We start from the raw sequence: 71,268 nt of genomic DNA on the forward strand, positions 1-71,268 counted from the left end.
GGAAATGTTCTTCTGTACCCCACCTTAATCCCTTCAGGAACATCAGTTCGCTTTCTCTTCGTGAAATGACTCAGGGATAGCCAGGGTATTTGTGACCTTTTTTATCTAAAAGCCAAACTTCCAAAAATAAAATCCTGTTTGTGACTCGGCCACAAGATAGCTGGCATTCCAACTCAGCACCTGCCTCCCAGCCCTTTAACCTTCCCCCTCTCTGGCCTGCCTCCAGATTCCCACTGTCTCTCGGGAGTCTGCAGGTGACCACAAGACCCTGTTTGGTATCTTTGGTACTCCACTCTCCCACTGCCTGAGTAATAGGTTTCTAGCCTTAGTGGGGTGTAGCGGCTCCAAAAGCTGGTAGGCAAATCCAATTTTTAAGCCTGCCCTTCACAAGCAAGAAGACTGCAAATTAGGGGGGTGTAAGCGCCCCCAGCAGCCCAGAGTTTGCAAAAGTCTCTTAAATTCCTTAAGGAAGGGGCTCTTACTCTACTTTCCTATCTGCACAGGGCCTCCAGACTAGCCTCCTCCTGCCTGAATCCTGTCCCCAGATCCTGTCTCCAAGTACCACAGTCAAGAAAACTGACTTCATCCCAAACTATCCTCTTTTAATCCCTACAGTACTGTATTCCACCATCAGCCTGGGATTAGATATCCCAACAGGTTCTGTATGATACCGTGGAGTTAGACTCTGAGAAGGGGGAGGGGCTGAGAGATCCCCACACTGAACTTGACCCCGGGGAGAGCGTCACCCCCCCCTGCGCACTGTCATATACCCCAGGCCCCTCTTACTTTCCAGTAGTTGATTCTCTTTCTCTCCTGTGCATGAACACCTGACCCAGTGACTAGATCAATGCAAACCTCTTGCATCTTCCTTCTAGAGGAACCATACATAGATGCTTTGCTCATTAAGCCTGACAAGCCCAAGAAAAACATAGGCTTAGGAGCCTGGTGTGCTCTTCTAACCACCTCCAGATGCCTCCCCTCATACCAGATCTCCCTTTGGGCTGCGATGTTGGAGACATCCAACAGTGCCTTCTCCAAAACTCGTCCTTCCTCACAAATGTCCCCTCATCCCAACTTCCTTGAATTCTTTCCCCTTCTCTTTCTTATCTGAGATACCTAGCTGACACCATTTCTGGGTATCTGAGAGATGGTTAGCTTTCCTTCACCCTGTCTTATTATTGTGGGCTATCCCAAAGCCCTTTTTCCTTTTTTGAGCATATGAATAGCAAAGATGATAGAGTCTGGGCCCCCAAATCTTCCTGGACCTACATCTGTCTTACTGTGGCTCGTCCTAGACACTGGGGAGCAATCTAAGGTCTCCCCACTCATAATCTATTGAGGTCGCAAGGTCAGGGAAATGAGCGGAGGGTGGCGGGCACCAGGGAGAAAAGAACTTACTGGACATGTGTGCTGAGATGGGCTAGGCAGGTGGCATTTACAGACTAACAAACACAGGAACAAAGTCCTGCTTCTTTTCCTAAAGGTCATAAGTCAGCTAAGTATAGACTCTGTCACCAAGTTGCTCCTATATATAACTGGTCTGGCCCCAGCCAGCTGTCAGCCCCTCTCAGAGTAAGCTGACTAATGCCCAGCCTCCTGGGGCCCAGAGCATGGTGCAGAGCCAGCTGGGAGCTAGTGCGGAGGGATGAGGCCTCTGGGTTCCATCAGCTTCGTACCTCTCCAGGGCCCACATCTCTGCCTCTTCTGTCTCAGCATAGTCTCCACCCTCTGCTGCTCCTGTCCCTAGATACCCGTGTCCAAACATCTCTCACCACTCAGCCCGGTTGTTGAGAAAGTACAAAGGCTTCCTAAGAGGGCACGCTTAGCTGTTCTTGTCCATGTCCGGACTGTGCCCGGTTTTCTTCCCTTGGCCCAGATCTCCGGGTCCTGACAGCTCAACCTCCGGTCTCCAGCCACTTCCTCGTCTCCTGGGCCGCGCCACTGGCCAGAAAACGTTTTCCATAACCTCCGCATGCTTTGGGCTTTGCCCTGTCTCCTTCCTTCTCTAGCCTGCCTCGGCTCGTGCACTGAGACTTGGTCAAGGATCCTCCGATGACGTCTCTCACCCTTTTCGCTTTCTTGGACCTCGCATCTCTCTGAGCCCCAGAGATTACTCTGATCCCAAACCTCCAAGTCCTGCTCTCTGGCCCCAGGAGCTGATTTTTTGACTCCATCTTCCTGCAGAGAGAGACTCTCGCGAGCATGAGGAACCTACCACATCCGAGATGGCTGAAGAGACCTACTCCCCCAAGGTCTTCCGGCCCAAGCACGCTCGCATTTCCGAGCTGAAGGCTGAGGCCGTGAAGAAAAACCAGAGGAAGAAGCTGACCCAGTCTAAGTTTGTGGGGGGCGCAGAGAACACTGCCCACCCCAGAGTCATCCCTGCGCCTGAGATGAGACACGAGTCTGAGCAAGTGAGTCTTAGGAATTCTCGCCTCCCTACCCCAGCCTTCGCCTCCTTACTTGAGAGCATCCATGTCCGTAGAGGATGCATAAGCTAGACTAATAAAAGGCTCCGATGTGGTCACAGTGGCTCAGCTGAGGATTTGGAAGGGTGATTTTGAGAATGTGAGTCTATTTATCTGGACTGAGGGCTGATCATAGTGAGTGGAAACAGAAATAGTTCTTCAAAGAAAGTGCCTGTATTAACAGTGAGCACATACGACCCCAAGAAGAGGTTGAACACTATCCCAGCACATCTGGAGAATGCAGCCTGTGTCTTCGTTACTTGGAAGGGTAGAAAAGTCGAGGGTGAGTGACCTGAAAGATTAACGGGACAGCAGGACTCAATGCCTGGCTACAAACAGGCTTACTGTGCAACCAAGGCACCAGACAGGTGAGGGAGAAGAACTTTAATAGCTTGTGACAGAGGTGACAGATTTTCTCCCAGAGTCCCTTTGGGTGCCACCCATGAACCAAAGTGGGGAGCGCATCTGAGTGGTGTCCACTTGGGTCACGAGAGTTTCTTGTCCCCCCCCCTTTCACAGGGCCCCTGCCGCAGACACATGGAAGCGTCTCTGCAGGAACTCAAAGCCAGCCCACGCATGGTGCCCCGCGCTGTGTACCTGCCCAATTGTGACCGCAAAGGATTCTACAAGAGAAAGCAGGTGCGTGCCCCTGGAGCCGGCTCACAGGCCCCATTGCTAGGGGTTCTGATTGGCAGGTCTGGAGTGGACTCAAGGACTTTACATTTCTAACAGCACCACCTTGACAGTACCTATAGGGGACTCCTAATCTAAACTACAAGCTAGATTCCTTTGAGGTACATCTTGACCCTGTCATTTCTAGCCTGTGACCCCAGTTATTTAAAGGCACTGGGCCTTTAGTTTCTCGTGCAAAATGGGAACTAGCAGTCCCCATTACCCCGATGGTGAGAACCCAAGGCACTGGGAACAACTCCTGCCATGTGCCATCTTAAGCTGTGTCTGGCTCACGATAGAGCCACAGAGCCATGTTTCCTGTTTTGATGGCTACAGTCCCCTCTTGATGCTCTCTGGGGAACGTGAGGTTGGGGGGGTCCCAAAGCGAGTGACAAAAAGGAGATTGCAGGACCTACTCCAGGGCGGATGCCTGAACTAACAATTTTCTCTGGGTTCTCCCGTGAGATGGAGATCCCCAAATCCCCAAGAGTTGGCTGAAGGTGTACCCCTTTCAGTTCTCAAGTTTAGGGGGAAAGTAAGACGAGAAGAAGGCCTCAGGGTACAGCTGTCTCATTGCTTGTTCCCTCCCCCGCCCAGTGCAAGCCTTCCCGTGGCCGCAAACGTGGCATCTGCTGGTGTGTGGACAAGTACGGGATGAAGCTGCCGGGCATGGAGTACGTCGATGGGGACTTTCAGTGCCACACCTTCGACAGCAGCAACGTTGAGTGATGCGTCCCCTCCCATCCTCCCCCTTTCCTACCCCCCCGGCCCCAACTCCAGCCAGCGCCTCCCTCCACCCTAGAACACCACTCATTTCATCTCATTTAGGGGAAATATATATACATATATATTTGAGGAAACGGAGGACCTCGGAATCTCTAGCAAGGGCTAAGGAGACACTCCCCACCCCAACCCCGAAAACGTATTTCTTTTTGATGCAAGTTGAATGGACAGAGAAGGGACGACGAGGAAGAGCAAGAGGGACCGAATCGAGAGATGGAGAGAAAGCATCGGTGTAGACACGGGGGGAGTGACAGATAGGGTTACAGAGAGACAGAGAGAAACAGCGAGACAGAAAGGACACCACAACCAGGGCTACATCTGTCCTTCACTTCCAGGCCTGGTCAGAGGTCGGAGAGGGGTTGGGGCACTCAGAAGTGTGGCATTCAGTGACACCCAGCTTAGACTGGTCAGGGGAAGGAAGGAAGCAACAGCATGTGTCGGTGCCTCTCTCAGGTCTGCCGATTCCTCCAGACCGCTGTGTGGATGGCAAGGCCCCTGTCCCCCGCCCTCCTCTAACCAGTGCAGGGTGGTCCCACCCCCAAATCTACAAACACTAAAAAGCATTCCATCCCTCTGAGGACAAAGGAAATTGAGTGATTGCCAATAGGCTTTTCCCCAAGTGGATGAGTGAACTCAACATCTGTACAGATTATACTCTTGATGGAGATTTTTTTTCTAGAAGTCAGTGCCTGCCCCAACACTGGAAAGACTTGACTTTCCAGGGTGACAGCAAGCTTGTGGCTTTAGCCCTTGATTTCACTAGACTCAAAGCTGGCCCAACAGCCTCTGTGGAGGAGGAGGACAGGCGGAGAGAGCAACGGGGTGTGTACTTATTACAAGGCTCCATGTAGACATATATAGGCGTATGAATCTATTTTCTTTATTTTCCCCCTCTTCTTTTCCTTCAAAGTGTTGCATTACCTCTTCAAAGTAGTTCCCTTTGGGCCCTGAAGAGCTTCCTCATTCTGGGAAAATTCGTATTCAACTAATACAACCCAGAACACTAAGTTTGCCTGCTTCTGGACAGCCTTCCCCATGAGCTACACATTTGGCTCTTTTGTAGGACACAGTGGCAGATCTTCTCATGATTCCCAACCTGTGTTTAAATGTGTCCACAAGTCAGGATGCAGCCATGTGTCACCTGTGCAGCGTGGGCCACCCCATGTCACCCTTCCAACCCTCAGGAAGTAACTGTCTTACACCATGATACGTAAGCCCACCAGGTGCATCTTTAACCCACTGGCCTGCCCAGGCCTTTCCTTATGTCTCTTCAGAATTGTATTTTGAAAGCATCCCACAGATGCCAGACTGACAGATCAGAGAGAAAGTGACATGAGAGATGGCAGAGGACGGGGTAGTGTGGCGGGGGGGGCGAGGCTTCCACGGAGAGAACTAGAAGATGGAGCAGGGACTAGGGGCTGGGGGCCAGGAGAGTGACAGAAAGATGGAAATACCAACAGAATTTCTCTTGGCTTCTCCCTTCTGGGATTTAAGAGGAGAGGGAAGGGGTGGTCTGGGTTAGAAACAAGCTCAGATCACAGAGCCCACAGGGTGGGGAGTTGAGGCAGGATCTAGACCTGAGAAGGGTGGCTGGAAACCAGGATCCATAGCCTGACTGAGTATGGAAGGGACAAGAAGATGCGCCTCAGACACCACAACTTCAGATCAACTTCAGCCCACAAGAAAGGACTGAGGCCAAAGAATATCCCAAGCGCACCATCCACTCTGCCCAGGCACGCATCCTCTCGGACGTGGAGGATGACATAAAGCCCACGACAACTCAAGCATAGGTCTTCACGGCTGTTGTCATTTGCCAGCCAGATTTCTATCCAAGAAAAAATGTTATTGTCCACTGACTTAGGACTGTCCTCGAAGACTGAAGACAGCCCAGGGAGGGCAACAAGGACGCTAGTACAGGAGGCCCCTTTTGTGCTGTGGGCACAGCTCTTTGCTCTTTCTTGATGGCATGGCACAGTAGAGGCCCCCTCCAATGCTGAACCTGGAACAACAAAAAGGGACAGCAAAGAAATAAACTTACGTCAACTCGTGGGAAATAGGTGGCTATGGAGCTTAGGGGATGTCTCCTATTGCCTGGACAAGACAGTTGGCTGGAAATGGAAGAGGTAGTTGGTCTTCACAAGACAAAGGGCCTGATGGGGATGGCAACTAAGGACTCGCCAGACCTGCGGGGTGAGTGCACCCATCTCCCTGCCAATGTCCCCAGCCCCCAACTCGTGCACTTCAGTAGGCCAGTATCCTAACCCTTCTCCATGGCGTTCTCCTTTCTGCCATTATTTCTCTGGATTTCGAGCAGTCATGTGACTGGGATTTGCCAAGTGGATACTGGGGTACCACTGCCCCTAAGAAAAGACTGAGCCAGGAACTGCCTACTCACTGACCCCTCCCAGGCCTGGACCTGACTCCTGGGGGGGGTGCTCTCTTCACCCCACTACTTGCTGGACCTTGAATGAGCCCCTGCCCCTCACCTGGGCCCTTTGTTGTGAGCCATGGATGGAGGACATTGTACAGACACTTTGGCCTTCCCCAGTTCAGCCTACACCCCCAAACTTGTGAGTCTCTCCAGTGCTTTTGGGGAGAGGCATGTCTAGGCAGCTACTCTCTCCCTAGAGGAAGCTTGCCTTTAACAGACAGATGGCACTAAACCTTCCGAATGGGAGGTCTGGCTGGACCCAAGATAGAGAGACCATGGAAATAGGGTCACTGAGAGATAGCTTCTCCATGTCACAGGGGTCCCACCATGCCCTGAGTAAGAGTCTCTTTGGCTCCGTTAGAGACCTCTACTTTGGGACTGTCCACAGCCATCGGCCTAAGTGTTGTGTGTCCCCATCAGCCCTCTTCCTTGGAAGGCTTCTTCCCGCCTCTTTGACAAATGCCTCACTCAAGCAGCAGAAAAAAATGAGCTCTCTTCCCCCACTACTGCCAGGTTAGCTGAAAGAGGCCTAGCCAGGACAATCTTGACCATTCAGAACAAAGCAGGGAACCTAGGGAAGAGAAGACTGTATGTTTCTCTGACGGCCAGGCCTAGACAGACAAGGCTTGGGAACATGCGCCCCACAGGAGGCTGAGAAGACCTTCTGTGGTCACTCCTCTTCCCCCTCCAAGACCCTCTTCCTACCACGATCTGTCTTCATAGTGACTTCCTCACTACCAACCTCCTTAGAAGAGCAGGTTGCCATGGCAACCTCCAAACCACCCCCCCCTCCGGCCCCTTCCAGGCAGTGCAGCAGTCCCTTAGCTCACTTAGGCTCCTGGAGGGCAACTTGAGAGGGCAGTGAGCCAAGGAGAGGAGATCCTCTAGCCTTCCGGCTTTCAAGAGAAAGGAGGCTACCATTTGAAAGATGGCAGGAAAAGGGAACTAGGTTTTCATCGACCAGGAGCCTGGGGGTTGGACTGTCTTTATTTTGAAACCACTAAAGAGCAAGGATTCTTGCCCCATTGTTACTCCACCTTCTTTTGGGTTCTTGCTTCTTCCTTTAAACATGTTTTCCTTGGTTTTCAAGTGGAGTATAGACTTTAGCCATTTCACAGACTCTGGCCTCCTCTGTTACATCTTTCTGAATGGGGAGAGAAAGGTGGAGGGTCAGAGGGGGAGGGGGTCCCTAGCCACCCTGCCTCCATTCACCCCAGTTCTCTGGTCCCTAGTCAACAGCCTCCTCCCCATCTCCAACACCATCACTGTCACACAGTAGCCTGTCACCGGATAGCACAGTTCAGACAAGACTCCTTCAGATTCCGAGACGTCTACCGGTTGTTTTTGGGTTTTTTGTTTTGTTTTGTTTTCAGTTGGTTTTTTTTTTTTTTACAGCAGCAATAACCACAGCACATATTACTGTAGGTCTTTGTAGCGTTCCATTCAGACACCATAGGTTGATTTCTCTTCTTCTTCTTCTTCTTTTTTTTTTTTTTTTGTTTTCAACTTTTAAAGAAAAATGCTTATACTTTGTACTGGTGAAATGGATGAAAAAATAAAAATAAAACAGCAAACCAGTTTGCAAAAAACAAAATGCGGGAAAAGAAGTCACCCCAGTGTGGGAGAGCTCGGCTCCTGTTTAGCATATTGTACTTAAGGAAATAAAAAGAAAGAAAAACCCAGAAGATCTCACATTTTATTGCAAAGTGAAGATTTCTGTATTCTATTTATTCAACCTATAATTTATGTTACTCCTTGATCTTTTCTCTTGTCGTGACAAAGCATTTATTTAATAAAGTTATGCGCTCAGTTAGTTTGCATTGCCTTCCTCCTGGGGCAGGGGGCTCTGTGAGCACCCAGGCTGCCAACAGGAGGGGAAGGAGGAAGGCTGGACCTGTGTGTCCTCCAGGAGGTCACTGAGTGGAGAAAGGACAGTCCTCGCAGACGGAGCCCATCTTAAGTTGCCATTTTCTTGAACTCTGTATCCGTACCCTAGGTTACCCTACAGAGCTGCTGAGAGTCTCCGGGAAGCCAAATTACATACATAGAGCACACAGAACGGTGAACACACATGTGTTCTGTGGTTACTGCTGTAATTTTATCTCCACCACTGTCAGCAAGTACAGTAGTCTAATCCACCCCTAGACAAGTCCCCAGATGCTAAGGAAGACATTCCAAGAATGTTCCTCAGTCACTTATTCCGGTCCTTTACAAGCTCTTAATGCATAGAAACCTCTGTCCCAGGGGGATCCCACTTTCAGCTCCTCCTGGGCACCCTACTTCTGTTTACCCCAGGGGAGAAGCAAAGCTGTGTTTAACCACGCCCTCTGCCTTCTGCTTAGGTGTTCCTGTGACTTTTCCTTTAGGGGATTTTCAGCCTATGTTCTCCATGGCCCACATTCATTCTCAAAGGTGTCAGGGCAGTACTCCACCCCTTAAGTGTGCTGTTGACCACATACTACAGGCCCCGCACAGCTGGGGACAGCTGAGGGCAGTGGTGAGCTGTCCCTTCTGTTCCAACTCAGGAGCGATGGCATTCACACACCCCACCCCCCAAGCTCCCCCCACCCCTGCAGTCACATGGTGAGACCTTGTTTCAAACTGTACACATAACCTTTGCAGGCCATCAGAAATCTCCCTGGGGCTTCTCGGCCCTCCATGTCACAGAGCCAGAGACGCAAACACTGTGTTTGAGGCAAAAATGAATTGCGAAGGTGCAGGCAGTGCTGCAGAGAGGGAAAGAGCCCATGAGGTGGTGTGAGCACAGGGCACTGCAGGTGACAGTGGGACAGGCTTCTCCATCAAAAACTACTCTCCCTACTGGTGCCTGTGCAGTGTCTGAAGGAGCCAGGATTTTCCACCCAGCTGTTCCTCCTTGAGGCTCGTCTCCCTGGGGCCTCATGACCCTAACCCACTCCACATTCCTCCTGTTCCCCAGGGCCTTGTCTGACCCTTATAACCCTCATCTCCTAACTCCCTGCTCACAGCCTGTAGCCATTCAACAATCTGCCTCTTGGCAATTCTGCACAATTCACCATCAGGAGGCATAATCCACATGGCCCATTTATGCACTTACAGTCTTGGCCAGAGCCTGGGATCCACTGTCTCCTATGCTCACCCACAGTGAACGGCAACAGGTCCAAGACCACATGGTCCTGCTACCCTGTTCATCTCCTTCTCCTGCCTTGATCCACTTAAGCCACACCCTGAGTCTTGGCACTTACTTGTCTCCCATGATGTTATCACATCCTCCCAGATATCCATGCCAGACCCCCAAGTATCAGTCCAAACTCCTCACTCAGCTCCCCATCCAAGGATCCCACCAATCAGCTGCTCCCTGCTGGACTCAGCCACCCTCACCATCTTCCCTAGTCCTACTCTGGGTCATGTTCAATTCTGCCTACCAGACCCAACTCCACCCACCCTCTTGGATGACCTTCTCAGCCACAGTTCACATTCTAAACACATATCAAATCTTGCCCATCCTTGGCCTTAATTATCTCCCAGCTTCCAGGCCAAAGTTCAAATCCCTCAGCAAGATACCCAAACCCTCCCGGTAGGTTCCCCCACAACCTCCTTCTGCAGCTGCCCCTCTGCCTGCATCCTGTGAATGCCACACAGCCATGTGCAGGCTTCCGCGTTAGAGTACAGCTTAGGGTTGAAGGCCTTTTATGTGTTGTTCCCTCTTTCTAAACCTCACCGCTTAGAAGACACACGCATGCACTTGCACACACACACACTGGAAAGCATGCACACACACATGCACACTCTCGAAAGCATGCACGCGCACACACACGCACGTACACACACATTGTTTTCTCTATACCCCTAACGCTCCAAGATGCCTCCCATGACAGCACAAATGACTGTTCCTCATTGCACCACACCAGCTTCTGGAGGGCACACCTCTGTCACATCGTGCCACGGGTGGTCAAGCCTTGCTCCTGGGCTGTTGCCAGCACTGGGGTGTAAACACTCCAGGGTAAAGGACACCGTCTCTTTCAGCCCCACCCAACGCTCGGGAGACAGCTACGTCTACATTTAACCAACACTTACTTTAAGACGGAAATGATTTTCTATTCTGCAAGCTGTTCTTTGAGACAGGCGTTATCCCAGGACTTAAAGATGAGGTTTTAAACGGTATATAGAAGTTATAAATATGCACAAAGTCACACAATTCATAATCAGAGCAAAACAAATTCTTCCCCATAGCAGTCTGTGTGCCTAACTAGCACACTGTAGGTAGTTACTACAGAATACACACTTAACAAGTGCAGAAGCTACACCAGGGTGTCTGCATGTCCAGAGGGTGTAGAGAAAGGCCAGCCTTGTGGATGTACACCTGTGACATCACCCAGAGCACCAAGCTTTGGAACTGCTTTCCTACGACTGTCTGAAAGTTTTAAGCAACGTTGGAACAAGGGGGCTCATGTAGTCATTTGTCCCAGGCCCTGCAATCTAAGTCATCAGTCTTCTAGTAGAAATCACACGCGAGGTATACATAAAGATTCTCAAGCCCTATCCACAGCTCCTAATTCAGGAAGTTTGTGGGAGGGCTCCAGAATCCATCAGATGAAGCCACTTCAGAACTCCTTTCAGAAAGTTTAAAGTCAAGTGAGCTTAGCTGCAGTTCCCTGTGATGCCACTTGGGGACAGTATTACCTCAGTGTTTACCAAGAGCCAGGCTTAAACTTCGAAGGGCCAGGCCTCTAGTGAGAGATCAGGGCACACGTTCAATAGCCACCCGAAGCCCCAGGGAGCTAGCAATGGGCAGAGCCGGTTGTGGCAGCATCAAGAGCCTTCCACAAAATGTTCTGGAAAGAACCTAAGCAAGGTGGCTTTCTGAGGACCTGTAAGCGAAGGGTGACCCTAGAAACATCCAGACACCCTCTCACCTGCTACAGTGCTTGACAGAAGTCTCACCAGGATATGGTCTTGTTCCTTGAAGTTTAGAGCCTCTTTGCTAGACCAAGGGTAAAAGCGTACTCGGAGAGCAGCAACCTTGATCCTAAGCAAAAGGTACCTCAGGAAAATGAAAACTAGTAACCATTCTTTTTATGCATGAACTCATGAGGATTGGCTTATTCCGGGGCAACAGGAAACCCTCTGTTCCACCCTAAAGTAGCATTCTCCTGGCAGGGGTGGGCTTTGGAATCTAGTTTCCTGGCACCTGTGGAAGGTCCCAGGAGTCCCTGATCTCCAGATGTGGCCATTAAGTCAGTTGGGAGGAAGACTAGGCAAAGCCGTTAGAGAGGCCCCTCCATGGCCAGAGGGGTCATTGCTGACTGGAGGTGGGACTCAGCCTTGCACTGGGGAGGAAGATGGCTTGCCTTCCCTATGACCCCACTGCCAAAGGGTTAAGGAGGGTCCCTGGACTTGACTGGAGTTTCAGGTGCAAACAGAACAAAGTGTGAGCACGTTGCTTAAAAAAATAGTTTCCCCCACCCTATACTCTGACTCAGTCTCCAGTCTCTCGGCCCAAGATTTCTTTGAGACAGGGTTTCTCTGTGTAACCCTGGGTGTCCTGGAACTCACTCTGTAGACTAGGCTGGCTTCGAACTCAAAGATCCGCCTAAGGCGAGTGCCATCCCCACCATCATCCCCACCACACCCAGCCTGGTTCCTGAGCCATGTGAATCTCTTTCTGCTTGACTTGCCGATCTGGACCCAGATTTTCAGGCCCCTCCAGGAGCAGCTTCTGAAAACTCAGGTGACCTTTCCGAACAAGCCCAGCAACAGCAGGGTCATCAGGGTTTCCTACCCCAGGGGCCCATGTGAAACACAGTCCTTGTCCTGAAGGGGTAAGACAATCCCAATCCCAGTGTTTCCCATGCCCCGTCTCCCATGGCAATGTCACCGGAATGATTTTCTTGGTTTGGTTTGTTTTGGGGGGGAGTGGATTGGTTTTGCTTTGTTTGGGTGTTTGTATGCTGTGTGCTCAGGCTAGGTCTGACTCTCAATCGTCCTGCCTAAGCCTCCCGAATGCTAGGTTTGCAGACCATGCGTCCAGTGTCCAGTGACTTCTGGGTGTTGAAAAGAGGAAGGCAGGCCTATGTTCTCCCTCACCACCCACCCTCCTCGAAAGATCAGCTAGAGAGGTCCAAGGGGTTGGAAACCTTCCCTGGTGGGAAACCGCACAATCCTGGGTCCCATCACAGATCTGGATCTGGGTACAAAAGCATTTTCCTGTCCCTGTGTATGGTGGGCAACAATGACTCCCCTGTGTTAGGGGCAAGTCGGACAGGAGGCTCAGTTGGCTTCCAGGCTCCTTCCCAGGATGCACCAAAGACACACGCAAGACACACACTATTTTTCCTTCCTTTAATCTTAAGTAAAAGAGACACAGGGGTTCAAAAATAAAAATTTCTTTCCCCATTCCCAAGCATATACCCGGCAACCCCAGCACCACCCTTCCCCTCCCTAATAGAAGTAGGAATGGAGATATGGGTTATCTGCGGCTGGGGAGGGGGTAGGGGCTTCTGAGCTCAGTGTCGGTCTCTTTCCAAATATAAATACATGTGTCAAAACCGGGAAATCCTCCACACCCATCACCCAAGCACGCTCCATGTCTGCTGGTGTTTGGGGCGGGGGGAGTCAGGCACAGACTGGCTGTACCTTACTGCACCCTCTGGGCATGAGCACCACCAGCCTCCTGCTGCTCATTGTAGAAGAGATGGCACTCCGGGTCTCCCCGAATGGTGGGGGCTCCCTGGATCAGCTTCCCGGTATTGGGGTTCACACACCAGCATTCCCCGCGTTGTCCATTCAGAGACATCTTGCACTGAGAGGTAAGAAGAGGAAAATATGAAGATTTCCCCCACAGCCACCCACCTTCCCTTCCCCCTCACTCAGTCCAGAGCTGCCCAGTTCCCAGGTGCACAGGGATCTTCCCAGGTGAGCACTGGGAAGCTTGTCAAAATGCAGACTCCTGTACAGGCGGCCCTACAATGCTTCATGGTCACTAGCTGAAAAAGGATGCTGATACTGTTCCATCACCGGGGTTGTTGGAGACACTAAGACCAAGGAATGACTCGGCCCCAGTGGGAGACCCAGAATAGAGTGTAGCCGTGGTGTAAGATGAAAACCCTCACATCACGATGGAGTGTGTGCCAGGCACTGTGTGAGCAAGATATGCCGCCCACTGACGCCTAGTCACATCTATAGTCTGGTGACATCCATAGTCATACATGCCTCGCCACCGCTTTGTGTATTAGGCACCATTAGGTCCCCACTTTGCAGCTGTGAAACTGATGCAGAGATTGGTTAAGTGAGCTGTCACGGCTCCTAGGGAGAGAGCTGAGATCTGAACCTGGGGTGTTCACATCCAGGGTCCCTGATCCTGTCACACAAGCTCAGTAACCACTGTCCTAAATGGGTTTAGTGGCTCAGCGGGCACAGCAGAACATGTGTTGCTCATTAGAAGTGTTCGTTATTTCTTCCAAGTTCCAGATGAAGCAATTAGCTTACACTTGGAGGGAAAGGCATACAAACAGCTGACATCATATCGGAGCGGCTAGACGCCTTGGTGACAAAGGCGCTGAGGAAGCAAGCCCCAAAAGAATAGCAGAGTCTTGTAGCCCAGCCCCTGGTCCACACATCCACTGCTTAAGAGAAGCCGTTAGGACGGCCACAAGAGTTCTGTAAAGTACCCCACACCCCAAAAACTCAACTCAACTCTCACATTAAACCCTGGCATCTAAATTGTTTGAAGCTATGCAGACAATCCTGTGGGGATCACAGACCCTGGCCGGAAACCCACCCCTCCATCAGCCTGGGAGCAGGCAGCTGCCTAGACAATGTTTACTGAAAACAATTCAGTGCCATAAATTCCTGATAAGGGCTTGATAACTGAAACACCCTGACTTTGATCTTCCCGATGGCTAGCTACTCCCTGATGTTCCCCATTCTGGTGCCAGAGATTTAACCACCAGCCAGGAGGGAGGAGAGGTCGGTGAGAGGTGTGTGAGAGGTCTGTTGGAGATTTGTGCGTGTATGGATGGCAGAAGTTTTTCTTGGGGGGTTCTCCTAAGCCGATTTGGGGAGCATAAAGTTTTCTTAACGCAACCGACCGGTCTCTGTGTCATCAATCCTCGCCACATTCTCAGATACAGGCTGCGCAGGAGACGCGGCACAATCCCACATGCACTCAGGTCTAAGGAGGTCTGCTTTTGAACGGGATGACGGTTCCCACTCCCCCACCACCCCCCAAGACTGTCAGCCACATCCCCTGCTCTCTCTCTCCTCTCTTACATGAGTTCTTCTCCCCTTTAAGAGGTTGTGAGGTGGAGGAGGTGAGGGGTGGGCCACCTAAAAGGACTTGTACATACGGAGAAGCAAGACGGCAAAGGCTCCTGGGAGTTTACTTAAGCATCCTCAACTCCGTTAGAACTAGAGTTTTCAGTCCTTACTCCCCAATTTTTCATCTCTGGAGATACCTAGGCTCCAGAGAGGCTCTTTGGCCAACAGCTAAATGGGTGATTTCAAGAATACAGTTCACAGACCCTTAGTGACACATGGCAGCTTCTTAGAAATGCAAACTGAAGATTCCTACCCAACCTATTAAGTGACAAGCTCTGGAGGAGGGCCCAGGAGTCAGCTCTGGGGGATAGGAGGAGGGGGATGGGGGATGGGGGATGGCGGGGAGCCCAGGGCCTAAACCTCTTCCCTGACTTCTCCAGGGCACTGCTTCCCAACAGACAGAAGAGAGCTGAGGGGGTGGAGTCGGCCCTGACCTGCCTGAGAGGCCAAGGAGGGAAGGCTCCTAGAGTCAATGCGTCATTCTTTTGCTTACAGAAGCCTGCCTCCAGCTCAGCAGTTAGTTTCCAGCATCTCAAGCAGGTGCAGTGCGGCTCAAACACGGCAGGGCTCGGGCTGAAGAAGGAACTCCCTAGCCCAGGCTGGCGCCCACACTCACCTGTTTAAGGTTGTACAGGCCATGCTTGTCACAGTTGGGGATATGCAAGGAGTAGAGGTGCTCCAGGGGACCCCGGTCATCCGGAAGGCGCATGGTGGAGATACGCTCCAGGACTTGGTCCAGTTCCTGCTGGCAAGGGGTCTAAAGGCAAAATGGATACCTGGGGTGAGAAGAACGAACCCACAAAACACTAGTAGGAGGCAAGGTCTCATAAATTCTCTCAACACCAAATGGCTAGTAGGGCAGCATCTGTGGCAACCAACCACGGTGACATCCTACCCCTCTAGAAAGTCACATGGCTGTGGGTTTTCACTGCTGCTCTTGTAACTCTGACTACTGCTTTAATGAGCTAAGTCAAAGTGGGTTCTCCTTGGAAGATTTGAATGTATATCCGAAGCCATGACCCAATCCAATTCAGACATCGTTCCTAGACAATTTATACCCCGACCCAATTCAAATGCTGTCCCCGAAGTCAATACCCTAACCAGTGCTCCAAGCTCTGTTCCCTGACATAACCCAACCAGGGTCAGCTGCGCAGACTAAGCTGAACTGGGGGGAAGTTCACTACAACACAAGGGAGCAGGCTTCGCTTGCACCTCTGGACTTTCCGCTGCCAGTCTCCCAAAGTCAAACAGACACACGGAGGCTTCAAAAGATTCCAAGAAACCATGTCCAATCCATTTTAGAGACAGAAGTGCCATGTGGCTCACGGGTCATCAAATAGGTCAGTGACACTGTTAGTTTTTTGTTTGTTTGTTCGTTAGTGGCGGAGTGTGTGAGACACGGTGTGCTACCCTTCCCAAGTGTGAGGCCCCCTTCCCACACCCTCCTCCTCCACCAGACCCCACTCCTCCACCGACCCTGGCAGGAGGTGGCCGCAGCTTCTTGGGCTCCTCCAGGCTGAGGTGGTGTTTGCTGCCTTTGCCCATCTGCCGGTGCTGCTCGGTGACCTTCTCCCGGAACACAGCCAGCTCCTTCATGCCGGACTTGAGGGCCTTCCGGCCGGCACTGCTTCCCCCTCCCAACATATTCAGGGTCCCATCCACATGATTCTCCACAAGGCTTCCCTCAGAGTGGTCATCACCGTTGTCTGCAGAGAAGAGAGGAGACACTTCAGATCCAGCTTCCCAGAGAGAGGGGGCTTGCTTTACCGTAACCTAGACGACGGAGAAGACTAACAGCTAAAGAGTGACAACTGTGTCCAGGGCCCACGCTCCACAACCTAGCTGGATTACCCACTTCAGTCTCCCGGTAACTCTTGTTTTATTGATTTATTTTACAGATTTATATATTTTATTATTTTGAGTGCTCTATTGCATTTATGCCAGAAGAGGGCATCAGATCCCACTGTAGATGGTTGTGAGCCACCATGTGGTTGCTGGGAATTGAACTCAGGACCTCTAGAAGGGCAGCCCGTGCTGTTAACCGCTGAGCCATCTCTCCAGCCCCCTCACACCCTTCAGGTGATATGATAGGTTCCCACAGACCGTGTCTGAATTCTCGGTCCGAGGTGATGGCACTGTCGAGGGAGGTTGTGGAGCCTGGCTGGTAGACAGGAGTCGCTAGGGGGTGGAACTTGGAGGTTTATGGTCCAGCCTGCTTTGGGGTCCAGTCTGTTTTCTGGTTTAGACTGCGATGTGGCAAGCCTCCACCACCGGCTTGCACTGCCTCCTTCTTCATGGTGGATAAAGTCCTCTGAAGCTATCACACGAGCTAAGGTGTTCCCCCTCTGAAGCGTGGGGCCTCCGTGGGGCATCTGAGTGCAGTGATAACTAGACAAGGCTCCGCTGATATCCCTAACCCTCACACACAAGCTGCGGCTCACAGAGGCTGGGTGCTTGACCAAGATCACGATCCCGGTAAGTGATGGACCCAGGAGTTGAACTCAAGCTGGGACTCCAGAGAACTGAGCCATACTCAGTTCTGCCGTCCTCCTCCAAAGGTGGGGCATAGGAGCACAGAAGGATGAAGACGGCCACGAAACTCAACACGGAATGGAAACAGGTCATCCCTGGGTCCAGCAGAACCTACCAGACCCACCCACAGCAACCAAGTTTAAGTTCTCCTTCATTTACGGCCTGAACAGGGCAGACCAACTGAGGTTTTACAAGTTACTACCATAAGCTCCCTGTCCCTCGGCATGGCTGGCAAAGGAGTGCACGACAGTCACCGCCAGCGAGAACCAGGCTCCAGCACTCCCGTCACTGGCCATGTGGGCATCCCTCCTGATGAAAGTTCCCAAGCCTTTTGCGCCTAGGCTGTTACAGAACTAATCCCACTGGCTTTTACTTGTTTGGACACCTACCTGTGTATTGTACCCCACCACACTGAGAGGTCTCAGTGCAGAAACTATGTATGACAGCTCTGACTTTCTAGATTTTGCCTCCTACAAGGCATAAACCCTAACCAAGCCCCCTGCTATAGAACCACCATTCCATCTCTCCTGACCAACCTCCGGCATGCAGAGGACCGTAGGAGCAGCCCCCAGGTTTCAGTCTCAGCCTGACTGACTCATGTCTTTCCAGGAATAGTGGCAGCATGGGAATTGTGGAGTCAGGTCTGCAACCAGTGAGATGCACGGTAAATCCAGCCACAGCCCGCAGTCCCTTCATGTGCTGGAGACCCAAATAAACACGACCCTTGCATTCTCAGGTGCATGCAGATGTAGAAGGCTGGAGACTTGAAGAAAAGCTTATGGAAATCTGAAATGAGCCAAACCCTGGGAAACAAACACAGAGGCCTCTGATGCTGAGAGCCCTCCCCCAGCTCTTTAAAATCAACCTTGGAAATATGGTGTGCTGTTCTGGTCAGTCCTTACTCCAAGGGCCAGGAATTTCCCAGCCCACTGCAGAGTAGATCTAGCTCTCCTTCAATAGCTAACTCCCCTTCTCCCCTCCAACCTGCTTCTACCCACAGCCACACTAGTCCACAGCTCCCTGGAACAGGTCACAGGGCATCTGGAGCACTTAGCTTACGGATCTAAGACATCCAAGCCCTCCTGGGCACTTAATCCACTACTGTCTTAGTTGAAGAAGAATCCCTTGGCTGAGTCCTCAAAGTTAGTCCAATCCTGAATATCCGGAGTACCCTCTGCCAACTCTGGAGACATATTTGCAAAGAGATGGGCATTCTCGGATGCTAGGTACTCAGGTCTGGAGTCAGGCAGGACAAACTGTCCACCAGACACAGCAGACAGTGGATCTAGAGGCAAAGGCCTATAAAATGTTTTTGTTCATAGTAAGGACAGAAGAAAAAAAGCTTAAATTTTTAAGTCAAAAAGTCTTAACATAGAATACTGATATACTTGCATTTATAAGGCCAGATGCTATCATTTTAATTTTTTTTAATGGAAGAGCCACAAAGGTGAAAAGGCCTAGGATTCACGCAACATCCTAATGTGATCCTTCCTGGATCCAGGCCCCAGAAGACCAGGGTCAGCTGGGCAGCTCTCTCCTAGGAGACTAATTAGCTTCCGGTCATGAGAGGTCCCCATCCTCCCCATGGTGAAAGTCAGTTTGTCCGTCCTCATGGAGGCCATCTGGATTCAAGGGAAGGTTTCCTACTCTTCCTTTATTTGATCTCATCACTACCAGCAAACATGCCAATAAGATGGGGAAATCCACAGGCATAGCTTGCTGACACAGGCTCTTTTGAAAAGTAGCAGGGTATCCATTTCTTATTCTGGAATAGATTGCCGGACCCAGATAAGTACATCATGAAGCAGGAGCCCAGGGAAGATGAATGAAATGCAAAAGGAGAGTAGGCTGAGAAAGACCTCGTGCCCTGTTGCTATCCCCAGCCAAAGGTGCTCAAGGGTTCAAGACCAAAGTCTGATTGACAACGTCTACAGTCCGCCTTCTCCACTCAGCTTTGAAGCCCTAAACAAATTACTTAAGCTCTCTGTGTCTCCACTGGTCGTCTGCAAAAAGCAAGCAAATGGCTTCCAGTTTCTGGACCTTGCTAACTAGAATGATTCCCAAGAGCTGTTCTTGTTGCGTATGGAATGAAGCATGATGGGAGCATCTGGGTGAGCTCACAGATGCTATTTCTCCATATTGGTTCCCCACCTCCCCTGAACAAGCATCTCCCTCCCCCCATACCTTTTCTTACAGATAGGCCACAGAAGTGACCCACAGGAAAACATGCCAAATAGGGAATTTCAGCTAGAGATGGAATGCTGTCTCAGAACACAAATACCAAGTTGCATTCTTTTCTGCCTAAGAGAGTAGAGCCACAGAATAACATTGAGCAACCACTAACACGTGCAGCTGAGCAGGCTATGTACAGAGGACACTACAGGAAACATTTTCCTTAATTGCCCCCAAGATGTAAGTGGAAAAGACTTCAGCCTTCGAGGTAATTAGTGGGGACTTGCAAGGCCCCTGAAGGGACCCTGAAATGTCCCCCTACTATCTGGTAAGCACTGGCTGTTCTCCCCAGTACAGCAACTGAGGAAACAGATCAACACAGAAGCATGGAATTTCACAACTATATCAATATACAAAAAGGAAGGCTTTTCCAAAAAGAATAGAAGTAGGCAATGAAATGAACAAAGTCAGAGCCCTGAACGGAGGCTCTAAAGAGCATGGGAAACTCCCTTTCCCTGACTTTGCTTTAGCATCCCACTTTAGAGGGGTAGACATGAAACGGGCAGCTGAGATGAGAGGGAACAGATGGCTTAGAGCTGACAACCCTGGGGCCCAGGTCCAGCTGGGTCTCCAGAAGCAAACACACTCTGCCATCATCAAGAGCGTCATACCTGGCATGGGGCCCCATGTGCCCTTTGACCCACCCTTACCAACCAGGCCAGGGAGTCCAGGTGGAGGCTGACATCGGAAAAGAGCTACATGGCCACTTCACGCATCCATATAACAGTTTTAAAACTTGATTTAAGTATGCCCCTCTCTCTCTAAGGCAATCCTGTTTAACTATAGCATCGCGGACCTTACTCAATGAATCAAAGTCTCCGTGTTTCTTAGAGGTTGCTTTCTTCCAGTGCCGGGTTCTGGTCCCACTGCTAAACTTGGAAGTCCATGGTTCATGATCTGTGGGAAATTCTCAAGTGTCATTAGCAAACAAACCCCAAGAAGCTAAAAGCAATTCCTCTAAAGTCCTTGTTCTGAGAACTTGGCCCTGGTCCTTGTCTAGGCATAATCACAAAATGCGCCCTGCCCTTACCTCCAAGCCATCGCCGTCCTCCTAGTAGACCAACTAGCCTTTCCCTTTCTTGCCTTGCATTTATTCTAAACTGTTTCCCAGCCCTCTCCCATGATGATCTCAAACTCTGAGAGCTCAGGCACCAATGAGGTGAAGCCTCCCAGTCTTCTACAAGTGCTGGCCTTCCAGACCCAATTCCAGAACTGCTTCTGAACACCAGAGCCCAAGAATTGAGTCCTGGCTGCTTTCCTCCTTCTGCCCTGGCTGGACACAAAACTCACATGGTCCCTTTAGTGTCAATCTCTCTAAAAACGCACTCAGCCTGGATACACGCAGGCCCTCTCCCTCTTCTTCCTCCTCAGACAACCTCTCTACTAATACCCATGGCAACAGACAATTCATTATCAAACTCCAGTGGGCAAAGCACCCCAAGAACCAGCCAATTGAGTTCCAGACTCACAAGGCATCATTCTTCCATTGTTCTTGCCAAACCTTTTAACGTTTCTGATTTTGCAACTCTCAAGTCAGGGCAGTGGGAATAATGGCTATGAATCAACCATGATACCATTTTATTACTCTCCTCATTCAAACTTTCATTACGGGAAAAGTCAAGCTTTATACAACATGGATGGATGATCTGTTCCTTGAATGTGTAAATGCAAGGCTATGCGCCGTGTAGGGGGGAAAGTAGCTTATATCTAATAATAGAATAATCAAACACATGGAAAAATCAATTAGAAGACAGCTCCCAATATTTTATACTATATTTCTCCATTTTGACTTTTAAGATTTCTGTTATATATTTCATTTTATGCATATGGATTTTTTGCATGCATGTATATCGGTACACCATGTGCATGAGTTACAGACTGTTGTGAGCCATAATGTAGGTGCTTGGAATCAAACCTGGGTCCTCTGTGAGAGCAGCAAATGCTCTTAACCAATGGGCCAGCTCTCTAGCCCTCTCAGTTTGATGGGGGCGGGGTGTTGTTTATATTCTACGTTTTGTTATTCAGTTTTCAGTTTTTGTAGGTCTGAGGATGAGCACACACTACAGGAGGTAAGGAACACAGAAGAAAGAGGTGCTTATGTATCTGTTTAGTTTACATGTACACACACACACTCTTGTTTGGGGATCTTTTGTTTTTGTTTTTTTAAGGAGACCCCTGGATGGGGTGGAAGTTTAAAGTGGATGATATTGTTTTGTTCCTCTTTTGTGGTTCTGGATGTGGAGCCCCAGTTTCGCAGCCACTAACTACACACTCTCTGTAGAGCCATTTGTCCAGACCAGTTATTTAAATCCTATATGTGGCTAAACAGAAAAGCTTCCTGCTGCTAAACAGAAATCTTTGGGCAAGACTGGACTTGCCTAAATCCATTTTATTTACAGAATTTATGCAAAGAGGGCAGGGAGGGGAGGGAGGAAGGTGGGGGAGGCGGGTGTTCAGAAGTACCCAGCAAGCCTTAGGAAACAGATTGCTACTGAAACTTGGAAGCCACTCCCTTTAGATGGCTGATCACTACCGCCACACTCTCCTTCCAGGTTCCCTAGCACACGCTGCAGGAAGTAAAGGAGCCAGAAGAAAGGCGGCCCTGTTTGTTTGTTTAGTGGGTACTTAACCTGGAGACCTTAGTCTTTTGAAGTCACATTGTATTTTCCCCCATCTCCAGGGCAGCAGGTAGCAGTAGCGGTGGCCTCTGGCTCTGGAATCCAGAACAGTGTAAGATGTCTGAATTCTGAACAGTGCACAGGGATGCCTGGATACAGAATGATGCACAAGGATGCCTGGATACAGAACAGTACACAGGGATGCCTAGATACAAGAACGGTGCACAGAGATGCATGGGTACAGAATGGTGCATGGGGTACCTGAATTCTGAACAGTACTCAAGTGTCCCTGAATTCCGAATGGTATATGGGGTATCTGAATCTTAATGGTGTAGAGGGAGGTTTGTTATTGTGTAAGCTAGCCACAGAACAGTCTAGTTTAGCCTCTCTGGGTTGGCAGGTCCATCTACCCTCTACTGACATCCAGCTTCTGTCCTAACTGTCACTCTTGCCTCCTGTGCTCTCAGAATGGAAGCCGGTCAAGTGAAGCCTGGCATCTCTTGGGCACCACTGCCACAGTATAGAAAGAATGTCTCCTTGTCCAGCAGACCACGACAGACAGCCCCCCTCTCAGAATCAGGCTTGTAAAAGGAAATGGCTTGGTCAGTGTTTAGATCCATAAGCCTCAGGGACCATCCTACAGCTATTGCCTATTTTCCAGCTGAGAATTGAAGAGGTTGGGAAACACTCTCAAGTGGAAAACTGAGGAAACACATGCCATCCTCTTTGTATGGGAGAGCAATGCACCAGAACATATTTTTTTTAAAAAGGCCAAGAAGCTGAGCAGTGATAGCACACGACTTTAATCCCAGAACTCAGGATAAAGAAGCAGGCGGATCTCTGTGAGTTCGAAGCCAGCCTGGTCTACAGAGTGAGTTCCAGGACAGGATCCAAAGCTACACAGAGAAACCCTGTGTTGAAAAACCAAAAAGAGTGTAGGAGTGACCACTTGGCTGAGGAATCCCCTTCCTCCCTCGATTCTTGCAACACCGGTCTTTGAGCTCCACAGCCAGACTCAGTTCTAGCGTGGTTGGATAAGCAGTGCTAGCTTCAAGGGCAAAGGACCTTGGTTCTGATCCTGCATTTGCTATCCTTGGTTCTCTGAGTGATGGCAGGCTGGGTGTTGAGCAGGAGTTAGCATCAGTGTGTTGTTCATCTGTAAGTCAGGGAGGTAGGCTAGGTCTCAGTTTCCAAATGCAACAAGATGGGTCATCTAAAACCTCAAAAATAGTCCTGGGCCCAAGCCCTGGAGACCCAGAAGCAGCAAGCCTGAGCTAAGACCGAGGAACCTGGATTTTAAACAAGAGCCCACAAACACTGGCATTTCCAGGGTTCCATCTTTCCGTGATTCTTCTGCAGGGCGTTCTTGAAGTACTTAGTGAGGAGAAAAAGAGACCTCTACTATTGGAGCAGGGCAGCCTCATGTAAATACTCAAGCTTTGCCCCCATTGGCTCCCAGGTTTGTGGAGAGACACAAATGGATGTTTCCACACATGCAGCAGGGCTGCCCTTCTTGGCCAGGCACCATAGAGATTTCTAGAGCATGCCCTCATACTGCTGTCTCATCGCAGGCTCCCCCTGAGGGAGCACAGCCTCACTGTAGCCCCCTGCCCGCGCACACTCAAAAGGGCTGCTGTATAAACACCAGGTTCATTCCTGGAATCGCAAAGACCTGGGGAGGGTCAAAGCTGAGGCAGACAGTTTGAGAAAACAAAAACATACTCAGATTCAGCCCAGGTCCTCTGGGGCTCCGCAAGCCAAGTTGTCCTTGAAGAGCCAGAGAAAGCGCTATCGAGACAGCAAACAGCACTATCAGTTTTCACTGCTTCCCATGAGTCCTGAACATTTTTCCTCCGGCCCACTCACGTCATCCAGGAACCTGGCAAAGTGGCTCAGTGACCAAAGGCCCCGTGAGTGTGTGTGTGTGTGTGTGTGTGTGTGTGTGTGTCTTAGCATACACCTGACCAGAAGCCACAGAGACAGAAAGAAAGCACCTGACCCCCAAATTCTAGCTACTCACAAAGTGTGTGCATAAAAAATGTTCAACTCCCTATAGTTGTAAATTCTTAACACCCTGACCAGAAGGTGCTACAAGTGGCACGTGAAAACAAAATGGATAGGGTGACATAATGGAGTAACACCCAGTAGCCATAAAGACAAGCTTCACTTGTGCGAACAGCAATAGACTCAAAAACCTATTTTGACAAGGGAAACTACAGCTAGCGCTCTCTCTCTATCTCCCCTCTCTCCTCGTGCCCCCCTCCCCCCCCACCTGTGTGTGTGTGTGTGTGTGCGTGTGTGTGTGTGTTGTTGTTGTTGTTGTGTTGTTTTGTTTTTCAAGACAAAGTTTCTCTGCATAGCCCTGGCTGTCCTGGAACTCACTCTGTAGACCAGGCTGGCCTTGAACTCAGATTTCCTGCCCCTGCCTCCCAAGTGTTGGGACTAAAAGTATGTGCCATCACAGCAAGATTTTCTGCCAACCCAGAAACAAGTAAGAGGGGAGGGAGATCCAGGCAATTACCTAATTGGAATTTCATAAGAAGTAATAAAAATATGTGACAAATAGCATGGGGGCGGGGAAGTAGAAAATCCCACATCTCCTCTGGGATGACTTAGGAAGGACCTTTGAAGTTGTAAGGAAATGGATAGCATGGCTACCAAGGGTACAAAGCCACTTGATTTTGAGTTGATAAAGGACATCACTGGTCAAAACATTTTAATAATTCAACTCTACTTCTGTCCTAGTAATTTAGGTCTTGTCCATTGACCAAAACGGGGAGGTGGGGAGGAATAAGTGTCTCAGGGGACAAAGGGTCTGCCACCAGGCCTGGCAACCTGAATTCAATTCCCAGGACCCATGTGGTAGAAGAGGACTGAACTGTGGAGGTCTGAATAATATGTCCCCCAGGGTCTCTGGCCTTTGAATGTTTGGTCCCTCATTGGTGGCGCTGTTTAGGAGGCTTGGCCTTGTTAGAGGAAAATATCATTGGAGGTGGACTTTGAAAGAAAAAAGACTCCTGTCATTCTGAGTTTCTTTGCTTCGTGCTTGCAGTTAAAAATGTGATTCTCAGCCTGCAGCTCTGCTTCCGGGGCCTGCCTCTTCGCTGCCATGACAACTCTTATACCTCTGGGTGGTGTTTAATCACAGCAACAGAAAAGTAACTCACACAAGACGTCCTCTGCCTGACACGGGCACCAAGGCATGTGCACACGAGTGCAAACACACACACACATACACACACACACACACACACACACACACACACACACACATGTGAAAGCAATGCATATATCTAAAACAAGCAAAAGTCAGTGGTCCATGGACTCAACCGCTCCTCTGAAGGATGGAAGCCTCAAAGACACTAGCTTGGTCTTGACTTCTCTAGAGACTTAAAAAGTTTACTTCATAAAAAGGGACCATTGTGGGAGGTGAGTGATAGAGGGGACGAGCAGGGTACAAGCGATCTGGAGGAGGAAATGGAAAACCACGAAGGCTCTCATTAGGAGGGAGATAAACGCAGATGAAGGAGGGTTAAGCAACAGTAAGGATGTGTGAAAAAGTCATAAGGAATTATATGATTAACTACCTAAAAATGCCTGTAATGAACATAAATACACATTTATAGTGTAAATGAAATTCTCACATCTGGGCTAGCATGGAATGGACAAAAGCTCATAAGGCTTCAAACCTAGAGAAAGAACCAAGGGTAACTAAGGAATGCTGAAAGGGGAGAAATAGCTTTCCCCAGGGAAGAGAGCATCGACTGGCTTTCCAACACCAAATGGTCAGCCCTAAAAAGCACATACAAGTAACATTATATAGCCTTAGGAGGCTGTATTTATAGACTTAGGAATGTACATGCGTGATGCGTGTATGTGTATATAATGTATGTAATAATTATTTTTTTAAAAGAGCCCATGAATGTGAAAGAGAGCGGTGATGGTAAGTGGAAGGGTTTTCAGGGATGAGAGGAAAGGAAGAAATGATGTAATTATAACCTTGAAAAGTAAATAAATAAAATTGTAAAAGTCAGATATCACCACAGACAAGAAAAGAAGTTTGCTTTTCTGGAAGATCTCGTGCTTTCTTCCGCCAGGCCAAAGGAGCAATTCCTACCAAACTTGACTCTCTTCTGTGGATCCTGTCCCTGTAAAGGGACCTCACTGGTTAAGAATATCTTCCTAGGGCTGGCGAGATATCTCAGAGGTTAAGAGCACTGATTGCTCTTCCAGAGGTCCTGAGTTCAATTCCCAGCAACTGCAAGGTGGCTCACAACCATCTGTAATGAGACCTGGTGTCCTCTTCTGGCCAGCAGGCATACATGTAGAACACTGTATACAAAATAAATAAATAAATCTTAAAAAAAAAAGAAGAAGAAGAAGATCTTCCTAGAGGAAGGCTGGGTCCCCTGCTCACAACTACATTAGATACATATACATTCCTTCTGGCTCCATTACTTGGACAATGTTTAACTTTTAAACTATTTTTCTTGTGTTATAGGTGGTATGACAGCAGGCTGCTAGCTGGTCACAGTATGTGCTCAATTGTCACTTAGACATCAGAAAAGGAACTTACGCTGAGAGGCCCCCAGGTCCTTCCCTGGAGTACCTTCCTAACTCATTGTTTTCTTTGACACCACACCATCTAGGCCTCCACAGCAGCAAGAGTGGTTAGGAAACAAATGAAAAGCAGTGAGCAATGAAAGTGTGACATGGGAGGGACGTGTGTTTCTTCTAGGACCTAGATCCAAAGCACTTGGTTCTGATGGTGTGACCCCACAGTCCAAGAAAGCAATACCTACCGACCTTTCCAACGACTCTGTCACCGCCTTCCCCTCCCGATGGCCTCCTCCCCGTCTCCATAACACGGCTCCCAGATACTCCACACTGACACACTGAACCCAGAGGAAGCGAAAAGAACTGTAAAACCTGCAAGGATGTCTAGGCTTGCCAGCCACACTCTCAAACCAGCACGTTAGTGTCCTGAATATAAATAAGTGTCTTTAAATAGGTCACCGTGCTTCCCTCTTGCTTCAACCCAACATTCACGGATTTGTGACTCATCTAATACTACATACATCACATCCATCACTGTCCTTGACATGCTCTCTTTGCTTAAGGAGCAACAATCCAAACTAGAGACAAATGATAGAACCTTAAGCAAGAATTCTCATGACTGCGCCCATGAGATGGTTCAGTGGGTAAAGGTACTTGCTGTGCAAGCATGGTGTCCTGAATCTGATCCCCAGAACCTACACAAAGTTAGAAGGAGAGAACCAACTCTACAAAACTGTCCTCTGACCTCCACATGTGTTCTATGCCATGTGCAAACTCCTCTACCAAACAGACAGACAGACACACGCACAATAATAATAATAATAATTTTTAAAAGAATCCTCATGTCTGGGACACAAATGGGTCATCAAGGTATCAGAAGAGCCATAGTTGGGGAAGATTTTAATGGTCATGACTGCCCATTGGAAATTCTCAAACACAGACTCCAAGCTCTGGATTGACTAAAAGCTTTGCCAATATGCTACAGCAGGCATCCTCCTCTGTTTCCTTATTGCCTTGAGACAGGTTCCTTCACTGAATCTGAGGCTTGGTGAGGCTTGGGGGCTTTCAACTAGAATGGCTGGCCAACAAAGCCCCAGTGGTCCTCCTATCTCTGCCCCCCCCATACCACCCAACCCTTCACTCCCATTGTAAAGCACTTGTGGCTGCTTTCTGTTGAGGATCCAAATCCAGATCCTCAACTTCCCATAGCAAGTACATTTACCTCCTGAGCCAGCCCTCTGCCCCTCAACCTCAACAGAATTCTTGAGATGACCAACCAGGCTTCATCTAAACAGGCACTGACTCCCTCCTGACCTCTGCTGAGATGACCAAGAAGAAAGGAAGAGATTACAGAGTGTGCGTAACAGCATTTGATTATTTGAGTTTCTGTGCTAAGTCATCTGTATACATAACTCCGTTCATTATCAAATGATCACAAGATGTTGATAAATCCTTATCCCCTCTCGCATTCGATAAAAGCCCTGGAGTTTGAAGGCCAGCTGCACAGAGTTGCCTATCAAAGACAGGGCCAAAACCAAACCCGGGTTGCTGAGTTACACAGCTCTTACTCCTCAGGATGCCTTCTGATCACTGGAATGGCAAGGAAGGGCAACCAAGACATTTCAACCTCCAGGGAAGAGTGGGACCAGTTAATATGCCAGGTGGTCCCACCCAACCACAAAGCCTTTGAGGAAAGTCAATCCACTTGACCCCTTTACCCTGCCTGGCACACCCCTACGGCTGTTGATACAGTCAGCACTATCCGTTAAGGGGAAGATCACAGGACACTAGGGAACTTCTATTCTCAGTTTTTTTTCCTGACCTTGGCATGTGCAAATTCAGCATCCTGGGGAAACTGGGCATCTCCATCCAGAAGTAAAGACAATAGTCCCCAAAGAAACTTCCTGGGAAGCTGCCTAAAGGAACATTTTTGAGAAGTTAGCCCTTAATTACTGCCACCCAAGGAAAACGAACTTTTCCAAGAAACAGTATATATCCCACTGATTTTGTGCGCACACTAACTCCGGTGGGAGAGAACCCAGCAGCGACAATCCAGGGCCATGGGTTTGCCTTGGCGCTTGACCCAGAATGCAGCCTTGATTTCTTCATCTGACTCTGGGCTGCGTGGAAGGAAATGCCTGCAGCGAAGCATTTCCAACTGTCCCGGACTCACTGTCTGCCCATCGAGATGGCACCTTGGCTAACTGCTACCAGCTCTCTCCCACCCCACAGTCTAACTTGGACCCCGCCAGCTGGAAGCCAGCCCCCCATCTTTTCAAGCCACCAGGATGAACACACTAAATAGGCTCCTCTAGTCTTCCAAGCTCCAACAACCTGCCAAGGCCTTCAGGGCTCCCAACCCCCTTCCCTCCTCGACATCCTGGCTCTGTTTAGTTCCTTGAATGAACATGGGCTAACACACCTACACCCGTCCACTAATTAGAAACCTCCCCAGGCTTCGCTCCAGCCAGCTCCACCAGGGTCTGTGGGCTAATTTCTCTGCCCAGCACCTGGAGGTGTGCCAGCCCATCCCCTTCTCCCCAATCTTCACTTCTGCCCTGTTTCCCAACAGCCAGGAAGGGATGTGGGGCAGACAGCCAGAAGGGCTTCAAGGCTTCCAACTGCCTACCCTCCTCAAAAAAACGGGGGGGCGGTTTCTAACGATAGTGGACTATGTTTCTCTCCCGGAAAGCCAGCTCTCTGAGCAAGGTCTCCCTCTGAGTCCTGACTGACACCCAGGCTGAGCCAGCCCAGATCTTCCTTGGCTTTGTTAAGGAACAGAAGGGGAGGGGGGCGAGAAGCCAAGGAGGAGGAGGGGATGGGGGATGGTCCATTCTCCACTAGAGAAAAAAGGAAAAAAAAATCTCTCATTCGGCTCTTTGTGGGAGGAGTGACTGGAGAAACTGAAGCCCCACACATATCGCTGTTCTCACAACTCATCACTGAAGGGCCTCTGCCTTCCCATCCACACCATGAAGGACCTCAGGGTCTAATCCGCCCCAGATTCCCCAGGGTCCTGGGTTCCAGTCTAAGTATGTGCTGACCACCCCTAGTTTCCTGCGGTCCCACCTCAATTAGATCCCTAAAACCAGTTGTCACTGAGCACATACAGGCTACCACTCGAGAGAGGGCTTTCTGGGGTCCCATATTCCTCAAACATTAGGTGAGCAAGCCCCCATACTCATAAAACCCTGTCTAGGCCAGCATGCCCCCAAGGATCACTCTTCCCTAAAAACTGACAGGCAGAGGTCCCATCTCAGCCATGAGGTCAGAGCTGGAGGCCATGTAGTAAGAAAACATTGTCCTAGAGAGAACATCCAAATTCTTTGCCAGGATCCTGTTCAAACACCTGGCACCCTAGGCTCAGAGACACCAAACCTGAAAATTTCTATTTCCCTGGCACAAAAAGGGGGACCTCAGGGGTCTTCACTAGGCTTGACCACTGTATGCCCCTGAACACACATATGCTAAGTGTATACAGCACTTGTGTTAGTATCCGACCCTACTGTCCTGAAGCCTGTGTCCAGCCAGCTTCCTGGGAGGAACACCTATAGAGAAAGGGCATCCCCCCATGACCATCCTTGCCCCAGTGACATCTCTGCTTTCTCCAGTCTTCCAAGTTCTGACAGCTGGAAAGCTAGGTCCCCAAGTTGGCTGCCAGGTGAGGTCAGGACTCAACCCCTTGTCATTAGCTAAATGAGCAGAAAAGCTGGCACAAGAACCCAAGAGTCCAAGCTCTAGGGTCATCTGTGTTCCTCTGGTTTTTTTACTCTGGGCACTGTCAAGTGTGAATTACAGCCCTGGAACGGTCAGTCCCAGAAATTTGGACATGGGCCCCAAAATGCACTCAAAAAGCCTAACTCACCCATAAGAAATGCAAACCATTTCTTCTCAGATGGTTTTATATTGCATTAAAGTGCAGTTTCATTACCCCTTCCACAAAAGGACTCCCTAAAGGCCAGTGAACATAGGTCAGACGGACTTATTCCTTTTATAGGTGAAGAGGTAGAAATTAAGCAACACTACCACAAGACAGCAAGCACTAAACATTACATGTATTGTCTACTTTTTGTTGTTGTTGTTGTTGTGTGTGTGCGTGTGTGTGTGCATGTGTGTGTGTGTGTGTGTGTGTGTTGTTTTGTATAATAACAAATCTCATTTGTCAACTCAGTGGGCTCTAGACCCAAATGAGAGATGGTAGGCTTCTAGACACTCCCGAGGGGTATTATCTCAATCAACGTATTGAGAAACCTAGAAAAACCTGCCCACTGTGGGTGGCACCATTCCCTGGGATAGAATCCTTACTGTGTAACAGGAGAAAACAGGCAGAGGACAAGTATTTATCCTATTGTCCCTGAATGTTGTACTCCTGCTGCCACGACCTTCCCTCCATGATGAACTATATCCTTGTACCCCAAGCCAGAGATATAAACTCTGCCTTCCTTCAGTTGTTTTTGTCAGGGAGTTTCATCCCAACAACTAGAAAAGTAACTAAAACATTTCGTTTGAGACCCCAAACTCATGACAATCCTCCTGCCTTGGTCTCCCTAAGATGACAAGCATAAACTATGCCTAGCTATGTTATCTACTTTAATACACACCCGTGCAAGTGTAACCCGTTAGACTCATGAGCACCACCAGGTTCAAAGAGACTCCCTTACATCTAGATGCACAGTTGACAGATGCCATTGGGTCCTAAAGAAATGAGCAGCCCACCTGACTTGTCCAGTCTGGCCTTCATTTTAAGAGCCAGCTAGCAAAATAAGATGTCACTGGTCAAGACTGTCAGCTAGTGTGTATGACAACTTATTGTGGGCAAGACACACAACTAATGTGTCTTATATACACGCCCTGAAATAGATAAAAATTATCCCTACGTAACCAAACCTGTTTTATGAGAAAGGCCCATGCTCTAGCTTTGGTTTTGGTTTTGGGTAGTGGAACTCACAATGTAGCCCAGACTATCTGACTCTTGAATGACCCTGCCTGTCTCCCAAGTGCTGAGATTCCAGGAATGTGCCATCAAACCTAGGCACCATACAGGCTGTTAGACATGATGTCTGCATTGGGACCAGGTTAGTTTGAAAGCAAAAGCCAGGTTACTTCCATTACAAACTTTTGTTGTCTACACAGTCCATTCTCTGCAGAAACTGTATGATATTTCTGTTTCCATAATCTTACCACTCATCACACACTCCTCTTTTGTTTTTGAAGTGTCCTCTCCATCACCAAAGCTAGCAGTGGTGTGGTATGACCTACCCTTCACCTACAAGCAACAGGTATCCAGGAACAAAACCTCTGGCCCACAGGCTCAAAGGCATTTCTCTGCCAACAGCTCAACCCTGACTCAAGCACGGAGGTAGAGGGGTTCAGCAGCAGGAAGCCAGCAAAAATCTTAGCTCTAATACTCGGTCCCTCACTGAGTCCGTGTAGGCACCTAGGACAGAAGTACAAAAAACAAAAAACAAAAAACTCCCTCCATAGCTGGGTGGTGGTGGTGGTACCCACCTTTAATCTCAGCACTCGGAAGACAAAGGCAGCTCAGTAAATTTGAGACCAGCCTGGCTTACAGAGAAAGTTTCAGGTCATCTGGGGCTACACAGAGAAACCTTGTCTCCAAAAAAAAAAAAAAAAAAAGAAGAAGAAGAAGAAGAAGAAGAAGAAAGAAAGGAAAAAGAAAAAACCCTCCCTTAGAGGAATGGAGGGAAACTGGACCCAAAGGAGGCAGTGATTTCAGAATAGGATGAGGACACAAGAGAGGCTGACCCATCGTTGGCTGGCCGCCTGCCACCTCAGGAAAACGCCAGCCAGAGATAACAAAGAGAAGCTGAGGGGCCTGGAACATCTGCCAGCCAGATCTCGGGCTTCCTAGTGAAGCATCTGTAACTCCCTCTGTGCCTCCACTTCAGCAAAAGCAGCACTTCTCGTCCTTGGGAGCAAAGTGCCACGTCCCTTGTCCATGGAAGCCCCAGCTCTGCCTGCTCCCTGACAGGCAGCCAGCCCTTTTCACTCCGGAATCCGAGTTTTGTTCAACATTCCTGTCTCCAGTCACCTTCTAGGCCTCCTTCTGATTGGAGCTGAAGAAGGCCGGGACCAATAGATTATCCATGCTACTTTTTCTGAACACTGCCCACCACGCAGTCAAGCATTCCAGCTGGGCCAGCGGTGGAAGACACATAGGAAGAGACAACCGTGTGTGTGTGTTGGAGGGGATGGGAGCTACAAAGACTTCAAGGACCAGATAAAAGCAAGAAATGGCTGGAAACAGGGAAGGCAAACACTAAGCACAACCACAGTGGTAGATGGCTGTAGCATGAGACCCAACCAGTGAGCTAAAGGTTTCTGCCACTCCTTCAATCCCTTTAGCAGCCCTGGCTCTACCTTCCAGGTGGGATTTGCCCTCTTCTCCATTCCATTAGCAATAAGGGCTTTCAGAGCTCCCTACCAGCTCTAATAGCAAGTCATCTGACCTTTTATAATAGTAAAGAGTGACACTGAGAACCAACCAGAAGCTCATCTGATCATGAGGCCTCTCCGAATAAGCCCTCAAAGGTCTGCTGCTGGCGGGGCTATGGTAGTGCATGCCTTAAATGCCAGCACTCCAAAGGCAAAGGTAGGCAGATCTCTGAGTTCCAGGCTAGACTGGTCTATAAATCGAGTTTCAGGACAGCCAGGGCTACCCAGAGAAACCCTGTCTTGGGCTTGGGGGTGGTGGTTGCTTCTGAGTGGATGCACTCCTGCTTCCGAGCAATCTGAGGCATTTATTATTGTAATTACTATTACTACTGCTATTATTATTCCTGGGGGTGGGGGCACATGCCACTGGACAGTTCTAGAGGTTCGAGGTTAGAAGGCAATTTGAAGGGATTGGTTAGAGATGTCCTTCCAGTGCAGGTTCTGGGGACTGAAGTCATCAGGCTTGCATGGCAAGTGTTTTTATCTGATGAGTCATCTCATCAGCCCCAGAGTACTTTTAAAGGGTTACTTTCATTGAGTGGCCCCCACACCCACCCCATCTTCAAGAAATACTCTGAGGCGAGCTGCTAAGGTCGACTGACAGTGAGAGCCATCCTAGCCTCCCTCTTCCTTTGGCTCGCCAGCAAACTCAATAGTCCAAGTTGGCTGAGAGCCACTTCATAGAGAAGCTGCTCATAAGCACGGCCCGTGGGTACCTTCTCCCACCTGTTAGAAGTCAACACATCCTTAGTCCTATTTTGTTACAATGCTTTGTATGTTTATAACAGTTTTGGTGTTATTACACAAGCTTTTTGTTTGTTTTGGTTTTTTGATTTTTCAAGACAAGGTTTCACTGTGTAGCCCCGGCTATCCTGGAACTCACGCTGTAGACCAAGATGGCCTTGAACTCACAGTTATCCCCCTGCCTCTGCCTCCTTCTCTGCCTCTGGGATTACAAGACTGTTCCACCACAGCCCAGCCAAGTTTTTCTTTTTAAAAAAATTTATTTGTTCCTATTGCGTACTCGGAAGGGCGAGCCCACATACCATGGCACGTGTGTGAGGCTCAGAGACCATTCATGGAGTAGGGTCTCTCCTTCCACCTTTACAGGGGCTCCAGGGACCAAGTTCAGGTTGCCACAGTAACACCTTTACTACCCACTAAACCATCCCTGGCAGCCCACAGAATTTGTCTTTCTTCAAGTTTCCTTCCATCTCTTAAGGAACTGGGTCATCATTGCCACACAAAGGAAAGTATGCAGAGAACATTTCTGACATTTGTAGAAGGCGAGGAATAAACTCAGAACAAAGACTTGACATCGAGGCTGCTTCCAATCCCTAGACCCCGGGCCAAGGCAGGCCAAGGCCACAGTATATGCCTCCCTGGTGCCCTCCACTGCCCTGACTCTGACACCTTGGTACACAGAGTCACACCCAAACCAACCAACTCCAAGAGTCCCCAGATGTCCCAGAGCAGTAGCCCTTACTTAGTACATGCCTCACCCTTGCGTGGCCCTCGCCGAAGTCGGGTTTAAGTTCTGCTCAGAACTGGGACAAGGAGGTGGATGGAAGGTGGCGCTAAGCATCAGCAGAGACAGTCAGTCCCACTCACTCCACAGTCTATTTTACCATTCTGAACTCGGTATGCAAATTTATGCAAGACGAGATGCAAAGCAGTGCTCTGAGCCAGAAGTCCCATTGCTTTCTCCCCCTTAATCTTGAAGGCAAAGTGAACCACTGTAAATCAGGTTCCCCCTCTACCAGTAATTGAAGATTCAGGCCTCCCCACTCATCGCCTACCAGCAGACCAGCCCTTGTCGGCTCTGGGACTTTAAATGGCTGAACATTTCTATAGCACCTTTATATATGTTGAGGGCCAGACAGCCACTTGGACGACCACGCCCCTCGGCATAATCCCCTGCATTGTATGAAAGCGGGAGAAGGGAATGGGTGACAGGGGACAGGGGAGATGCTGAGGAACCAGCCTGGCCTGAATTGTGAAAGGGCTTAACCTGGCCCAAGCCTGCACCCCCTATTCAGTGACCCCCACCAAGACTCTCTTTTTAGGTACTTCTGCCCACTCCACTGCCTTATCCCCTTCCAGACCCTTATACAGCGTGTGTTTGCAACAGTTCTCAGAGTCCCTTTTCATTTTTCTTCCAGGCCTTCCCAGCCTGATTTCTGTTTCTCTGAACCAAAAAGGCCCAGCCCATCACCTCTTGGGATGCAGGATCACCACCAGCTACTTCTACCCACTGATGTGCCCACCCCCACACCCTGCCTTCCTGCCATCCCCAGGAAGCCAGCAGTACAGCCCCTGAGTCCCTGGGAACAAAGACAAAAGAGCTAACAGCAAAGCCGGAACTGCTGGGGTGTGCTGCGTGGAAATAAGAGGGTATGCTTAAAATTCTCCAAAGCGACCTGCTCAAAGAGGGATGCTGGCAGTGGGGGGAGGTGGGGCTCGGCCTTCAGAGCAGGGAGGAGATGGGCACAAGACAGTGGGGAGGCGGCAGCCCTCATTGCTAAGATCTGTCAGGACCATGTGTGATATCTCCTCCTCACAACTGGGACTTCAGCATTCCCCACACAAAGTCCCTAGTCCCTGCCCCGTCTTAAAAGCCTCTCCCACCAGCCTAAAAGCCTCTCTCTATCTTTGCCTCTCTTCCAGACACCCTTGCAAAACCAGGCTCCCGCCCAAATGACTCTTTGACAGCCCTGCAGCCCTGCTGACCAGGGCTTTCAAGTGTACCTACTCAGCTTCCAGTTCCCACCCCCCCCCCCGCCGCCCCCTAACTTGGTTAATGCCTGCTCTTCCAGAGAGCAGCACAGGAGAAAAACGCAGAAGGGCCTGGGGAGAAGGCTGAGGCAGCAGCTGGGATGAGCCGGTGGAAGGGGGTCCCATAAGCAGGCAGAAAATCCGGAATGACATTCTTCCCATGAGCTCACCTCATTGTCCCCCTAGCTCCCCTGACAACCGGCTACACCCCACCCGCCCCAACCCCCACTACCCCCACCCGTGCGGTCTGTAAGAAAGTGACCCAGGGAACCTGCCACATCTGTTGCCCGCACAGGCCTCCAACCTATTTCAGTCTTGGGAAGCAGAGAGGTTGGATTTCAGGCCTAGAATGAAAGCAATGGGGAATTGGGGGGGGGGTTGTATTAAAGTCATGAGCGGAAATTACACCCCGATTTAATAAAATGGTCAAAATCTGAAGGATTCTGCAAGACTTCGAGTTACCCTGCTGGGGACCATGACTCTGGGGCCAGAGGTGATGGGGGGAGGGGCATGGAGAAAGGACGTCTTTTTCTTTTTATTATTACTTAGAAGTAAGAGGCAAGGATTAATCCCAAGGCCGGCTGAGAGAGAAGAAAGAAACTCTGGACTCCAAAGGAAGCCCCACCTTGTTCCGCACTCAAGGTCAAAAATGCCTCGAACTCTAACGGGAAGGGGTGATAGCAGACCAAGGGAAAGAGTTGGGCGCACAAAGAAATCGAGAGACAGCGAGAAAGCTTGTACTCTCTTTCTTTTAAACCAATACCCATGAGAAACTTGGTCAAAATCTCCTTTTAAACATTAGCGAATAGTGGGCACAACTCACTACTGTCCCCAAGACGAAATAAAACAATTAAAGCTTTCTCCAGACTGAAGTGGCAGGCAAGGCGTTTGGAATGAAGAAGAAAAAAGTGAACTCCTCGCAGCCGGACTGTGTCCCCCAAGTTAACTTTTCCTGGAAAGAAGGGTTCCTTAACAAAGAACCCTACCTTCCCCATTCCGTAAGACAGGAAGAGCTCCCTAGATTTAGGAGGTAGGATGTGACACACACCCACGTTAAGAGTGGTCGCTCCCCGGCTCCCAAGCTGCTCCAGCATTCAGACCTGAGGCCCAGATGCTCGGCTGCCAGGGTGCCGGAATGCAGCTGGCGATCCGGCTAAAGTTACACAGATGGAGTCCCCTCCATTCTCCAGTGTAACCCTACCCTTTAAAAAAAAACTCCAAGTCTTTTTTCCCCTCACCCCCCCAATGCCAGAAGGCAGAGTCCCTCCACGCGATCCCTCCTCACTCGAGGTCTGCGGTGTCACCTGAGCCCGGTGGCCTCCGCCTCCCAGCAGCTTTCCCACCGGGGAACAGTCGACCGGTGGTCACTGATTCAACTTGTGTTCTAAATAAGTTGCAAGTTCCTAAAGACACCCACCCCCACCCCGCCGTCCCAAGGTCTAACACTCTCCTCATCACTAAGTCCCTCCGGAGTAGAAGCGAGGGTCACTTTCATTCAGAGAAGACCGTAGTGACTCCTCTTCCCTCCTCATTTACCCCAACAAATCCCACTTGCTCAACCTGCAGCCTCCCTCCCCGAATCGACATGTCTTTCGGGTTCCCGCTCTCAAGAGTCTCCCTGGATCCGATCAAGGACTGGGCTCTTCTCGTCCACAGCAGTCCCAGGGTCCTGTCAGACTTTCCTTCCCCACGTGAGGGCCGCCAACCAGGAGACCCGCTGAGCTGAGAGATTTCCCCCCCCCTAAACAACTGCTCACAGTCCGCATTACCTGCAACCTGCTGTGGGGTGGCGCCCACACGGCTCTTTTCACAGGTACCCGCGCCGCTGACCAGCGCCTTCAGAGGCAGCTCGGAGCCGGGATTGGGGTAGCAGCGCAGCGTCTGGGCGCAGCGCGGGGTGTAGACGCCGCACGCCTCGCCCTCCAGCCGTGCGCACACGGAGCAGCAGCCGCAGCCGGGTTCTCGCACCAGCTCGGCGCAGGGCCCGTCCGGCGGGGGTCCGCAGGCGGCCAGCCGCTCCGGCGTGCAGGGCGGGCAACGGAACAGCACCTCGGCGCGCACTCCCGGACCGCAGCCGCCCGCGCCCAGCAGCAGCAACAGCAGAAGCGACGGCAGGAGCAGCGATAGCGCGGGGCCGCCCAATCTCGGCAGCATGTTGGCTTATGGGCAGTGTTAGCGCAGCGAGCTAGCGGGCAGGTGGCACGGTCCTGGCAAGCGCGGGAGACGCCTCCTTGCCTTCTTTCTCCTCCCCCCGCCTCTGCCGGGTCCTAAAAAGCCTGCTTCTCCCCGCCCCCCCCCTGTCTTCTCCCCTCCCCCTTTTGGAGACCACTCCCTTCCCCCCAAGGCACTCCTGCGTGCGGGCACGTGCTTGAGCACACGCCCACTCGCCCACCCTACGTTACTAGGGTATTAAACTGGTCCCCGACTCCTCCGTGACCACGGCTTTGCACCCCTCAGCCTTGGCTCGCCCGCTCCGAGAGAGTAAGAATAACTTGCAAGCGTGGGTAGAATCCACGTAGAGTGGCAAAGAGCCGGTGCTTTTGTCTCCTGTCTTTTAGTTTAGTTCGATTTGGAAGGACTTAGTTTGCGCACTTCCCACGTGGCTGGCTCTGAACTGACTGCTGGGGAAACACAAAGGCAGTCTTGACCTTAAAGATTTCGGCGCTCACACCGACTCCCCACAGTCCTCATGTTGTTAGGAACAATGACCTTGAGTGAGTCCCAAGGAAGTTCAAGCTTTCTACACCAGACTCGTCCCAAATAGCACCTCCTACAACACTTCAGTTTCCCAAACCAGAGCTCACGGCTGCAACAGATGAAAACCGGTGTTATTTCCTAGTACCTGACAAATCTCCTACCTTCCCATCCCCCACCCACCCCAAAGCCCTCTAATCTCTGAAAGATCCAGGCCACCATCCCCAAACCCTGCTGTGTATTTGTCCACCCCACCCCCTACACACACACACACACACACACACACACACACACACACACACACACAGTCTCTCGCTCTCTGTGTGTCCCTGTCTCTCTCTGTCTCTGCCTGTCTCTGTCTCTGTCTGTCTCTGTCTCTGTTTGTCTCTGTCTCTCTGTCTCTGTCTTTATCTGTCTCGTCTCTATCTTTCTGTCTCTGTGTCTGTCTCTCTGTTTCTGTCTGTCTCTGTCTCTCTCTATCTCTGTTTGTCTCTGTCTGTCTCTCTGTCTCTGTGTCTGTCTCTGTCTGTCTCTCTGTCTCTGTCTCTGTCTGTCTGTCTGTCTGTCTCTCTATCTCTCTCTCTGTCTCACTCTCCACCCCGCCCCCAGAAGTCTGGAGACACGCCCACTAAAGGGGTCTTGAAAAGGTCAAATAGAATCCCTGGTGTGAGAGACAGCCCTTGGCTGAAACTCTCACTCAGGTAATACAGATGACAAAGTGTGGCTGCCTCCCATGTTCCGATTGACTGAGTCACCCAGCCTTACCGCCCCCAGCCTCTATCACTCCAGCCTGGACAGGACTCTTTCATCTCCCAGGGTTGTGACCTTAACAAAGACCTTCGCTGGTTGAGGTGTCTCCCTTCCCCCACAAGACTTCTCCAAGCCAACCTTTCTAACTTAAGGTCTCAGTGTAGGTATTTGCTCATGTGTGCCAGGGCCCAAAAGTGAATTTCATGCCTTCTAGAAGGTAAATTTCTAATCATAAGAAATGAGGAGAGAAAAAGTTGTGGGGGACAGTTTGGACCAGGTAAGTATCTGGCCATCGGTAGGAACCTTCGTGGAGGAGGACTATTCAGATGGGGAAGAAGGGGGCGGGTGTGAAATTAAAGCTCTGATATTCCACGGAGGGAAACGGAGGACTGGCCATGGGGCGCTCTCAACCCAGCGACCAACCTAAATGAGGACATGGAAATGGAAGAGTGAGACTAGAAAGTCACTTTGGCCAGAGATCAAAACCCCTGGGGAGATGGGGAGCCGGCAGGAAAATGAGTTAATTGTGTTGAGATTTGGCTTAATTTGGGGCATGGGGGGGACACAGCATCAGTGTTTGAGCAGAGGGATGGACCTCTGACAATAATGCGATCTATACAGAATGAAGAGCTTACAGTAGAGAGGAGGCAAAAGCTGGTGGAGGCTTCTGCGCATCCTCTCCAGGTGTCCTGGAGTCTAGTTCCTGCCTTGGAATATGTTCCTATTGACCTCACCCACTGAGAATCCTCTCAGAGTAGTATTTCTAGTATGCCATAGACATCTAGTGCAAACTGCAAGGGGAGCCTACGTTTCCTAATGGCCACATTAAAACACAGCAAAGAACTGATGTGTCGGCGCATGCCTTTAATCCCAGCACTTGGAAGGCAGAGTCAGGGCAGAGCCCTGGGTTTGAGCCAGCCTGGCCTATAGAACAGCCAGGGTAACACAGAGAAACCCTATCTCTGAAAAGAAGGAGTGGGGTATAAGTAGCATCCGTTTTAATAATATACTTGAATTCTGCTTTTTTCAAATAGTGTCATTTAATCAGTAATGAATATGAAAATTATAAAGGCAAGATTATCCAAGCACATCTGGAGACAAGCTTGAATTCACAGTCCTCCTGTGCTGAGATCACAGGCATGAACCACTGTGAATTTCTAGAATTTCTCTTTCTGGTGAGTCGTATCACTGCTGACTCCTTTCCCCTAGTTCCCATGTTAATAACTTTATCCTGCACAACCCCAAATACTCATACCCCAAGAGCAACCTCATCTCTATCTCCGTCCCTTCCTGACCCCATAACCTCCGTGTCCTACTCCAGAGCAGCCTGCCGACACAGGCTTCTAATACAGCACACATTCTGTAAAATACAAGGGAAATTTGTGAAGCAGAATTAGCAGAGTTTTTTAAGAGGAGTCAGCAGCCATTGTGGAAGCAGGACACAGGGTATTCTGGTGAATCCTTGTAGTTTCAGGTCCTGGGTTACTGAAGCAAGAAGATCCCAAGTTCAAGGTCAGCCAGCACTGTCTAACAAGACACTCACACACACACACACACACACACACACACACACACACACACACACACACACACACAGAAAAAGAGAGAGAGGATAGGAAAGAGGCAGGGAGGGAGGGAGAGGGAGGGAGGGAGGACTAGGACACAAGACTTCTGCACATTCTAACTCAGGGAAATGAACTTTGGAGTCCCTCACCCTTCATCTTCTGGCAGGTGGAAGGGAAGAAACTTAGCTGTATGCTAAGGTGAGGAGCAACTAAAAATCTGTGTGTTATCATGTGTGCATTCCTGTCTTTACCCTCTGTGGTCACAGTCACTGTCATGGGTTGATCACAGCCCTACTTGGGAACACAGCCTCTGTCCTCTCATTTTCCAAAAATCCATGAGTGCACACTTTTCCTGCAGTTCCAAGCCCTCAGATGTTTGTCACTTCTGTATTTGAATTGAGCTGTGCTTGAATCCACTGAAACATGGAGAAGTGGAGAGGCTTGATTCTGGCCTCAAACCAACTTACTGACTCTTTTGGGTCTTGACCACTTTGCCCCAGGCCCAGAAGCTACACCAGTGCCCGGCATACAGAAACTCCATAGTCATATTTGCTGAGTGAACCTGAAGTCTCTGCTGCGAGTCTGCTGCTTTGATCATTGCTCCTGGACTATTCCCTACTTTAAATTTCTCACAAAGCCTCTGTAAAGGACACATTCTTCGGCTTGACACCCTGCCCTTGTTGGGCAGCGTAGACTGGTGAAGAGATGGAGACAAGCTGAGACTGGCTTTCTCCCTTCTAATCCCTGCTTTCTTTCTATTAAACAACACTGTGCAAACCCCACCCTCTCCTGGCTTACTGTCACTAAGTACCATCTGTACTATTACTTACATAATTTTTAATGTAAGTTAATTCGCTTTTTCTTAACTTGAGGCTATTTTAAATGGAAACTCTATATCATTACCATAAATGGAAACCCAGTGAGGATAGCCATATACAGATGGTAACCATAAAAATAAACACAATAAAAACAATTCAGGCTGGATATGTTACTTGCTGAAGCCTCCAATTCTGGAATGAGGCCCTCTGGGTGAACCAGTGTAAGAAGTGCTAAAGGCCAGCCAGACCCACGCTGAGACTTTATTTTCACTAAGTGATCAGAAAGGTAGGAAATGTATTTCTAGATATTTTATTGGGATATAATATGCAAGCCAAAAAAACACATATCATAAACTTGAAACACATTTGCAAAGTGCTAGCTATTTAACAGGCACCCAGATCAAAAATGACATTAACTAGAAACCTCCGTGTACTTTGTAGGTATTTACCTCCCACCAGGATAAACATTACCTGCACTTTGATGAACCCAGAAACATTTTGCCTGTTCTGCTTTTTATTTCTTCATATGTGAAAACATACAGTGTGCAGTCTTTCTGTCTTTAGCTTTTGTGTCTTTGCTCAGTGCTATGGGTGAGTTTAACCCATGTTCTAGTGTGTAGTTGTACATCACTCTTTCTCATTAGTGGGTATGTTTCTGGTATTACTAACACAAATATTTACTTAACCATTCTGCCTTTGGTACGTATGTAGCTAGTTTCCAACTTGTTACTCTTAAGAACCAACAGCCGGCTGGAGAAACAGTTAAGAGTGCTTGATGATTTTGCAGAGGACCAGAATTTGGTCCACCTGTACCCCCAACTCCAAGGGATCTGATACCCTCTTCTGGCCTCCACAGGTACCAGCACACAGAGACACACGTACACATGCACTTAACAAGAATGTGCACACTTCCTAGAACATGTCATGTGTCATTTGTTGTACATGTTAATCTATTTTGTTGGGCCTTGTGACTTAAATGTAAAATATCCCTATAGGCTGTGTTTGAGCATTTGGTTCCAGGTGGTGGTGCTGTTCTGGAAGACTGTGGAGCCCTTAGGAGGTGCAGATTTAGTGGAGGAGTAGGTTACTGTGAGCAGGCTTTGAGGTTTAAAGCCACGTTCCACTTTCTGTAATCTCTCTCCTTCATTGTTGTGAAGGGAATGAGGACAGCTGGGTCATACTCCTGCAACCATGCCTTTTCCATCATGATGGAGTGTACTTCTTCAAACTGTAAGTCAAAATCAGCCCTTCCTCCCCAAGTTGCTTCCTGTGCTTATTTGGTTACAGCAATGAAAATAGTAACTAAGATAGGTCTACAACTGGATGTGGAATTTCATAGTCATGGTGAATGCATATGTTCAGTTTTACTAGGGACAGCCAAAATTTTTTGCCAGGTAAGTGTATGAGCGTATGCGCTTGTCAGCAATATATGAAGGTTCCTATCCTTGCCATCAACCAGCTCAGCATTTTCAGTCTTTACTCACCTGTCCTCATGAATACTTGTTTGTATCTCATTTAGGGAATTGTTCTGATGGCTAATGGAGTCACTGAGCGTATTTTCATATGATAGAATTAGACTAGGAGGGATTGTAGAAGGAATCCATCCTATAGTGTCATACTCTGCCATGCCATGGATTGCTCTTTGGGAACACATGAAATTACTTTGGACAAGCTACTTAACCTTGATGTGCCTCTGTTTCCTCATCTACAGCATGGAAGTATACAATCTCACAGGGTTGTTATGAATTCTTAACATATTAGGCACTTGAAAGTTCAAAATCAGGGGCTGGAGACATCAGTGGTTCAGAGCCTTGCTGCTCTTGCAGAGGATCTGGGTTTGGTTTCCATAACGCACATAGTAGTTCACACCCAGTTCCAAGGGCTCAGACACTGTCTTCTGTCATTCATGGATACCAGCCACACACACATTACACATATATACACACCAGACAGACACACACACATACACAAAAAAATAAAAGTAAGTCTTTCAAAATTAAAAACCATACCTAAACATGGCAAATCCTATGAATTACTTAGTCCTCATATTCCAAAGCATTACGCTCCCATTTCAATTAAAATCCACATGCACCAGAGGTCTTAGTTTACAGCCTGGTCTTGCAAGCCACTTGTTTCTTGGATGATGCTGACATAGCCATCCAACACCATCACACCTGCTCTTCCTTACTGTGAATGTGAACCCTTGGCAATCTCACAGGGCAGCTGTGAGGATTCTTGAGTGCTAGAACATATAGGGCTCAGAAAAGATCCCTTCTTGATTGATGTTGTAGGTAGGGAGTTGGTGATGGTTCTCTCCCAAAAAGGAGAAACCAGAACACAGAAGGGAAACACCCAAAACTCTAGCTAAAAGAAGCAGTCCAGAGCAATGGAACCCACCTGGAAGTAACCAATGGCTACAGCCATCCACTCACCCCTCGCAGCCACACTGCCATTACCTATGTCCTGGTCATGTCTCACTTGATGATAAGGTAGGCTATCGGATCAATGGATATAACTCCAGCTCATTTTTTCTTGAGACAAGGTCTTGCTGTGTAGCTCTGGCTGGCTAAGAACTCAAACACACTATATAGCCAAGAATAATCTTAAACTTGAACTCCTGACCCTCCTACCACTCTCTGCCTACTGAGTATTGAGATTGCTAGCATGCCCCTTTTTTTATATTCTGAGGGCCAAACCCAGGACTTCATTCATCCTAGACAAGCATTTTCCCTAACTGAGCTATGTCAAAGTTTACATTTTACACAACCACTGATACTTTGTGACTCTGGAGTAGATTAGGCCCAGCTAGGTAGTTCTCACACTATTACAGTAGACTGTCACAGGAGACCCACTGAGCCCTCACGTAAGAGAGCTGCTCACCCCCTTGACTGGCAGCTGATACAGATGACTTCTGGCTGTCAGTTGAGCTGAGCTGAGCAGTCAACAGCAGTCCCTACATATGGCTTCTCCATGTGGCTTGGGCTTCTCAGAGCATGATGGTTGGGTGCTGAGAAGCCGTGTGCCAAGAGTTGGTGCTGCAACAAGGCCTCCTAGCATCCAGAAGTTGCCCTGTATCTCTCCCTCTGCATTCTACTGCTCAAACAGTCACTAGGGCAGCCCTGATGAAGGAGGTAAAGAAATAGCTGTGGTACAGAGGACACTGTGGAGGGTGCCTTTGAATAGCGTAAGTGACACAACTTCCACACTCTCCTCTCTGTCGAGAACATCTGCACACAGGCCAGGTCTTGTCCCAGAGAACTGTCCTGTTTCTGCTTCTCAAACTCCTGGCCATACCTTGGGGAGCCAGGAGCAGCTGCTGCTCTGAACTGTGAGTCAACCCGCCTCCAGACCGCCACTCCCTCCCAGCTCCAGGGTTTACAGTCTTTAAAAGCAGTGTAGAGCTTCAAGCCTAAGGTAGTACTAACCCATGAAGCTAATTACAGATTTCCCTCCCCTTTTGGAAAGTTATTACCATCAAAGAGATGTGGCAATCCTCTGTGGCTCTGGGGCCATAGGACCCATTGCATTAAAGGAAAGAGTGTTTGAACATCTCTCAGCCAGAAGTCTCTAGATGAAGAGCTGGCAAATTTTTCTGTGAAGGGCCCCGTGGTAAGTATTTCGAGCTTCACATGGCTCCATGGGGTCCCTGTCCCAGTCACTCAGCTCTGCCATTGCACAGCAGAAGCAGCCGAGGACAATAGTCCAGCAAATGAGTATGGCTGTGCTCCAATAAAATTCTACTTACAGGAACAGAAGGAGGCCAGAGTTGGCCCATGGACTGTGGTGTGCCTACCCCTGCTCCAGGGCCTCAGCTTTAGAGAGCTGACTTTCAAAGGCTCACATGTCTGGAAGACAATGCAGAGCCTGAAGTATCACTTCTCACTCTGCATCCAACCCACCCTCTGGGCATCTTGTATTAACCCCAGAGAGCAAGAGAACGCTGTTGGGAAAGGCAACTCCACCAAGAACCACTTCTTCACGAGGGTTCCCGCTACCTTCCAGAATCCCATGGTGAGGTATGGTGAGGTATTTTGAGTCCCCAGCCTTCCAACAGTTGAATCTTAACCCAACCAGACTAGTGGCCAGGTGCTGACTGGTGAATCCTGAATGTTCATCCAGCACAGGACAGAGACACAAGAACAAACACTCCCTGCGACATTGGGGAGAGAAAGAGACAAGGCAGATGCCTACATCAGAGCCAGAGAGAACCAGTTTCCTGCAGGTTTCTAGCTGGAAGCATCTGTAAAGAAACAGCAGGGCAGCTGCCTGTGAGGAACAGAGCCTGCTGCCTCCTCCCAGCCATCAAGTCCTTTAAAGAAACAAGTCAACATCTGTTTGGGACACTCTATCTGTAATCACTAAAGAAACCTTTCAGACCATACAAACCAAAGCCAATCCTGTAGCAGTGGATTTCTTAACCCAAATTCCGCCTGCTGTTCCTCCTCTTCTCTCTGCTCCCAGGATCCCTGGTTCTTAACCCAGGGATAGATAGCACCACTTGAGACATCAGGGCTGTTCTCCACCCTTGGTTTCAGTCTTCGCATTGCTTTCAACACTGTGCTCCTTTTCTCTCTGTGTCCCTTTCTTTCGGGGACGGGGACGGGGGGGGGGGGGTTCTCTGTCTCTCCTTCCTGCCTAGCTCAATGAGTCTCAGCCACACAATACCGTCTGAGCAAACTTGTTCAGGCCCCTACAATTATCTCATCTCCCTGTTATCCCCGTTCTCACCCTCATGAGGCCACTAGAAGGCAAAGCTAAACAAATAAAGAACGGGAAGCGACCCAGGCAACCCAGTCGTTTCCAAGGCCCTGGCAATGGGAAATTGCAAGCTTGCAACTCAGCCGGCCTTGCTCGTCCTCTCCAGAGTGTCCAGAGAGGCACTGGCCTCCCCCATTCTGTCTGTCTGTCCGTCTCTCTCTCTCTCTCTCTCTCTCTCTCTCTCTCTCTCTCTCTCTCTCACACACACACACACACACACACACACACACACACACACACACACACACACACGCTGCTGAGCTCCTCCACAGCTGAAACCTAATCCACTACTGAGGCGTGCCACAGGGCAGGCACGCAGGGCATCTGTGTGTTCAGCTGCACGTGCACACCACACACTGCTCCTCTTTCCTCTTAGCATGGTGGGTACTCTTTGCCTTCCCAGCAAACCACAGAGCATCTCAGCCGAGAACCACAGGAAGCAAGAAGCTGCGAAGGCACATTTGGTCTCTGACATCATTTCTACTTGGTGATGGAGAAAAATGAGTTTGAATCCACCCTTCCACGGCCCTGCCTAGAAGGATGTGTCGAATATGTGTTACAATTTTGCTTCCCCATTTGCACTGTAATTAATCTAGAGACAACAAGCCTGCCATTGCTCCATCCACTAGGATTGAGGGGGACAGGAAGAAGATTTGAGTGATGGGAGGGATGATGAAATAGTCTAGCTTGGAATTAGGCCACAGGGTACAGTGTAGGTAGGTGGGAGTGGAGGACATAGCTTCTAGAAGAAAAGGAAGATACTCACTTTGAGGATTAGGGATGTTCTCCATCTTTTTGTTGCTGTTTTGGTTTTTTTTTTTTTTTTTGAGACAGTGTTTCTTTGTGTAGCCCAGGCTGTCCTGGAACTAGTTCTGCTATACCAGGCTGGCCTCGAACTCACAGAGATCCACGTGCCTCTACCTCCCTCCCAAGTGCTAGGACTAAAGGTGTGCACCACCACCACCAGGCAGAGCATCTTCTTGAAAGGGAGATGAATCTCTTCTTGCCCAGTGGTTCTATTTCACCAGGATTAAAGGTCCTCTCGAAGCTGTTGTAAGGTCTGTGTTTTTACTTTTGTATTTCATGACCTGTTCTGCCTCCCTCCATCCCCCAGGATAAAGTTTGAGGGGGTCCTTGGGTGGGGACCATAGTGGATTCCATGGCGGGTGAGGGTGATGGAGGCAGAGGAACAAACACACCAGGCAGACAGAGCTTAAGCGAGAAGTTTTATTAGAAAGGGGAGGAAGGGGGAGGAAAGAGAAAAGAGGTAAAGAGACACAGAGAGGACAGAAGAGAAGAGGGAGACAGGAAAAGACCTGGCTGCCCCAGGGGAACAGCAGGAAACAGAACTGGAAAAGAGCAGAAAGAGAAGATAATGGAGAGAGAGGGAGAGGGAGAGGGAGAGGGAAAGGGAGAGGGAGAGGGAGAGGGTGAGAGAGGGGGAGGGGGAGGGGGAGGGGGAGAGGGAGAGGGAGAGGGAGAGGGAGAGGGAGAGGGAGAGGGAGGGAGAGGGAGAGGGAGAGGGAGAGGGAGAGGGAGAGGGAGAGGGAGAGGGAGAGGGAGAGGGAGAGGGAGAGGGAGAGAGAGAGAGAGAGAGAGAGAGAGAGAGAGAGAGAGAGAGAGAGAGAGAGAGAGAGAGAGAGAGAGAGAGAGATCTGCCTAACAACGTTCTTCAGAACACCTGCCTCTGCCTCCCGAGTGCTGGGATTAAAGGCATGTGCCACCAATGCCCGACCCAGGAGTCTGTCTTTTAAAGGGGTCCTTTGCACCTGCGTGCAGACCAGTACGCATGGAACCTTGGGCTGACCAGGATACTGCCTGAGTGCGTTCTGCCAGGTGACAGGGGCAGGCCAGCGTGATGCCTGAATCCTTATATTCCCACCTCTCAAAAATGCAGCGAGTTGAATGAGAGCTAGGACTAAGCATTTCTTGTTTCTCCGCCCCCGTCCTCTCATCTTGCATCCCACGAGCCTTCATCCCAGCTTTGCTCATACGTGGAGCAATGGCTCTATCTTTCCAGTGTTTGCAGAGGATCAGCCCCAGTAACTCCCTTTGGGTGACTGAAAGCACAGCCTGAAGAACAGAAGTGCCACGCACGCCTCAGGTTGTTAGGCAGACAAGCCTGCAGTCACTTCTAAAGCAACAGGCACTCTTGCCTGCCTCTGCCTCCCGAGTGCTGGGATTAAAGGCGTGGGCCACCACCACCCAGCTAGACTTTCATCTGTTGGATGAGTTAAGTGAGTTAGGCATGTCCTTTAGGCTCATTCCCTCTATGTAGAAAATGAGAATAAACAGCACCAGCTCAGTCTTCAAGAAACAAGAAGTATTACATAAGGAGCAATGGGCAGCATACAGAGCTATCAGACAGGAAGGGAATTTGTAATAAAAGACATACATGGAAGAACAGCATAAAGTTCAATATGCATGGGGATTTTCCTTAACCTATCCACTTCTGAGGGAAGAGGAGAGAGAGCTGAACATACCCACAAGAACACGAGCTCCTCACCAGATACTGCAAGGAAAGTGGAATAGAAATAGAGAGGTGTGGGGGCTATTAAAAGAAACAGGACACCAGGGGGGGATTTCTGTGAGTTTGAGGCCAAGGTGGACTGAGTTCAAGGACTGGATCCATAGTTACTGAGGAATCAAAAAAAAAAAAAAAAAAAGGAAAAGAAAAAGAAAGAAAAAAAAGAAAAAGGCAATGCACAACCATCAAAAACCACAAATAAGAGCCGATAGAGAATTCTAACCCTGCTTTCTATAGAGTTAGGAACCCAAAGAAAAAGCCAATGAGCTCCTAGAGTAGCCAAGGAGAACTCATCCGGAAGGGCTTCTCAGAGGCAGTGTTAGAAACCTACCGTCTCCTTGGTTTGGGAGGGGGCAGTTCTAGAGTCCTTTCTCTCCCAACCCTCAATTCCATCTTCCCCTTCATTTCAACCATGCGCAACAGACACCACCGGGAAATACTTCTCTGAAGGTTACTGGTGGTTGCTGGCAAAGGACCAAAGTTAAGGGAGGCAGCTGAGCTATGTCTGTAGAGTGTCACTCTGCACTAACACCTGCTGAGGCTTCATCTATCGTCTCCCCGTCCTTTTTTTTTTAGTAGAATATCTTTTATTTATTCTTTGCCAATTTCATAATTTAAATAAGACATCTTGACCATATGCATCCCAATTCCTTTCCCCTATTCTCCCAGGAACCCCTCCTTCCACCCCTCAGAGGCACCCCAAATTGTCCTTCTGCTCTCCCAGGCACCCCACTAATCCACTCCACTCTCCAGTTACTCCCAACTGTTAACACTGTTCCTTCATGTCCTATACTTTTTTTAGTTAATACGAGTCCAATTAGTACTGCCTTTTAGAATGTTGACTGATCAAGTTGACTTGATCTTGTGCAGGTAATCATAGCTACAGTGAGTCCATGGCTGCAGGACTATGTCATGTCCCAAAGACAAGATTTCATGGTACTTCTCTCTATCCTCTGACTCTTGTTGTCTTTCCACTCCTCTCTGTAATGTTTTCTGGGTCTTGGTAGAATGGATGTGGCTATAGATGTCCTATTTAGGGCTGAGCACTCAATAGACACTTATTCTCAGAACTGTTGCCCTTCATGACTCTCTGCATTAACTGCTGACCATTGCAGAGACTGAAGGCAGAGTATAACCATATATATTTAGAAAGCAGTTTAACAATATGTTGTTTAGTTAATAGTAGTAGGTTTCTCCCCTAGGCCCCATGACCTTGCAAGTCAGGAGCTTTTGACCAGGTTTGCAATGACCAGGTTTGCTCTTTCTTGTGGAGCAGGCTTCAAATCTAATCCAGAAGCAGTTGGTTACACCCATAACTTTCATGCCACTATTGTGCTGTTGGGCACATCTTGCCTAGCAAGTTGGTATTGTAGCATTCAGAATTGGCTACAAGGGTAACACTGATCTTTTCTCCCCTAGTATCCTGCATAGCATGTCTGACACTATGGAAGATAGCCAGCAGGGAGGAAATTTTCAAGTCAATTCGTTTGATTTTTTTTCTATGTCCTGAAACCAAAGTGTGACCTATCTTCAGAAATAGAGCACCTTCCCTCTCTGATCTACAGTCTCTGGATATTTCTTCACCTTTGAGTCCTCTCTGATGTCACCTCCATAAAACCTCTCTTCCTCTCTGTAAAGTGATCTTCTACGCCTGCTTACAGCACATCTATTAATATCTATCTTACTTCATTTGGTATTTTTTTGAGACAGGATTTTCCTGGATTGTCTAAGTTGGCCTTAAACCCACAGCAATCCCTAAGCTTTAGTTTCCTAAGCCCTGAAATTATGGTCTACAGCACCATGGCAAGCTTACTTTGTTGATCTTTGGCACATTATGATCACCCAGAGGTTGTCTTAACTCCTTTCTCATTTTTTTTGTCTTTTTCACCATCATTGACAACTCTTTTAAAAATTATTTTACCACCCCCCACCCCCAAGCCTTTCTCCCCTACTCATAACTAAAGACTTTTCTGTAAAGGAGAGGCTTAACTCTGCTATATTGTAATGATTGACATGACTGAGAGACTCCAAGGAAAGTGTCATTGTGGGCAGAAGGGAAATCTACCACCATTACCGTAGCCTGCTCCACTCCAAGCCCCTACACTCTACATGGCTAGGATGAAGTATTAGGCACCCTGTCAACACTTTTCAAATTGTGCTTCCTGCCCAAGATTCAGAATGGAGAATCAATAATTATTTCCATCCATACCTCTTACAAAATAATAACCAGACCAAGGCTCAACCAAGTCAATGACCTCAGCCTTTATCCAGAATCCTACTCTCTGGACTTTCAGTGTGCAGTGGGCCATTTGAGTTGTAACACAAAAGAGCTCCAGGTTTGAAACAACCCAGCTCAGAGGTAGTTGTTAGAGGGTTCCAACCTCAACTGTCTTTGGTAACTTAGGTATGACATACTTTTACAAGTCACCAAAGTGCTTGGATCCCCAGTTTCCTTGTCTCTCAAATTCCTAACTGACTCCAAATGCTTTTGTCAGATGTTTGGAAGTGTCTAATTCAAAAGGAGGATCACTTTGATGTACGTTATACCTGATGATGGGCCTTTGCTGTGGGGCACTGGCCTCTTGGAACAATCCCCTGACATTGAAAGCTACCGTCCCAAATACGAGGGTGTTCGGCCTTCTCCGAGACCACTTCATGGCACCTTAACCCCATTCTCACTAACAAAACCTAGGAAGTGTACCAAGCCAGAGCAGCACCTGTGGGTAGAGGGCTTCATCCTGCAGGCGTACATCCCATCACCACCTGCCATCCAGCTCGGTCCATCACTGTCTGCTTGGTCCTAGCGGCCCAGAACAGGACCTTCTCTCGGGGAAAACATTGTTGTTTTTCTTGCTACTTGTTTGATCCTCCAGAGTCAATATTTGCAGAGATAAGCACAGCGGGATGAAATCGCACACTGGGGTTTGTTTATGGCTCTGATCCCATCCATTGCCATCTGGTCCCTTTCAGGCCCCATAGTAAGGTAAGTGGATGCGTTTTAGCAGGAGGTCCTGCTACTCACCCCACCTGCCTGGGAGCACTGTGGCAAAGGGTTGAGTCAGCTAGATCTTGACTCCTGGTTCTACGTTCTCAGTGCCATTCTAAATGCCAGGCAGAAAGCCACCATAGCCTTCCCACGGAACCAGCAACCTGGACACCAGTCCCCTCCCCATTCTCAGGCCTTCCCACTAAATCTCTATTGGATAGCAGTGGCCCAGCAAGATCTTCATATATTCAACAACAGCAACAGCAATAATAAACTTCCTGTTTCCATTTCACATAAAAATACATAGATCTTTTCCACCCATTTTGGAGGGCTTTTTTTTTCAAATTTCATATTTATCTGACTTAAACTATAGGCACTGACTGTGCAACATGCCCTTTGAAGTGGTTTATAGGGGAAAGCACCCCACCACCACCCCAGTAATTCTCTCTCAGCTATAGAATCCACCAGAAGGTCAGAGTGACATCTAATTAGGAGAGACACTCGTACATCCTGAGCTGTGGAGGACAAAGAAAATGAGCATGTAAAGAAGCCCTTTGTATAGAAGCCCCAAACCAATAGCCACAAGGACACACAGTCCAAAGCTGCTAGTGGGCTATTTCCTGCATGGGCAGTTCTGTGTACTCATAAGGGAGTTGTGTTCTCAGCCTCTGTCACAAATGCCTGATGTAATTAACCTATGAGGCAAAACGGACTTGTTTGGGCTCATAATTCTGCATGGTCTAGTCCCTGATCAAGTGGCCCCATTGTTTTGGTCCTGTGGGAGATAGCACTTCAGATACAAGTGGCAGAGAAAAACAATGCTTCCTGTGTTCAGAAAGCAAAGAGACCGAAGGGGCAGGGTCTTGTAATTACTTTTTAGGACATTTCCCCCAATAATCTAAAAGTCCTCTTCCTATGTCTACTTCTTTTAATTAAGTAAGTATTGTTTTGTGTGCACATTATATGTGGGGGTCCATGTACCACAGCATGAGTGTGAGGTCAGAGGACAATTTTGTGGACTCCAATCTCTCCTTCCACCTTTACATGAGGCCCAGGGATTGAACTCAGGTCAGCAGGCTTGCCTGTCAAACACTTTTGTCCCTCTGAGACATCTTGCAGTCCTTTTTCTTTTCCTTTTCCTTTTTTTTTTCAGTGCTGGGGACTCAATTGTGAGCTCCACGTATCTCATTTGGCTATACTCCAGCCCCTCTGTTCTGCTTCTTAAAATTCCCACCACTTCCCAACAATGAACTAAGTCCTTTTCTCCCAGGTCTTAGAGGGGAACACTTGATGTCCAAACCATTGCAAACATGGACTCAAGGATGGTCACATTGGTCACCACGAATGCCAAAGGCGCTCACTACCTGATAACCAGATGCCATGATGGAGGAACAGGATGGGGAAGAAGAAGAAAGAAGGAAGAAAACCAGAGCAGAGGCTTAGCTGGGCAGTCACTGTGTACTCTAGCCTCTAGTAAAGTGACTTATAGAATCCACCCCAGTGAATGCTCACACACCCTGCCAGCATGTCTATTGCCCCTGCTCTTCCGAGGGAGGAAGGTGAGGCTCTGAGAGGCCAAGGTGACTTGACCATGTTGACACAGTTTGCCAAGGACAGATGAAACTGTCAGCCTTGGTGGAAAGCCTTCCAACAGATCCACTTTTTGATGTTAATGGTAATTTTTAAAAAAGATTTATTTATTCTTAATTGTGAGTGTGTGTGTATTGGAAGGTGTATGCACATGAGTGCAGGTGCCTTTGGAAACCAGACGAGAATCTCGGGTCCCTGGAGCTGGAGTTATAGGCAGTTGTGAGCCACCCAGCATGGGTTTTGGGAAATGAAGCTGGGTCCTCTAGAAGAACAGTAACTATTGAGCCATCTCTGCAGTCAGAGGCTGATGTTTTTAAAATTAATTGACTAATTATTAAGACAAGGTCCCACTCTGTTGCCCAGACTGATCTTAAACTTCCAGTCTCCAAGGATCTTCTTGCCTCAACCTTCCAAAAAACCCAGACTCCATACATGCACATCCCTACGTCCCTGACACTCAGATGACCAATTTATTCATAAACTTGCCATATACTGCAGAAAGTCGAGCCCTTACTGTTATTTCTGTTTTGTTGTTCTTTTTCCCCCTTTTTTCCTTTTCTTTTTATTTAAATTAGAAGCAAGTTTGTTTCACATATCAATTCCAGCTCCCTCTCACTCCCCTCCTCCCCATACCTCCCCCCCAGGCCCCCCAGTCCCCCACCCAATCTCCACTCCGATCCCCAGGTAGAGGGAGGCCCTCCATGGTGGATCTCCAGATTCTGTCATGTCATCCAGGGTAGGGTCTAGGCCTTCCTTCAAGAGTCCAGGCTGAGAAAGCATCCCTCATTGTGGGAGGGAGAAAGAGAAGGAGAGAGGGAGAGAGGGAGGGAGGGAGGGAGGGAGGGAGGGAGGGAGGGAGGGAGGGAGGGAGGGAGGGAGGGAGGACAGAAGGAAGGATCCAATACAGTGAACAGAGGGATATTGATTTATAAGGAGAAAGAATCTGAAGAAAATCCCAATAAAGAGCAAAAAACAGGTTGTTCTTTGCAGACAGCTGGTAGACACTGAGGGAGTGTCTAAGAAAGTCTGATGGAGACTTCTACCCTGTGTTTCCAGATTTTTATCACTACTCAGAAATGAGGCAAAGTAGAGAACTGGAAGGAAGTTTGTTCCAGAGCAAAAAGGAGTCACTGAAATGATGAGTGTAGGCTCGAGTGCCACACCTCCCAAGACTCTGCATAGCTAGCCTGTGAAAGGCAAACTTGAATGCAACTGAGGATGCTTATTGAGCAGAGGGGGTAGGAACTGCCCAGATGGGTGGGGACTTTTCCAGATAGGGTTTCCAGAAGGGGTCTATTCCCCATCTTTTGTCCTTGTATGGGGGTTTTTGTATGTCATGGCTTTGAACACATGAGTGGAAAAACTCATCTTATAGGGATAATGATATGGAGAACTAGTGGTTCTTTTGGTGAACCATACTGGTCCAGATTCTTGTATCTTTACCATTTGACTGGTCGCATGGTGTCCCACCATAAAACTGCTCTGCTCTTGCATTAGCCATCACTTACTGCACCCCCACCCCCATTGTCCTTCTAGGCCATCTAGCCTACTTCCATTTTTAAAATGTTATTTTACATGCAAATATAGGGACTGAGTTCAGGGTCTTACATATGCTAGGCAAGTACAGTGCCACTGAGACTCACCCCAATACTCCTAAGTCACTGCATAAGGTTAAAGCCCAAGCCTGTAAGACTTCCTTATGCTGGCTCAGCTAGACCAAGCCATTTTTATTGACTGTTACCAATCTTTGGGGTTTTTTTTGGGGGGGGGAGGCACAAATTCACTTGGAGATTCAGTGTAGTTCACCTAGCAAAAATGACTAATTGGAAGTGGTCTGCTGGAGCCTCATTGGGGAGCTCAACTCAAAACAATGGCCTCCTATCTACTCTTCTAACTCAGTGCACTCCGCTGTGTCCAAGGAAGGGAACTTTAAGACCCTTTGCTGTGCCAGCAAACATGGACTATGAAGAGAAGCCATGTCCTCAGTAGTCCCCCTAAATTAGGTGAGGAGCAGCAAGGGCTGGCCAATAGTCAGTGAGCAGTGACCTCAGAGGTTTAGTCAACTTGAATCAAGAAGTATCCATGATTGATAACTGCTGCCCACATGCTCCATGCCTGGTGCAGGGATATGGCAGCCTCCGGTGCTGAATAATAATAGCATCAGACAGGGGCCACAATTAGACCCACTTTAAAGAGGACATTTCTCATGCCTCAGGATCTTTCTCTTTTCAAACCAGCTGAAGGATCTGGGTTCTAAAACACTGCTTTTTAAATAACTTCTGGTGAAGGGCCAACTTGCCCCTAACTCACGTCTTTTGTAAAATACAGTCCTAAAACAAAGGTCTAGATCATTCAGCTTGGGAAGGTACGGGAATGTCAAATCGGCTAGCTTACTCTGCTTCCACACTTACCTGGTGGGGCCCTAATACATAAGACTGGATTCAGCCTCTGAGGACAGAATGCAATCGTGAGTTTCCCACTTTTAAAGGTGCTCTCTGGTCTAGGTTCAGCCAGCTGAACTGTTAGCCTCACCTCTCCAGCAGCCTTAAAGATTTCTGACAACCCCTTGCACTGTTTCTGGTTTGACTGATTTAGGGGGGATACTCCTCTGCTCGAGCATTGTAGCAGGACACGGGTTTGCTCCACCCCTCCCTTGCTCCCCCCCCCCCACTTTCCCCACCCCCCGACAAGCTAAGCTCCTGCCTCATCTTAATGGTGGCCCAGCTCAGCAGGAATGTTTGCAGGGCCAGCTGTTTTAGTTCATGCATTCATTAATAAAAGTACTGAATGCGGCGAGAGCCACCCCTTTCTTTCTTTTGTCTGGTCTGAAAGGGGGCAGGGAGGGGGCAGGAGAGCCCGCAGTCATAGGGGACGTGTCAGACGTGCCACAGGAAGGGTTTTGCAAGAGGAGGAGCTGTGAGGAGGGAAAGCAGGTGGGAGGAGGGGAGGGGTGGCGTGAGGGGAAGGGACCTATGACCAGACCAGCAGACTGACATGTGGAACCAATCCCAGGGCAAAGGGGGGGGGGGGTGACACCTGAGAATAAAAGAGACACCTGGCCTTCTTCTGGAGCAGGGAGGATTAAGGGCTGATGACAGGGCAGGGGCCCAGTGAGTTGGGAGCTGATATTGGGGCTTTGATTCCTGGTCTCATAACTGGAGTGGATACTTTCCATTGTCTAAGTCAGTTCTCAGTCAAGGTCCAGCCTAGGAAGTCAGTGGCAGCCCTGTGGGTCTTTTTTGGTGGAGAGGGGGTCCAAGAACCCTGGGTATCAATCCCAGAGCTTCATGCACATCACCCAATAAGCAAGCACTTCCCCACTGAGCTGTACCCCTGGCCCTGGATGTTTTATTCAGAGACTGATATGCAGGGTTAGAGGTGCTATCAGAGGGTCCTCTGCTAGAAGGAGACACAAAGAAATCATCAAGAAATCATCCTCCACCACAGCTACACAACTGAGGCTTTCCAGTGGAACTGCTGGCTAATGAACAGTGAGCTGACTAAATAAGAATCTAAGATGCGCGATAGTCTTCAGCACACATGGACTGGCAATCTGGCTCAGTGGGAAAGTACACATTTAGCATGTACAAGGCCCAACTCCACGGAATAAAAAAGCAGAACAGAGTATATATTAAATGCCACAGAAAATTTTATTCCTTAAAGTGGCTAGATGGTAAAATTTATATTACATTTATGTTGTCTTACTGTGATTGAATTTTAACGGGGAAAAAATGTGTTAGCTTATCTGTGGTTCAAATGTAACTTATGTCCTGTCCTGGAGTTGTTAAACCTGGGCACCCTCCATCCAGCAGGAACACTGAGGCTGCTGGCAATGGGCTGGGGCCGCAAAAGAGGAATGTCTGCTGTAGTAGACAGCAGGAAGTAGAGGGAATTGGGGAGGACCCTCCCGGAGTTCACTTCCGGTGGAGACTCTCCAATAGTCTACCCAGTCAGCTAGTATTGCCTAGAAGCCAGAGGGCGGAAGAACCCAGAAACGCAAGAGCAGGCGCAGGGGAAAGGCAGTATAAGCCCTGCTGCAGCCATGTCTAACGATCCAGGCAGTCTTCTGAAGTCTGCGCGCTCTGCTTCAAGCCATGGCAGGGAGTTACTGCCTACTGCTAAGGAAGCAGACAATCACATCTGAGGGCAGAGTCTATGCACAGAGAGCCTCCAGAGCTAGGAAGCCAAGAGGAGTGTCTGTTGGGCAGTTCGGGCTATGGTCTCCAAGGCTGGTCATTCATTCGTTCAGTGTCTATTTATTAGCCCTGTCCAGGGCAATGGTGTATATCATAATAAAAACAATAGGCACTCCACAGTCTCCACACTCCATCCATGTGTCTGTGGTACTAATTGGTTGGGAAGATATTGAATCTTATGAGATGTATCTTGAATGCAAGAAGTAAATAACAGGCCCGGGCGGTGGTGGCACACACCTTTAATCCTCTGCTTTTCGGGAGGCAGAGGCAGGCAGATCTATGTGAGTTGGAGGTCAACCTGGTCTACAGAGCGAGTGCCAGGACAGGCTCCAAATCTACACAGAAAAACCCTGTCTCAAAAAAGCAAAAAAATAAAATAGAAAAAAAAAGTAAGTAACAAATAGAAGAAAAACTGAGCAGAGAAATGGCCAAGGCAGATGATAGTGGAAAGGAAATGCTTACTGCAAGTGATGCCTTCAGCTTGTATGTGCCCTGCAGGTACCAAGTACCAGTGGACAGGAGCTTGGCATGTGGTTCCTTTTCTTACCATGAGCTCACAGTGCCACTCAAGAGAATCTCCAGAAAGCAATAGTGAATATTTGTCCAGTCAACTTAACTTCTCATAATTCCATAGAGACCCTTGGAAAAGAAACGTAGTTGCCCAGAGCGTTTGGGTTCCTGCCAGGCTTGGCCTCTGGCCCCATGGGTGTGAGGACTTCAGTACCCTGTCAGAAAGTACATGCCAGTTTCAGTGACCTCCACTGTAAGCGTTTCGTCGGGATGGGTCAGGACAGGATGGAACAGGAGTGGGTCAGGTATTCTGGCACTCGGGAGTCACAGAATACCCAGTGTTACACAGCTCAGGTGGAAAGGTATCCTGGAGCTCGGGAGCCAAGGATACTGAGTGTTACACAGCTCAGGTAGAAAGGTATCCTGGAGCTCGGGAGCCAAGGACCACCACAGGTTGCAGTAAGCTTGGCAGCTTACAGCCTTGCCTCAGAGAAAGGCTTCTCCGGTGTATCAGCTCCGCTCCGGCAGGACAGGGTCTTCCAGCTGGGGATGTTCGCCTAGTGTAGCAGTTTTGCTCCGCAGGAGGTTTCTCGGGCGAAGTTGCTACAGTTCAGCTCTGCTCCTGGAGAGCCGAGCGGAGAGCAGGGAGCCGGGCGGGAGCAGAGTGTAACAACTCCACTCTGCCAAGGAAGGTTTCCCGGGCAAGTGTTACAGCGCTGCTCGCTCTGCTCTGCTCTGCTCTGCCCAGGGTCGCCTCTGCTCGCTCTGCTCTGCTCTGCTCTGCCCAGGGTCGCCTTTGCTCTGTCGCAGCCGCAAAAGAAGATCTTCACCCGAAGCTCATCCAAAGGTGTTTATTGGAAGACAGCTGGACCAGCCAAGCTGAACATACACAGGGTTTATATAGGGGTTCCTGGGGTTGGGGAAGTTTTTCCAGGGTAGGGATTGGTCCGATTTCAGTGCTGAGCTCAGATTGGCTAGAGCTCTGCTCCGGGATTGGTTACTTTTTTTACACAGGATTAGGGTCAGATTTGGCTCTGGTTTCAGGGCCAAAGTGTGTTTCTTTCTCTGGTCCTTTTTAGCCTTTTGGCTCCAATTTTAGGGCCAGGGTACATTTCTTTCACTGACTCTGATTCCAGGGACAAAGTGTGTTCCTTTGGCACTGGTTTTAGGGTCAGGGTACATTTCTTTGGTTCTGGTTGCAGGGCCAAAGTGTGTTTCTTTGGCTCTGCTCAGGGTGTGTTTCTTTGACTGGTCCCTTTTCCCTACATCCACCCCACTCTGAGATTCCTCAGGACCTGGCAGGGCTGTAATTCTCTGGTCCATAGCTTCTCCATTGTCACCTCTGTCAGTCATCCAAGAAGGGCTGGGAGCTTCGTCCAGTCATCTGTAGTTCAGGAGTGCTAAATTCAGGGTTCTGAACACGTGACGGAAGAGAAAAGTATGGGTGATCTTGTGGAGAAGTATCTAAATAGTAGGCCATAATGGCCAGTGCTGTTTCCCTGCTATACCACTTACTAGGCAGCTTTAGCACACGTGTGGAAAGTTTGAGGGCTTCCTTTGCTTCCTCTGAAAAATGCAAATAGTAACAGTGCCTCATATGTGAGTCTCATAGAGTGAATGTGAACGTTCTTAACCCTTTTGTGCTGGACCCTGTCATTATTTATCAATCATCCTCCTTAGATTTAGAGAACAATAATAAACTCACTCCCAGTCACCAACAGTCAAGTGATTGCTTTTCAGTCTTGAGTGACAGCCTATCAGCAGGCTGTGGAATCACTTGGGCAAACGTTAAACTATACACGTTTAATAGTGGTTATAATCTACAAAAAAACACTTGCTGCATAAACATGAGTTTGAATAGCAAGAACTCATGTCACAGTTAGATATGGGGCATGAATGTCTATAATCCCAGCAGGGAAATAGAGACAGGAAAACCCCAAAAGAGAGCTCACTTGATATATACAGAATATATATAAAATACGGTCTCAAAACAAGGTATGGGGGGGGTCTTCTCTCCGTCATGTGTGCACTGTAGCATGCATAGATATTCACATGTAAACGTGCATAAACACACACAAACCCAGACCCTGGATCACTCCGGCAATGTAATAAAATGGCCTCTTCCTCCTCTGGCTGTGGCAGATACCTCTGTCTGTCAGTGCTGTCATCCATGCCCCACATCTTCACTTCTTGAGAAAATGTCTCCATTAAAGCTTATGAGTGAGTTCATTCCCGCCACAGACAGCCCCATTTTTATTTCTATTACCACGGGGACAGAAGTCCCCTCACATCCTATGCCATGTGTTTTGTGTGTGTGTGTGCGCGCGCGCGCGCGCGCGCGCACGTGTCTGTCTGTCTGTCTGTCTGTCTGTCTTCCTGTTTGTCCAGGTAGAGTGCAATCCTGTAACTTGAAAAGCATTTCTTACTGGGATTCAAACCCTTTGATACCCTTACTTCAGGTTAAATTTCTGTGTCTGTGACAAAGAGTCTTCGTGTGGCAAGGCTTTAGTCTGGTTCCTGAGCTCTGGCCCTATCTATGCCACACCCAGTCTTAGCAAAGAGCCCTGCTTGTGAACTGGGCTTACCAGGGATCCTTGACTCTGTCTTCCACTGTCCATCAGTGGTGTCTCATCATCCTGGCTTGTCTTCAGTAAGATTCCTATTGGGTCTGCTTAGCCAGACTCCTCCCATACTGCTCCCTGGCTACATCTCTACTTGTCCATACTCAAGGTGTTCAACTTTGAGCCCAGTCTCTCTCCCCAGTGAAGGGCTCCCTGTGGTAGTCCCCAGTGAGTCTCCCTGCTGAGTGAGGTCAGTAAACTTGTCTAGTTGGTTAGCTGCATCTGTGAGGGTATTCTAGAGACAAGTAGATCAGAGTCCCTGACCTAAGCCATGATTTCACTCACTGACAGGTTTAAAACCTGAGTATCTACCAGGAAACAATTTAACTATGGAAAGTGTGCTAAAGTTCAAAGAATTGGTTTCCTGGAGCCATGCCTTTGAAAGGTAAATCTGGGCCCTGGTTCCCTCCTGTGGTTCTTTTCTGTGTCCTGGCTGTCGTGAGATGAGCAGACCCTGTCACATTCTCCCACGATCATAATCATCTGTCTTCACTCCAACCTAAAGCGGAGGCCAGCTAAGCAGGGACTGAAGCCCCTGAAACCCTAAGTCAGAATAAATCCTTCCTCTTCCCGACTGTTTCCTGCAGGGGTCTTGTCACAGCAGTAGGAAGTCCAGAACACTATTTAAACAAGCAGCTTAAAAATTGTTTTTCTTTAACACCCACAACTCTATTCTTGCTTTCTTTTTTGTTGTTGTTTTTGTTTTTTTGTTTTTTGTTTTTTTGTTTTTTTGTTTGTTTTTTTTTTTTTTGTTCTTCGAGACAGAGTTTCTCTGTATTATTTTGGAGGCTGTCCGGGAACTCGCACTGTAGACCAGGCCTGGCCTTGAACTCTCAGAGATCGGCCTGCCTCTGCCTCCCAAGTGCTGGGATTAAAGGCATGCACCACCAACACCCAGCTCACAACTCTATTCTTTATGTTTAATATATATATTGCCTAAGAGTCTTTCGCCTGCGTGTATGTCTGTGCACCTTGTGCATGCCTGGTACCCAAGGAGGTTTGAAAAGGGCATCAAATCCCCTGCTACTGGAGATAATGGCTGTGAACTATGAACCCAGACCATCTGCAAGAACAAGAAGTGCTCTTCACCACTGAGGCAACTCTGCAGCCCTACCTTTTCTACTTTTAAAAGCCCAGGTTCTCTGTCCTTAAGCAAACACCGGTCCCTGTCTTCTCCCTACCGTGAGCTCCAACCTGTAATTATCCCTTTCTCCTTCCCTCTCCCCTTCCTCTGTATTGTAGTTTGATCTTTCTCCCCATCCCTGATCCCCAAGTATCCAGTCCTCTCTGCTCCCACCCCCAATTATAGAAGATCACAGAGGAGCTTTGGCACTGTCTCCGAGTGCTGGAGTTCACTCCATTGCTGTAAAGAAGGAGCCACTGGGAAGGCTTGGTGCCTTAGCATGGAGAGGGACTTAAAGGGAGCAGGGCCCCAGGGAAGGGAGGGAGTGAAGGTGGGCGCCTGTGGTTGACTGTGAAAGAATCCACTCCTGAGTGGGGAGCAGAGGGACTAAGCTGTTAGGAAGATGAAAGGAAGAAACTGCCCTGGAAGATATATATACTTGCAGAAAAGCGACCAGAAGGGCAGGTAGCTAGAGGACAGGAGAGTTGGAAATGTGTCCAGGTGGCAAGGGGCTGTCAGCTGATCCCAGCCTCCAAAGAGAGGCTCTCCTGGGGCTCATCTTCTGGGACTTGCCTCTTGCCACGATGAGTCCTTCTCCTCCTCCTCCTCTTCTTCCTCCTCCTCCTCCTTCTCTTTCTCCTTCCTCTTCTCCCCCTCCCTCCCCTCCTTCTCTCTCTCTTCCCACTTCTTCCTCTTCCTCGTCTTCTTGGAGCGCTAGGAAGCAGCCTAAACTAAACAGCTGGTATGGCTCAAACTTAAGCCTGCTTAGCGGTGACTGTTAGTCACCCCGCAGTTTCAATCTTTCAGGCTTCTCCAGGTGTTTGTGACATTAGGGCCCATTCTTGGTATAGCCCCTGGATTGTCGAAGGATCTATCTCCACTAGCTTGCCAGCTTTCCCCTCATGCTCAAACGCCAAGGCAAAGGGAGGCGGTCTCACACCATCCTGGACAGCATCTCAGTGTCTTGGTACCAGATGCCTATGCAGGGATCACAACGTGAGGGCCACAGAGTGGCTCTAATTCTGTGAGTCCATTTACAACTCCCCAAGAGTAGATCTCACCACCTTGGATTCTTTGAGGACGGGGCATGTTGGGTCACCTCCTCCCTGGGAATTCCACGCTTTCATTTGGGCCAGAAGGGCTCCTATTGGATGATAACTAACAGCTTTTATTGAAAAGCTGTGCTGTAACAGCCATTGTTAGGTCTAGCTGGGTGGGGGTGGGGTGGGGGTGGGGGGTTGGGGGAGCATGCCAGCTGGAGCACGACAGGAAGCAACCGGAGAAGGCAACTGGAGATTCCTTTCTGAGAGCAGCTCCTTCCTAATCCACTCCAGTTGGCAAAGCCCCTAGGAAGCCAGGAGATCCCAAACTGTAAATGCTGAAGCCTGATGTCAAGTTTCTATTTGCCACACAGGCAAAGCAAAACAAAACAGTCTGTGGTTCTGACTTGGGCTTCGGTACCAGGCTTCTGCCTCATCCAGGTAGATTTGAAATTGAAGCGAACTTCAGGATCACCTTACTAAAACAGACTGCAGGACTGGGGTATATATAGCTCAGGCTACAACATTTGCCTAGCATGTGAGACCCTAGCTTCAATCCCCAGTGCTGAAAACAAAACATCAAAGTTGGATGTGGTGTTACATGCCTGTAACCCCAACCCATGGGAGGGTGAGGAAGAAGGATCTCCTTTTATCCAGGATAGCTTGAATTACATAGTGAGATTCTGTTTCACTGAACAAAAAACCAAAACAAATAGTAGCAACAATAAATACCCATAAGTCACAAAGCACGGATTGCTCGCCCCACCTGTTTCTTTAAGTCTGGGACAGAGCCTGAGAAATTACTCCCGCATAACTCCCAACTGCTGCTCTTCCAGCTGACCCAGGGAAAGAAACGGACTTTGAGAACCACTGTTCTGAACTCCAAAAACTATCCAACCCCCATGTATCCCCTTCATAAAGTCAAAGCAGCTTCTCATCAGGCACTATCAAATTTCCAGGCCCCTAATTTGGCAATTAGAATGATAATGATGATGATGATGATTGGGTCTTGAGTCTTTGCAAAGGCTCCAAGAGGTAGGCAGTGAAAATAGCCCCTGATTTCGGCTGAAAATAGTTATTAGGTAGGCAGAAAACACAGATCACTGCTCCCATGGCAATTCACAGTGGCCATCTTACCCCCTGCATCTAAGTAAAACATTCGGACAGTAACACATAAAGATCGACAATTGTCTCTCACATCTCCAGGGGTCACGGGGTCCATGATCAAGTCAGCGGCAGACCCAGTGTCTAGAGAGAATCTGGTTTTCTACTGAGATGGTGCCTTGTGACCACAACCCTCAGGGGGTAGGAAGGTGGCATGGGAGGACCAGGAGGAGTGAATTCATCCTTCCAGGCTGTTGGGGGCACTAGCAATGGATCCTGAGTCACCTAGTCACTTCCTAATGGCCCATCTCTTCTCCTCCTCCTCCCCCACACCTGCTTCTTCTGCCTCCTTTTTCATCTTTGACAAAGGGTTTTACCATGTAACCCAGGCTGGCCTCAAGCAAGCAAGCTTCCTGTCTCCCAAGCCCAGCTTCTTTTTTATTCTGGGTCCCACCTTTTACTACTGTCGCTTTGGGGAAATGTTGTGGGTTTAATATTAAATGCCCACATAGTTTTTGTGTTTCCAATGCTTGGCTTCAGTTGGTCATGCTATTTTGGAAGGTGTAGAAACTTGGGGCGTGGGGCCTAGCTAGAGAAAGTAGGTCACTAGGAAGCAAGCTTCTGCAGAGGATACCAGGCCCCCAGTTTCTTCACTTTCTCTGCTTCCTTTCCACTATGAACAGAGAATCCTCCATGACATGTCCCCATCATCATGGTGTTCTGTATCACCAAAGGCCCAGAAACGTGGAGCCAGGTGAGCATGGACTGGAGTCCCTGAAGTTGTGGGCTAACATAAATAACTCTCCTTTGAAACTGCTGACGTTAAGCCTTCTATCAGGATGCTGACTGAATTTCAGAAGGGACACTATCCTTCAATCACTCTCAACCATGCAAAGTCTCCATATCATGCTTTCTCTGTGTATGTCTCCATGAAGCACAGCTCATCATGAGTTAGCCAGTCTTTGCTTTGTAGACCAGGCTAACCTCATACTCACCGAGATCCACCTGCCTCTGCCTCCCAAGTGCTGGGATTAAAGGCAGGCACCACCATTGCTTGGCTGTGCTGGCTAGTTTTTTTTTTCCTCAATATGTGTTTTTATTTAAATTAAAAACATGCATGCTTCACATGTCAACCCCAGCTCCCTCTCCCACCCCTCCTCCCTTGTCCCTCCACCAGCCCCCCCCAGCCGCCAGCCCAGTCCCCACATCATTCCTCAGGGTGGGTGAGGCCCTCCTTGGGGGGATCTCGAGAGTCTGTCATTTCATCCAGGGCAGGACATAGGCCCTTCCGCATGTGTCCAGGCTGAGAGAGCATCCCTCCATGTGGAATGGGCTCCCTAAGTTCATTCGTATGCCATGGTGAACACTGATCTACTACCCAAGGCCCCAGAGATTTCTGAAGCCTCCTCACTGACACTGCATTTGTGGAGTCTGGATCAGTCCCCTGTTAGCCTCTCAGTCATCAGTCTGGGGTTCAAGAGCTCCCCCCTTTTCTGGTCAGCTGTGTTTGTGGGTTTCACCAGCACGGTCTTGACCCCTTTGCTCATCACTCCTCCATCTCTGTCACTGGGTTCCAGGGGGTCAGTTCAGTGTTTAGCTGTGGGTACTTGACACAGCTAAAGTCATCTAAGAGGAGAGAACCTCAATTGAGAAAATGTCTCCAAAAAGATTAGCCTGTAAGTGTAACAGGGAAATTTCTTCATTAGTGACTGATAAGGGAGGGCCCAGCCCATTGTGGTGGTGCTATCCCCGGGCTGGTGATTCTGCGCTGTATAAGAAAGCAGATTGAACAAGCCATGAGGAGCAAGCCAGTAAGCAGCACTCCTCCATGGCCTCTGCACCAGCTCCTGCTTCCAGGTTCCTACCCTGACTTCCTGCAACTGTGAACAGTGATGTGGAAGCATAAACCAACTTTCCTCCCCAAGTTGCTTTTGGTCATGGTGTTTTATCATAGCAATAATAACCCTAGTTAAGAAGGTGGTCATGGAAGTATGAAAACTGGAGAGGGGTGAGGGGCCCAGATGTACAAATGTACCAAAGGTCACTGAACATTATAACACCTATGGGTATATACTTTAAATCTTACCTCTAATAACCTTGTCTTCAAACTGAAAGATACTTGGCTATAAGGAAGCCATCATTTGAAACTTACACCTTTATGTGTGCAAGCCTTCATCACTTTAAGGACACGCTTGGTAGCATCCAGCTGATAGACTAGCAGGGAATCACAGAAGCCATGCTTTTGTTGTGGAAATCTCTGTGGATTACAAGCATGCCAATGTTCTGGACACAGGACGTTCATGCTTTTGAAATATGGGAAACCAGGGAAATATGTACAGAATAGATGATTTTCTATAGGCCAGAAAAATACATGTATGTTAGTTTTGCTATATGTAGTTGGTTGGTGTGGTGTTTAGTTGTTAGTTAGCTTGCTTGTTTCATGAGAATTTGAGGGGGGTATTTATTTGATTGAGACAGGGTCTCACTATGTAGGCCAGACTGACCTTGAAGTCATAAAGATATACCTGCCTCTACTTCCCCAGTGCTGGCATTAAGGCATGTGTCACCACACTTAGCACTGCTTGTGTTTGAAGGGGGAAGGGGGAGAGAAAGAAAGAGAAGAGAGAGAAGAGAAACAGGGGGAACATGGGAAGAGCCCAGTGTTAACACTGGGTGGTGGGATTTTTATTTCTCTTATCCCTATCATTTTAGTATTCAAAATTCTCTCTAATGAATATAAATAATGGAGATTCCACTATAAAATATGTGGGTATGAAGTAAATCCTCTATAAAACAAAGTTATGGGGCAAAACAATACTCTAGCTTGCTTTTCTGAAGCTGTGATAAACACCAGGACCAAATGCAACTTGGTGAGGAAGGGGAAACCAAGGCAGGAGCTCAAGACAAGGTCTTGAAGCAGAAACCATGGGGGAATTCTGTTACTGGCTTGCTCGGATACCTTTCCTATACAGCCCAGACCCACAAGCCCAGGGACGGCACCATACACAGTAGGCTCGGTCTTGCTATGTCAATTGTCCACCAAGAAAATGTCCCACAGAAATGACCACAGGCCAATCTGATCAGGGAAATTCTTCCCAGGTGACTCTAGGATTGTGTCAAGTTGGCAGTTGAAGCTAACAATGACAACCATTATAAATTGGGATCCCACATCAAAAGAAAAAGGAAATTAGCTAAATTGGAAACAATGGACTCATTGGCCATTTCAAAACATTTTGGTTTCTTTCTGCCTCTACTGTGAACACATGTTATCAGCATCATGAACAGGAGGTGTGGAGTCTCCTGAACCATTGACTCTACAATGGTAAGCAACACTTTCCCCTGTGTGTGTGTGTGTGTGTGTGTGTGTGTGTGTGTGTGTGTGTGTGCACTATTTTATTTACTATCCATTATGAAGATAAATTTAGTTCAAAACTTTGGGGCTGTAGTGATGACTCAGTGGGTTTTAAAGTGCTTACCACAAAAGCGTTAGAACCCGAGTTCTGATCCCCAGAACTCTCATAAATGCTGGGTGGGTGTGGTAGCCAACAGAGACGGGAATCCCCAGACAGGCTGACTAACAGAATCCCTGGACAAGCTGACTCACATGATTAGTCAGGTCAGAGAGCTCTGGGCTTGATTGAGATTCCTTGCCTCAATTAATGAGGTAGAGGAGGCATGTAAGATGATTCCTAGCAAGAACCTCAAACCTCCACATGCATGTGTGTGCTCTCTCTCTCTCTCTCTCTCTCTCTCTCTCTCTCTCTCTCTCTCTCTCTCACACACACACACACACACACACAAAATACATGAGAATGAAAAAAGAAAAAAATGTCATCACTCTTCATGGGCACTGTTCCATTTTTCTGGACTTGACAGGAAACAGGAAGATGAATGAGGTCTACACAACTAGCCATTTTCCTCAAGTGGCCGCACTGAATTGCACAGAGCATGGGACAAATAAAAGGTTGAGACACAGGGCACTCAGGTGATCAACAATGATGCCTTTTTGTTTTGTTTTTGAGACCGAGTTTCTCTGTGTAGCCCTCTATGTCCTGGAACTCCATCTGTAGACCAGGATGGCCTTAAACTCAGAGACCCACCTGCTTTCTGCCTCTCGAGTGTGGGAACTAAAGGCGTACTCCACCACCAACCATGATGATGATGCTTTTTAACAAGGGCTCATTGCCGCAAACCTTCCTGGCAGAAGTGATCTCTAGCCTCCCCAGCTTGCTAAACACAGTCCTTCAATGGTCAGCTCTGTATTGTAAGTGAGCTTTTCTGTAATGTTTACCCTGCATCTACCAGGAGCCTCCGTGTGCTGAGCCTTGTTTGCCCTTCCTCTAATCCTTAAGATACCCAGAGGCTGATTCAGGACTTAAAGGGAGGGAAAGGAGAGCACAGAATAGTGGCTAGACAGCCAGGCTCCTCAGCCTGTTCCCTTATCTGCTTCTCAGAGTCCCTAATTATGCAACCTGAGGCAAATGTCTTGATCTCTGAGCCCTGATTTCTTCATCCATGTGAAGGAGATCAGAGCAGCACAGAACCAGCAGTATCTGTGACCAAGACACTCTAGGAAGTACTTGCTAAACAGAAAGGCAATATAGGAATTGTTGTTTTATGTTTTCACCCCACTAAGTAAATATTTCAAGCAACTTTGCTTTTTTCTCTCTCTCGCTTTCTCTACAACATTTCACATTTTCCCCAAAAGAGCCAAAGTGTGATAATGGACCAGCAAAGGTGTTTTCTTGTTTTGCTTGCTTGTTTGTTTTGTTTTTGAGACAGGGTGCCACATAGTCCAGGCTGGCCTTGAACTTGCTTGGTAGCTGAGGCTGGCTCTGAACTAATCATCTCACCTCAGATTATTGAGTTCTGGGATTCTCAAGTATGTGCCAGCAAACATTTTTGATCCCCTACTCTGGATCCAACCCTGCCCTACTTGGGAAAGCAAAGCTGAACTGACGTGACCCTCCCTGGAGCTGTTTGCAGGTTAGTGCATGAGAGAAACACAAACACAATAACAGAACCAAGCTGGTAATTAGTAACAGCAATGGCCTAAAATGCTCTAAAGTCCCAGAAAACACCCTCTCCTCTCTCTCGAAATGTGGTTCCCATTATTATGTTTTTTGTGGTTTTTTTTTCACAAAGCAAAGAAGGAAATAAATATTCTTGGGAGTCTGAGGGTGCCAGACATGGAGATCACCTATAGTGGCAGACACTCCACTGCATGCTGATACCATGTGGAGAGATAGGTATCATTGCCTCCTTTGCTCCCAGGAAAAGAATACAGTCTACTCTCCATTTACACGGGAGGAAACTGTTCCTTGCTAGGAAGTCAGATAATTCCTCCTAGGTTATGCCACCCCAAACTGCCATAGCCAAGGCTCAAAGCCAAGGTCTTATTCTTCATATAGCATCATCCTGTCTCCCATATAATAGTCTACAAGCATGGACTTCAGTGCCCACAGTAACTGAGGCATTGTGCCCATTTTTTGCACATGGAGAAACTGATGCTCAAAACTTAAATGATTTGCTCAAGGTCAAAGAGTGGGTCAGCATCAGGACCAACCTACCTCTGAAGCTGTGGGCCCTGTCTAGATGTTACAGTCTCTCATTCCCTCCTACAAAGGTAACAGTGAGTGTTCACACCTGCCCACAGGAAAGTCATCTGGACTGTAAGGTAGGAAATGTGAATTCTAGACCTGACTCTGCCATTCACTACTATAATAGCCTTGGACAAAGAGTTCTCCCTCTTTGGGCCTAGGGCCACTCATCTGTCAAAGATAATTTGGGATTCACGCCTCCTGAGTACCCAAATGCATGATGCAGACACTAAATGTAGAGAAGAAATCTGCAGTGATGTCCCAAAAGTGTGGAGGTTGAAGACTACTTAGACAAGAAGCCCCTCAATAGTGTCAGCAATCTCTGCTGGGAGAAGCCAATGTCCGCTAACTACCTGGAGTGCTATGGATTGGCTAAAGTGTCACAAACAGTCCCTGTCTCCCACACAATGTGAAGAATGAACCAGAAAGGGAGCAGAGGGCAGAACCAGGCAGTGTGTGAGCATTGGAAGAGAGGATAAAGGAGGAGGGCTGGGAGAGCATAGGGAAGACTGAGGAATGCCTTCTATAAGAGGTGTCCCTCTGTTTGGGACTTTCTGAGGGTAATTAATAGACAAGTTACCCTGGAGCAGAGGGTTTACAAAATGAGCTGGAAAGCTAGAAGTTGTGTGGAGTGCATGGAATCAATGAATTAGAAGAGTTGTTTCTCTTCTTTTACAGGGAGATCTCAAAATGTTTCCATCTGGAGAATAAAATGGTCATAAGACTTTACAGAATTACCTGGAGGCAAGTATGGCAAAGTTGAAAGACAGGGAAGAATGGGCTTAGGAAACAAGATACTGTGGATGGCCTTGCCTTGATATCTCCAGGAAACCAGAGCACAGAGGAAGGAGGAAGGAGGAGTGTGAACCAGGGCACAGAAGAAGGAAGAAAGAGGAGTGTGAACCAGGGCACAGAGAAAGGAGGAAGGGGAGCATGGCCATGTGAAAACAAGAAGCACTTTGGAGTAGATGCCTCTGTGTAAAGGAAAATGCGATTGGTTATGAGGTGAGTTCAAGGAAATTTGTGGGGATTTTGTTGTTGCTGTTTTCTCCAGTACGCTAAAGACAGGAAAATGTCAGTAAGACAACTGAGAAAATGGCTCAGTTGGTGAAGTGATTGTCATATATTCTAATATGACCCCCAGCACCTGGGTAAAGTGATGTTAATGCATGCAAGCATGACCCCCAGCATCCATGTAAAGTGACTGCCATGCATGCAAGCATGACCCCCAGCACCTGGGTAAAGTGATGTTAATGCATGCAAGCATGACCCCCAGCATCCATGTAAAGTGATTGCCATGCATGCAAGCATGACCCTCAGCATCCATGTAAAGTGATTGTCATGCATGCAAGCATGACCCTCAGCATCCATGTAAAGTGATTGCCATGCATGCAAGCATGACCCCCAGCATCCATGTAAAGTGATTGCCATGCATGCAAGCATGACCCTCAGCATCCATGTAAAGTGATTGCCATGCATGCAAGCATGGCCCCCAGCATCCATGTAAAGTTCTGGCACAGAGTTGCACACCTGAAATCCCATTGCTGGAGAAGCAGAGCTGAAG

General features: G+C 48.7%; 2 protein-coding genes across 2 annotated transcripts in view; one reads left to right on the forward strand and one right to left on the reverse strand.

Moving 5' to 3' along the window:
• The window catches only part of Igfbp5 (insulin like growth factor binding protein 5), a 16,483-nt gene extending 8,447 nt beyond the window's left edge, over positions 1-8,036 (forward strand). The window contains exons 2-4 of the mRNA XM_005070509.4: positions 2,185-2,414; positions 2,988-3,107; positions 3,738-8,036. Of these exons, the coding sequence (XP_005070566.1) occupies positions 2,185-2,414; positions 2,988-3,107; positions 3,738-3,869 (482 nt within the window). The 3' untranslated portion in view covers positions 3,870-8,036. The remainder of the gene's footprint in view (positions 1-2,184; positions 2,415-2,987; positions 3,108-3,737) is intronic.
• Positions 8,037-12,661: 4,625 nt separating this feature from the next.
• Positions 12,662-38,078, reverse strand: Igfbp2 (insulin like growth factor binding protein 2). Its single transcript, XM_005070510.4, has 4 exons — positions 37,592-38,078; positions 16,129-16,358; positions 15,269-15,409; positions 12,662-13,135 (listed from the first exon to the last, which is right to left on the reverse strand). The coding sequence occupies exons 1-4, from the start codon at positions 37,974-37,976 to the stop codon at positions 12,971-12,973; spliced, it is 921 nt and encodes a 306-aa protein (XP_005070567.1). The 5' UTR covers positions 37,977-38,078; the 3' UTR covers positions 12,662-12,970.
• Positions 38,079-71,268: the final 33,190 nt, after the last annotated feature.

Source organism: Mesocricetus auratus, unplaced genomic scaffold (genome assembly GCF_017639785.1).
Source record: "Mesocricetus auratus isolate SY011 unplaced genomic scaffold, BCM_Maur_2.0 Super-Scaffold_100010, whole genome shotgun sequence".
Taxonomy (NCBI): domain Eukaryota; kingdom Metazoa; phylum Chordata; class Mammalia; order Rodentia; family Cricetidae; genus Mesocricetus; species Mesocricetus auratus.

Coding starts and splice junctions, on each gene's coding strand:
- Igfbp2 (XM_005070510.4), bottom strand. CDS start 37,976: ATGCTGCCGAGATTGGGCGGCCCCGCGCTATCGCTGCTCCTGCCGTCG. Junction 16,359..37,591: donor CACCCCACAGCAGGTTGCAG/GTAATGCGGACT, acceptor TCTTCTCTGCAG/ACAACGGTGATGACCACTCT. Junction 13,136..15,268: donor GCCTGTACAACCTTAAACAG/GTGAGTGTGGGC, acceptor CTTACCTCTCAG/TGCAAGATGTCTCTGAATGG.